Source organism: Oryzias latipes, chromosome 5 (assembly GCF_053564925.1).
Source record: "Oryzias latipes strain Hd-rR chromosome 5, Olatipes_Hd-rR_3.1".
Taxonomy (NCBI): domain Eukaryota; kingdom Metazoa; phylum Chordata; class Actinopteri; order Beloniformes; family Adrianichthyidae; genus Oryzias; species Oryzias latipes.
Genome location: NC_136241.1, coordinates 26,232,501 through 26,295,000, shown reverse-complemented (window position 1 = coordinate 26,295,000; position 62,500 = coordinate 26,232,501). Strand labels below are relative to the sequence as shown.

The 62,500-nt window shown below is 39.3% G+C and overlaps 1 protein-coding gene across 1 annotated transcript; it reads right to left on the bottom strand.

Moving 5' to 3' along the window:
* Positions 1-11,747: 11,747 nt before the first annotated feature.
* wnt4 (wingless-type MMTV integration site family, member 4) lies at positions 11,748-39,763 on the bottom strand. Its single transcript, NM_001160439.1, is given in 6 exon segments — positions 11,748-12,218; positions 13,876-14,021; positions 14,173-14,304; positions 14,388-14,541; positions 15,143-15,224; positions 39,687-39,763. Coding segments are annotated over 6 exon segments (1,062 nt in total).
* Positions 39,764-62,500: the final 22,737 nt, after the last annotated feature.

The window sequence follows — 62,500 nt, the reverse complement described above, 5'->3', positions numbered from 1 at the left end:
TCATGCATTCCCTGCGTTTCTGGAGTGCTGTCTGTCAGCGCCTTCTTCTGCTAAAGAGCCGCTGACAGCCATTAATTATCACACAGGCTGAACGAAGGGGCATTCCTCCTGCTGAAATATCCGACAGATGCGCCTCTGCATCCACATGGAGACACCACCTGCTCCACCCGCTCTTCATCTCATCCATCAAATGTATACGCATGTGTCCTCCACAAGCAGGAGACCCAAAAGCAGACTGTTTGCGTTCTGCGCTGACGCAGACTGCTAAAATTCACACTGAGTCCTATCAAATCTTAGCTGAGAATCAGATGTTGTACCTGTTGCCTCAGCTCTGCACATCTGCTGCTCGTCTGTTTGTGCAGGGAATAAATCTCCTTTTTTCAGTTTTGATGTTGCGGTTGCTCGGATCTCTGCTGCTTTTGAGGAAAAGCAGCTCTGACCGAATCCAGAAACCCACGTTTCCCCTTTCGATCTTTTTGGAATTCAGGGATTCTCACCCTGTGACCCGGACAGGATGGATTAGCGAGCTCTGTCTGCTGTCTGACGAGTGACCCTCACCTTTTTTCTCCTTTGAAATCCTCCTAAAAGACACCAGATCCACCACTCAACCACTGTCTACATCCTAGATTAAGGTTTTGCTCTAGATCTCTTTCACCTCCTTCACAGGATTGAATCTTTTTGTTTTTACGCGTCTTGGTTGAGAAAAGAAATAAAAACGCATCAGAGCACCAGCAGTCTTCTTCTCGATCCATTCATCTAAATCAGCAGGACAGCACTTTCAGGGACTTTGAGTTGTTGCTGAGACATGTTTCTTAGGATCTTTCACTTCACCTTCATTTCCTGACCTTAACCCATAAAAACCCAGACCCATTTTTTCATAAAAAGAAAATTGTGGACCACAGAATCCATTTCGGATATTTCTCTGTTAACCTGATGTTACCATGGGTTCTTATGGGTTAACACAAACAAGGAAGTTCAGAAAGTTGCAGAAAATCCCACAATGGAGCAAGTCTCAATGTGTTCAAACTAGGGACGTAAAAGACACAGATGCATATCAAACTGGTTATGAGAGTAACAGCAGTATCGGTTCAAAACCACAGATACACACACAATTATGTTGGGAAAATAGTATCACAGCGATCAGATGCAACTATGGGGCACCCTGGATTTTACGGTGCATCATCAATGAATGGTCTATTTTTAGATGGATCTCATATAAGGGACAATGAACTGTAATGTCATTTTCACACCTTTTAGAATATGATGTTCACACTGGACCTAATACTAGTGCATTTAGCTAAAGTTGGAAGAGGCTTGAAGCGAAATGTCGAAATAGTGCAAATCTGGCGAATCTTGCTGCAGGCTTTTTCTTTCACAGCTCTATTCCGATATATGAAAGACTGGATGTCATACAATTCCTGCCGGGCACAAACCAGGATTATTGTTTCTCCGTCATTATCAATTTTCCAATGGTTAGCACTTTCAATTCCTTTATCAAAGGTCAAAGTTCAACCTGGTTTAACTTTCAACTCATGTTGGATGGTCGCGCCTTTCATATGTTCAGCCCAAAATGGACATTTTTTGTTTGAAACATGTTTAAAACAGACATATCCTGCTGAAACAAACATTACTGTGACTATGCAAACTCCCAACCTTGTTAATTACAAATAACAAAAACACACATCGGCACGTTAACGTATTTACAATAACACCTAACCTTGTAGCAACTGGTAGAAAAAAAACAGACATTTTAAAAGAGTGCCATGTACCTCTCAGAATCGCTCCAGCATCAGTAAACACAGCCACATTTAAGACACTCCAGATTTTAAGGCGCACTGTCATTTTTAGAAAAAAGTTGTGGCTTTTAAGTTTGCCTTATAGTGCAGAACAGAACTGGCCACAAAGCTGAATCTTTTAGGTTTCAATTCGTGGACCATGTATTGAGATGCGCATGAAATCATGTGAGAAGGAAAGATAGAAAATCCTGGTTAAAACATACACACTTACACTTAAAAAAAAAAACTTTTATACTGTTTCATACGGAGCCCGTGTCCTGACATTAAAAAACTCAAATAAATCTCGTTCCCACAGATTAATATCTTGTTCCCTCAAAGTAATATTTTGTTTGCATGAAACAATATTCCGTTCCCACAAGATAATATTCAGTTCCCTCGACATAATTAATTCGTGCAAATAAAATCATTAATTCGTGCTGTAAATCTATGACGTGAATAACAGGATAAATGATCAGCTAGTTAGCATGTAGCCTAATAGCCTTCGAATGTAAAGCGACTGCTAAAGAGTATGTTAATAAAACACAAGTCCTGAATATTATTATTCCTATTCGACCCTAAACTACAATATCAGCTGTCTGTCTGTCTACCGGCCAGCCAGCTGCCCGAATGCTGGCATGACAAGCAAAAGAGCTCCGCGGCGGAGCTAGTAGGAGCTATGTCCGGTGAATCGTATGGCAAAACAGCAAGCCTAGGTATCAAAAATCTTATGATATTTTTCTTATATTCATTGAGACAATAGTAAATTGATCATTCTTGTTTTTCTTTTTCCTTTCTTGAATGAATGTGGGTCACAGAGACACGGAAGTTACCGCTAAAAGTGGCTTTTGGCCGGACGGAGAGCATATCCTTTCTTATGAATGACTCATGACGTGAATAATTATTCCGTTCGCACGAATTAATGATTTCATTTGCACAAATTAATTATGTCGAGGGAACGGAATATTATTTTGTGCGAACAAGATATTAATTTGTGCGAACAAGATATTAATTTGTGGGAACAAGATATTAATCTGTGGGAACTTTCTTCCTCTTTCGGCTTCTCCCATCAGGGGTCGCCACAGCGAACAAGTCGCATGGTAAACTTGGCAATGTTTTACGCCGGATGCCCTTCCTGACGCAACCTTCTCAAACCGGGCTTGGGACCGGCACAGAGGTAGAGAAGGGAACAGGGAGCAGCCCGGAGTCGAACCCTGGTTTCACGGACGGAAGCCACCGCAAACCAGCACGAGCTAAACCGGCTCGCTATATTAATCTGTGGGAACGATATACATATATTAATTTTTTAATGTCAGGACACGGGCTCCGTTTTTTCATTCTTTTTTCACGAGAACTCTGAAGAAGAGGAAAGGTTTCTGAGGAAAAGCTGAAAAGCATTGAAAGAATGTCTTTTTTAATCTTCTTAGAGGAAAATGTTTCTTGTGCTAAATTGACAAAATAGAAGACAAACTTCCATATTTTAAACAGGTAAATTAATGGCCTTCAGTTGCGTGAGCAGCTTGGACATGTCACTAAAGAACTCAGGGTTCTGCATCTTTAATCGTTAGAATCCCCAACCTGAGAAATCCAACTCCAGGTTCTGGGTCCTCAGCATAGATCACTCTTCTAGATATCCAACCACCTGCAGACTTTCCTTTCAGCCTCAATGACGTATTTGCTGACTTTTCTTTTCTGTTTTTTCCTAAATGCTTAAGAAGTACATGTTCATACAGCCTTGTACCTTTACCTATAGGATTATGGTTTCACACACAAAACCTAAAGTTCACATTTTAGTTCAAGTTAGTACAATTTATAAACTTTTTCCATAGTGATGGAACAAAAAAAGCTTCAAATACCAAACGTTGATTTTGGTTTGTTGTAGAAACCTCTGAGAAACAGCTGCTGTTTTACTTTCCTCCAAATGTATTTTCAGTTTTAAAACAATGAAAAATTAAATCTTACCCATATATGCTAAACTTAACCCTGGAGAACCCCCAGGGTCAAACTTGGCAGCAGGTTATTTTTATTTATTTAGTTATTTTACTTTTTTCTATTTTTTTTCTTTTTCTTTATTAGCTGCAGTTAACCCTTTAACATCGCAGATGTAAAAGGTGATACCTGAATAACACATATTCTTTGACATACCGTTACTCTTGGAACATTAAACGTGAATCCGCTGATTCTGACTCGGAGAAAAGCGTCTTTTCTCCGAGGCAGAATCCACTGGAATTACTTTAATTTCGTAAAATGTTGAAAAGTTACAGTAGTTGAAAGAATGTCAACACTGGAGCCAAAGCTCTGGTGGGAAATAGTTAATTGCTGCTACTCTAAATGAACAAACAAAACAAAAAGTCAAATTAACTGTAAAAGCCCAGGAGAAAATTTTTATTTGGTCCTTTAGGGTAAAAAAAAAAAAAAAAGAACTTGTGCAAATCCTTTCAAAATTCAAAGATAATAGAAATGAAACACAACCTGCATACAACAGTTCCAGCTACAACAAGTGACGTAATGCTGCCATCTAATGTTTGGTGGTGCTTTTACAGACACATCGGTTAAGGCTTGTTCCCCCATAAAATCATGATCCATTTTCAAAACTAAAGAAACCTGATGGTGAAGATACACTAAACAGCCTTCTGACAGCCATCATGCAAGGCCACCACTGGTCAATGCGAGGATTATTTTTGACACGGTGGTTTGCTGAAAGATAACTGATACATGTAACACACACACTCTAATCTCCATCACCCACCTGTGTAAGCTATGGATGAGGGGCTGTTTTTATTGTCCAGGTGTTTAAGGGAAAGTTCTCGTCATCTCAGGTGATGACAGGCTTCCAACCAAAGGAAAATGTTTGTGTGCAGAGATAATCTCACACAGATCGTACCTACCAGCATTCAGAAACTGAGCTGCAGCACCCAGGACATGTTCCATTCATCTTTTGCGTTTCTCCTCTCACCTGAGTCCATCCTTATCTGATGTCTCCACTTGGATAAAAAGGTCTACAGAAAGATCTCTGATAAGCTCTTGTGTGTACAGAGTAAAAATGGTAAAAGGTGGATACTTATATGGTACTTTACTATATTTCAAAGGTCCCTCAACCTCCTTGCCCAGCCAACCTCATCTGGATTGGATTGGGTCCAATGAGCTTGTGTGTTCCATGGCTCTCCCAATTTGATTCACAGCCATCATGATGCCTTTACTGCCACATTTGTGATGTTCTAGATGGCATTTTGTTTGGGATTCCCTCTACTCCCAGCATCTTAAGTGCTCTTAGGATAGATTAGTTGGTGTAACATTCAGAAAGATCGGCAAGATTTCAGAGTCATCGGTGTGTTTAGCTTCAGTGTAAATGTTCGATACCCATCAGCCTGAACCTAACGCCCCGCGCTGCGAGAGTTGTACAACACACAGAAACCCCACAGTAGAGACACCAGTGGAAGAAGGAGAGGCAAGATGAGGGGGAGGAGGACTGGAGGAGAAAGAATTGCAACTGTCATCACAAACAAGAACCATCTGTCTCATTTGTGTAACTTGTTTTCTTTTAATATGAAAAGTATGCTGAAGAGATCTGGGAGTTTGAGAGAGGGCTGGGCCCTGGGCTACAGCCAGCCTTCAAGGTTCTCGGAACAAGTGGCATTAATATCCAGCCGACCAACCCCGTTAACCCTTGAGAGTCTCGAACACACCAGGAAAGAAGAACCAGTCAATTGTCAGAAAGAAGATCTAATGTGATGCTGTATAAACCCCAATAAACTACAAAATGGTTTAAAAAATACTATCAGATTTGAGCAAATGAACTTTTTTCTTTAATGTAAAAATTGTAATTAAAGTCTTCACAAGGGTACACCATAAATTTCCATCAGTTACCTCTAATGTCATTGATTCAGTACCAACAGTGGCTTTACTAACATTTCAGCAGAATCTGACATGGTTGAGCTGAAACCACCGAGTGAACTCAGAATGATCCAAAATCTGAACATTTTTTATATTTTCTGACCTGACTGGGAGCACAAATAGGAACGATCAGCTTTTCCTCCAAATTTGTTTTAAACTTCATCTGCTGTTCATCTCATCAACACATCACCACCAAAGCTGAGTTCCTGATTGGTTGATGCGACGTAAATTATTCTCCAAAGTTCAGAACTATGGAATCATCCCGCAGTATAGCAAAAAGTTCCACAGACATCATTTGGCGTGACACGCCCACCCACAAATCGCATTTGGGGTGACTGTAGCTTTAGGAATTGGGCTGGCATGATACTTGACTTGAGACTTGAGGATTGAGATGTGTAAGCGATGTTCATGTTATGGAGCTGAAGGTCTAGAAATAAAAGCTTTACAACGATTTTGCATCTCAATTACAGAAAAACCAACAGCCTGTTACTGTATTTTGACTCCTTAAGCTGCTTTTGTAATATTTTAGTATCAATTTGTTTGAATAAATTACTCACTTTAGCTTAAATTAGAGCTCCAGACTTGAGACTTGACTTCACATCACCCTTGGCAACGCACATTTAAGTGGTCATTTTCAACGAAAAGTCTATGTAAACACATACAAATGCGCTTCTCTGGCTTCCACATTCATCGCTACGTACATTTTTAAGACCATTTCCAGGCTCTACATACGAATTTCCCCCTTAAATTGTGCTTCGAAATTTAAACCAGGTAGTTTTTTAACCCAACAGGGACTCAGATAGGGCAGTGACGTATGCATGGAGTGCTTTTTAATTCCCATAAGTTCTAATCGTTTGTAAATCGATCATGGAGAAGAAATGAATAATGGCGGTGTGTGCCTGACTGGAATTCTATGACATTTCACATCAAGCCTCTGCCAGCTGTAGGCACATACATGCGCTGGTAGCGACAGTCCAGTGTGAACACAGGCTAAATGTGTTTTTCAACATTATGCGTTTTCTTGAACGCGTGTCACATGCTCGATGTGAATGTAACTTTAGACTTTCAAAAAAAATTGTTCGTGACAATGACAAAATCTTTGGTGTAAAGAGATTCACGCTAACATTTTTCATCAAATTCTTTTTTTTTACGTGTAACCCTTGTGCTATCTTAAATGACCCCACCCTTACATTGACGTGTTCTTCCTACCATGACAAAGGTGGATAAAGGTGGAAAGATTTCATGTAATCCATGGACACCAGTGAAGATCACAAATCATTGAAGAAAAAAGGTTCAGAGCACTGTCTAGTGGGTCTAGATGACCCAACTCCCAATGTTAAAGTCTCTAGCATAGCACAAGGATTAATTTCAATGCACCCTGGGGTAAAACCCTGCAGTAATTTTGTCTCACCGCGAAACCACAATGATCCGTAGAGTTCCTTGGCAGACCCGTCAATACACAACAGTGACCATTCCCAATCAGCGCCTCCACCAGCCTTATCTCAGCCATCACAGCTGACAGATCCTTCTTGAGCCAACCCGCGGTGGTTAGACTCTTATATTAAAGAGCCGGAGGGTTTATCAGAGTGAATGATATTATCAGACGCAGAACCAGGGGAAAAGTTTGTTCCATGTGTTCTGCATTTCACTTAAATCCCTGTTCAAGCCTGGTGTTCTTGCCGCCGCTCCATCGTCAGCCCAAATGCAATCAGGCGGTCTCTGAAACCCAGGGGGGCCGGCTCCGAAACCAGACGAGCAGGTTCCAAGTGCCACAGGAAATACACGGCTGACATACTACAAGTAATTTATATTTATGGTTGTCAGGGGAGCAGAGAGGGACCTCAAGAGTTTCTCATGCAGACACACACATGGGTAGAGTGTAAACTGTGGCTTTGTAATAATGCATCTGAAGACGTGGGAATGGATGAATTTATTGAAATATGTGAATGTCTGTCAGCATGGCTTCCTGACTGTCTTTCTGAGTTCGGTGGGGAAACATGATCGGCTTTCTCTCTCTCTTTTTTGGTGTTTTTTTCTTTCTCCCACACAAAAAACACTTTTTTTAAAAATATGGAACATGTAACAACATGCATTTTAACATTGCTTATGGTCAGTATTAATGTACATTCATAGGCATTACAGTGTTCTTCAGTGTAAAAGCCTGTACAGATCTACAGCATGTCTCTATAATGAAAGCATGATATTACAGGAAAGCTTGGCTTTATGGTACAAGACAGGAGGTCCCGAGAGAAGTATGAACACTCTGTTTGTGGTATGTTTTTGTGTGCGTGTGTGGCTGTAGGCTCTACGTGTGCCTGAAGACAAAGTGCTTTAGTCGACATGCACGATGATCATGCATTTGACTATTTGCTAGCATTGCTGATACGTTTGTATTAGTGAGGTTTGAACTAAACAAACCTATGATGGAACCAGTGGCCCTCCTTGACCACAAACGCACTTTAGATAAACTTTTGTCCACTTCCACGGGTTATATGTGATATTTACAACAGGTCAGCACGATTGGCAGTGCAGTACTGCCACACGGGAAATCAGTTCAATTTCCAGGGTACACAATAAACTTCATCCAGTGTGGGCAATACCCTTTGTGCAACTGCCTAACCATGTAGCCACTGGATAAAATAAAGGATTGTGTCAGTAATTCTCTGCAAACACATGTGCCAATCAATGAAAGCTGATTCTGAACAACGACATTGTGTTTATCATTATTTGTAGATTATTATCGTTATTTGTGAATTATTGCTAGAAAGTTAAAGAGCAACTCTCAAGTTGACAACTGAGTTTAATATCCAAACAATGCTACAATTGGATGACAGCTAAAACAGATTTACAAGAAGTAACAAGCACCCATTTGTTTTTGTGTAAATGGAATTATCCCTCTCATTACAAGGGGAATGGATTCCCTTTAGAATAGATAACCATCAACATCTGATATGACAGAAAACCATGACGGCAAAAAGCAAGGCTAGCTAGAAGCTAGCAAACTGTACGAATCCGAATTGCTTCCCTATCCTTTTGGGTCTTCCCTATTGCTCCAATTGTTGGGCATTTGAAGCTTTAGTGGTGTTCTAATATGTTTTTTTAGGGAAGAGCCATAGTGACTTAGGGTTAAACCTTTGTCCAAGTGATCTTCACGAATTGTCCCACAAACATTCCACCAGGTTGTGTCTACAGCTCATTGACCATAGACTTTGGGAAGAGGCTGCCATCTTGAATTTTCAAAAGAAAATTACCTTTAGTACCTTCTACAAATTTAAACTCCTCCTAGGAATTTCAATCTATTATCTCCTAACGCCTCGAGCATCACTGCGAAGCTACTTTGGAAAAGTTTGTCAATTTGGACCGCATTGTCTCAGTTGCCAAGGAAATCCAAAAAAATACGTCTGCCAAGTCTTCTAAAATTTACATAGACATGTTCATAACCCCTAGGCGACCAAAAAACAAAATGGTTGCTTTGGAGATAAAACCAACAGAAAAGTTGGGATTTTTTTTTTTTAATTACCGTATTTTCCGGACTATAAGTTGCCCTTTTTTTCATAGTTTGGCAAGGGGTGCGACTTATACTCCGCACCGACTTATATTAGAAATAAATTGAAATAAATACATTGTTAACCCTCCTGTTATGTTCACTTGTGAGGAAGAGAGATGATGTTCCTGGGTCAATTTGATGTATGCTTTGTATGCTAAGTGTTAAGAGTATGTTAAGTGACTCAGAGAATCAGCAAACTTTTTTTTACAGTAAGATCTTGAAGGCTAACAACATAATATTTTATTTTCCAATGATTTCATAGATTCAGAAATGCAATAAAAAAGGACAAATGTTTCGACAAATACAGGATGAAAACAGAGTATTAGTTGGCAAATGATGCTTCATGAAAAGAATAAATAAATAGGTTTGAGAAAGAATTACTGTGAGATTATGAGATAAACTGCTATGATTGTGTCATATGAGGTTTTGAAAGTTATTAGTTCTTGGTCCCAGATTTTGTCAAATAAATTTCCCGTCAAAATGCGACTTACAGTCCAGTGCGACTTATCTTTGTTTTTTTCTACTTTATAATGCATTTCTGGGCTGGTGCGACTTATACTCCGGAGCGACTTATAGTCCGTAAAATACGGTAAAATGAAACATGCAGCTCTGCAGGGGCAGAAGAAGAGAGTGAGAGGCGTGGAGCAGCTGCTCAGCCAATAAGTGCGGGTCAAAGGGAGCAGCGTGGGCGGGCCCTGCGGACCATACAATGCCACATGTGCGTTCAATTTACCATGAAATCATGCAAAGCAAATGTTTTTTTAATACTGACAAAAACACAGCAACATTCATCCCTTTCGGGGTTACGTGGCTGTTGGAGCCTATGCGCGTGGGCGAAGCCAGAGTATATCCGGGACAGGGTCACCAGTGTGACGCAAGGCCACAGCACCCTTTACAGCTATAGGGACAATTTACCTATGAAGCATGTTTTTTTCTGTAGAGAAAACCCATACATGCAACAAACATGCAAACTCCACACAGAAAGGTCCCTCATTGGTGATTCTGTTTCAGGTCCCCCCTGGCTTGAACCCCAGGGCCTGTGGCCTTCTTGTTATGAGGCAAGAGCCACCATGCAGCTCGGGATAAATGAACAAATGTTTAACTATTCTATGATAAACATTCATTAGAACCGCTAATTGAGTTAGTATTAGCAGCTTATATTTTGTTTGGTGAAGAAAGTGTCGACCATGAATCCTGGGTCAGATAATAGGTGCAGGTAGGAAGATAAAGTCCAGGGTCAACATTCAAACTTAAATAATCATAGCCTCAACGTGTCTCATAAAACTACATTATATCTTCGGCGGCATAATGCTCCAACGTGAACACACTGCATGATTTTGAGACAAAGATGCAATCTTTTTTTAAAAATGTTTTTCCAAAATAAAAGCACACTATACAGCATTCTGAGGCATTTTTAGTTTTCCAGCTGGATATAATTGTGAAATGTGCAATCTTTTCCATTTCAATTGCATATATTTATATATTGCATAATACTGTGTAATATTTAAATTTTGCTAAAAAAACTGTAATGCTTAACATTTAGGGAAAACCCAAAATGAGAGTTGCTCTTTAATGCCAACGTTGAGATGCTATCATTAGCATTATCATACCCTAAGAAGAATATGATTAGCATATTCTTTCCTTATCAGTTTTGTGTCATAGGTTGACAAACATGTTTGTTAAAAAAAAATCTTTTGCAGGAAAAAACAGGAGTATAAATGTAAATGTCTGCATGGGCCCTATAGGGGCTTCATGCAGCACAGTTTTGAATGATGGAGATGGTGACCACATTTGAAGAAAACACCATATTTTCATGGAATTTTTTTTTTCAAAACAATGAATACAGTGATGTTCGCTAATTGTGTTTATTTGTGTGACTAGAAAAGGCAAAGAAGAGCCTACAGTGGCTTTGTTCAACATCATCCTCCCTTGTAGAGGAGGACTGTGAGCTTGAGAGGTGAGCAGCATCAGGGCAATGTAGAGGAGAAACAGCTGGGCTGGTCCTCGGCGGAGCAGAGAAACCAAAGGTTTTTCAACTGCTTTTCTTTTTCCTCCTTCTTTGACATCCAGCACTTCAATCGAGTCCCCAAAGCAGCAGTAGCAGCAGCAGCAACATCAAGCCCAGAGGGCAGGTGACCCACCTCTTGACCCCAGCTCCTCCATCAGACTCAACCTTCGACTGCTAAGCTATTCGTCCAGTTTATGCATAGCTATTCTGTTTATGATTTTGTCCTCAGTCTCAGCAAATAAGTTAAACATTACAAAAACACAAAAAACCATCAGTGACTAACCCGATATGAGCATAAGACAGACAGGAAGTAAAAAATGTACTCAACTGGCAAAGAATCAGCCTGACGTTTCATTTACTGATAGCCATGATCTTCAAAATGGACGGGACAACCTTCAACCCAACTCAGTGTTTCTTGATGTGTGGGTGGGATGGTTTTAAAAGACGGAGAACAAGGAGTTTTAGAAGGAGAAGCCTCAGGCATCGGTTCTGTCCGTCAGCAGTGGCCTCTGCGCCCCCACATGCATCACCGACACGTGTGGATCTCCACTATTTTGCGGCACTGTTTGCATTTGACATAACAGCACCAGTGGAACTTGCAGCTACACCTGTCCACCACCTCCACTTCCTGCGTCTGGAAGCCTCGGCCGCAGCACATCAGCTCGCAGCCATCAATGGCTTTAGATGTTCTGTTACATTGGCGGCCCACAGTCCCCAGCATGCCCGGCGTGCGCGGATCGAAGTCGCAGAAATCCGGACTTGGTTGCAGGTAGACCAGGTCTTCGTCTGTGTGTGGTTTAAACTGGGAATTGCGAGGCACCAGGACTTTGGTTGAGCCCACCTTGCGCTGCTCCACCTCAGTGGCACCATCAAACTTTTCCTTGATTACGTTGCCCACTTTGCGAAATGGAGGCATTGCTTTCCAGCAGGTCTTCACCTCACAGGACCCAGACACTCCATGACACTTGCACTCGACACGCATGTTGGACAGGATGGCCTGTGGAGAAAAGAAGAGGTAGCTGAAAACACTTTGAACAGTATGTGTGTCTAACTATTTTGATCCCAACCCCAAATTTACACTGGCCCATCTGCAGTGCATCTCGGTTGTGCTGCGTGGGAGTTTGTGGCAACGATGGTAAGAGTCTGTCTCTTGACCGTCAGTTAGTTTACATTGTACAGTCCCCCCCCCCGGCTTCCGGAGGAGTGGTGTGTTCTGCCACCCTGTGTCGGTAGTACCCTCTCCTTCCTCACCAAGTCTTTGTCAAATGCATGTGTTGTGTCAGAGGTGATGTTATGCTTTTGTACTTCCAAAATTAAACTTTTGTCACCCTTGGCGAAATTGAACGCAGCTGTTATCTGCTGTGTTTAGGTGCATTATTGCGTTACCTTAAACCTAAAATAAAATGTTATAAAGTTTTATTTTGAAACCCAGACCTGTCTCCCATTTCTCCGGCTTTTTGCTGCGACATTGAGACATCAGCGGACTGGAAACAGAACTCCTACATGAAGATTGCATTGCAATGTAGAGAGATGGACTTCAGACGCAGACATGATGGAGGTGATGTAAACATTGGTTAAGGAACTTCCTCTTTTTTTGTGTCACTGCAACGTAGATAACCCACTGATGGACCAGTGGAAATCAGTCTTTGGATTTAACCCCCCAAAATGACTGCTGTCATCGGAGACTCAAAGAATTCCTGCATTTCTGGTCAAATTAAGCATTAGGCTGTAGACCATTTGAAAAAAAAATGCAAACGCATGTGCTCAACTGTTCGGTGATCAAACAGTCTGCGTGCGCAGGAGCATACGCTCTGCTACAAACAAATTTCTATAGCAAGAAGATCAAAGAAAAAAGCTAAGAATAGCTTGAGGAGATCCGACATAAAAGAATATACAGACTTTCTACCAAAATGGGCAAATCTGTACGAAACAGCATGGTCGTAGACCACTCGTTGAGCCCATAGAGTAAAAACTTTTATCCGTATTTTTTTCAACATAAAGCAAGCCACAAATTGAAGCGAATGTTAAAAAAACTCAAAAACTGGAAAAAAAAATCACCACATTCTCCTTGATTACAGTTCCTGAACGTTCTCCGAAACAACCCAAGAATGCATCTCCAACTGTGCAGTAAAATCAATGATGAAAAGGGTAAAGTAGGTTGGACCCAGGCATGTCATGTTTTCAACATCCTACCAAATCTGGTGGACTGCTCATGGAGTACTGTTCATGTGAGAACATGATCATGTGTTCCTTGTGTGCCCCGTACAGGTTTACCCTTTTTATTTTATGTTTACCCTCATATTTACCTGTAAGGGCAATTGTGACTACTGTTCTACTAACAACTAGAATATATGTTAACATCATTTGTGTGTCATAAGTGTGTGAATACTTCACGATACACTTAACACGCACGACAACGGTATGTTCCAACCCAACTCTCAAGGGAACTGTGAGATTAACCTGAGCTTCCCTTAAGATGCACTTTAAACTGGCCATGACCCTCCACAAGTTCGGCAACCCAAAAACCCACAACTCCTGTACAGTGACTATACCATGGTTTCAACTGGATCCTGTTGAATCGTATCGTTTCCATTTATGGATTATATATATTATTATTCAGGATGGATTGAAGGTAGATTGAGATTCTTTGCTACCTTTCTCCCCGCCTCATTGTTGTGCAGGTTCATGAGGGCCTGGCTGGAGGACTGGCCTCCTTTACTCCTCTCCCTCACATCAACGAAGGACTGAGAGAAGGCAACTCCGTAAGCAATGTTATCACTGCAACCGGACCACTGGAACCCTGTGACAAGAAACGGTCAGAAAGCAGTTAATAGGGAGAGTTTCATAATATGTGCAGAAAAAATATAAAATGGAAAAAGTAACATGCGACTACTGAGAGTAGGTATTGAAAATGTTACTCCTTTTTTATTTGTGTGAAAGAGTTGACCTACCCTCTGGACTGACTCCATGCACATTGTGGTCACAGCCACATTTTTCCAGCTCTCCACTGCTGCAGGCCCTTGTGACCGCAAATGCCACACTGGCTGCTGAGATGGCATACACAAAGGCCGCCTCTCGGGTGCCTAACACCCACAGAGAAAGAAGAGCTTGGCGTCTAGCAGAATGGAATTCTGACAGGTAAAACAGTTTGGAAGTATAATCCTACCCTGGGTGATGGCTTTGCTGAACACAGGCAGAGTCTCCAGCGTAGAGCAGTTCCATCGGCGGTTGCGAAACTGGAACTGACACTCGTCGATAGCTAGCTGAGCGCCTCTGCGGACTGCATCCATCACCTCCACGCTACGCTTACAGATCTGAACCTAAAGCCGGCACAAAGGGGTTGTGTTAGTCAAAGAATCAACTGAAGGGTATTTTCCATGCCCGAAAATTGGATTTTCATGTTACTCTGCTAAAGAAGGGGTCACATGACAACAGTGGAGTGGAAGGCCAATACAAATAAAAAGATTAACATTTCCATTTTTATTATGGTTATTAATGTTAAACCTGCAGTTCTTTGAGCTAAGGTGCCATTAGTATTGTAAAAAACAAATAAAAAATGTGCAACATTCTTGAAATGCCAGATGGGCCGGCACACAGTGCAGGGGTGTGGCAAAAAGGGTGGGGTCATCTGGACCCCACAGGATGGCACAAGGGCTAGTGACATCTCCGGTGATAAGGTTAAAGAAAAGAACCAACGGCCTTTGTTTTTATTGTCGGATGTGGTTTTGTGATGTCACTGTGCTAAGCGAATCAGAATGGCCAGAAAGAACATGCTCACTGATTTTGAGGGCTCCAAACAAAATTGACCTTGTTGAGTCACATTGGCCTTCCTTTGTGTACATGAGGTGTTTTCACAACACACCCAACTAGGTGCTTTCTAGCAAAATCCGAGAATCACAATATTCCCATCAAAGTTTCTACCTGTCTTTGGATGAGGCCTCGTAACCTTTCGCACGTTTCCTCGTCCCTGATACTTCCCACCGATGAGAGCTTGGCCAGGTACCTAAAAAAAATATAAAACCCTCATATTATTGCATTACACGTTAACAACAACAAACTGCAAACTCTATGAACCCCTGTGAAAAGTTTTGGTTCTAGTGGCACTGTGCGAAGGTTTTTGAAAGATGTCTGGGTTGTAATGACAATAAGATGAGGTAAAGTGGCTTATCAAACATATCGCCTACAGGCCAGACAGGTCAGGGAGGTGCACCCACATGCACACTCCCAGGAAGTGTGAGAAAGTGGTATCAGTCAGAATACTCTGACCCTACCACTCATACCTCATATCTGAAGTTCCAGCTGCACCTTACAGAAATAGGCTTTCTCATGTGGTGTCTGCTGCTCATGCAGCGGTTTAGCACATGTTGCGTCTAAAGCTAACGTTGTTTTTCTCAAACAAAAGGCTTGTGTTCGCTCCCAATTAGACATGACACGGGTTTTATGTGACGCACAACAGAAATAGCTTTGTCTTCACCCTTTTAAAGGTTTTTAAAATGAGAATCCACTATAACACATTTTTATGAAACACTATAGAAAGAAGTTGTTTTTTATCGTAAATCCTGGATCATAACGTTTTTTAGCCAGAATGACTGACAGCTGCTTGACATATTATAAACCATTTAGAAAAAGGCAGAACGAAATATGACGCCTTAATTTATTTAGAGTCAGACGTAAAACAGGAATAAAAATGGCTTGATGTAGGCCTCGATATTAAAAGTTTTCTGCCATTTTAAAGACTTTTAGAGTCAAAATTGATTTAAAAAAATAGCTAACAAACACACTCAAAAATATTCATAAAAGTCTTTATGAAATTATGTTACACTTTGATTTCAATCTTATTTTGTTTGTTATTTTTTTCAAAGCTAAGTGCTGAGGCTAAAAAGCTAAATTTAAAGAATTAAGCATCAAAAATCACCACAAAAAGTTGGACTGGTGTATCCAGACATAAAAAATACTATTCAGCTGTTTAATATATATACTAAAGTTTGGTAGTTTGATACACAAAATGAGAGACAATTTACAGTAACCTTTGCTAAAAAAAACCCACAAAATCTTCCTTATTTCAAACACAAACCCAAATAAAAATAGACACAAGAGTTAAAAACTAGTCAAATAAAACAAAACAACTGCGTAAACAGGAGTGGGTAGCTTGTATGACAACGTCTGATGTTGTGCATATTTCTATTTATAGTTTTATTCTCCCGTCATAAAATTCAACTTACCTTCTGTATAGCACCTATGCAGAAGTGGCAATTTTTTGTTTTTATTGATCATTTCGAGCTTTGTAAAGTTCCATCACTGACATTTTGTATGTTTTTTTGAAAACATGTAAACTTTTGCTTTGTTTTGAACCTTCATCCAACCAGTTCCATAAATCCACACCACAAATTGATAAGCACATTTTCTTCTTGTTGTTGTACGAAGGCACTGTTTTTGAATTTCAGCTGTTTTTCTAACTCGAAGCCCCATCTCTGTCCTTGAACATTTGTTGTATGTTTACTGGAAGTAAGTTATTTCTGGCTTTAAACATGATGAGTGCTGTTTCAAGTTTCACTAGTTCCCATAATTTCAATAAACCCGACTGTAACCCTTGTGCTATCCTAGGCACTTTAACGTTGGGAGTTGGGTCATCTAGACCCACTAGACAGTGCGCTGAACCTTTTTTCTTCAATTTTTTGTGATCTTCACTGGTGTCCATGGATTACATGAAATCTTCCACCTTTATCCACCTTTGTCATGGTAGGGAGAACACATCAATGTGATGGTGGGGTCATTTAAGATAGCACAAGGGTTAAAAGCAGTACATTTGTATGTGTTCCATAATCCACTCCATGAACGATTCGAATAGCTTTTAATACAGGAAGGCTTGTTAAAACTTTCTGTAGGTTGCCAAAAAAAAAATCTCAGATTGTGTCTTCTTTTTTAACAGACTAGATATGAAGCAATGCAAGTTTTCTTTTTGACTCGGCGCAAATATTGTATCTCTGTTCTATATTCCACTAAGAGAAAAGAAACTGACATAGAATTAAGGATTTCTTCAAACATATTATAAATATATTTTTTTGTAAATTCAGAATTTAAAATAAATAAATTACAAAATTTGTGGACTAAGTGATTTATCGTAAAACCTAACAGTAAGACTAAAAAGTGGATCATAAAAAATTAAACAAATGAATAAACAATTCGTGCAGTTTCTTTGTATATTACCTTACTTTCCTCTACTGTAGGGAATTTGGTGCAAACATTTTGTTACGCCCACACTGTTTGACCATAAAGTCTAAAGCTTTTTCCCTTTTTCTTTTTTTTAAACTATTTAAACTATTTTGTACAAATAGACCCAGATGCAAACAAGCAACCCTCCCTGCCTGCATCAAGTCTTCAGGACTCTGGACAGCTGTCCATCTCAGACACTAAGCTCTCGTTTTGGGGTTTACGTCAAAGGAATAAAACCTCTAAATGGGGACATAGTGTAGTTAAAAAGAAAGAATATATAAAAAGAGTGAAAAAATATATCCATTCATTCAAAAATATATTCATACATTCAAAAATAAATTCATACTCTGCAGATTCTTGTAACGCTTCCTTTAACTTTTAACTACTGATAGCAAAGTAAGCACAAATGTCAACCTATATTATGTCCTGTATGCCTGTATTTACTTCTAGCTATGAAAAAACAAGTCATGTTTTGATTTTAACCCTTGTCCTATCCAAGGAGCTTTAACGTTAGGAGTGGGGTCATCTGGACCCCACAACACAGTGCGCTGAACCTTTTTTCTTCAATGATTTGTGAGCTTCACTGGTGTCCATGAATGCAAATACTGCATTTATCATTCATAAGATATTTCTAAATTTTGCATTTTCAAAATCATTCCACTACCTTTGAACACAACTCCAAGTTTTTCTTTATATGTTTTGTCATTGCATGATCCCTGTTGTGACAAAGAAATTTTTCATTTCCTCATTAAAGCCTCAGCCTCTCTCATTTTACAGTCCTTCACTGGGGTATTTTTATTACCAGGATATTTTTATTACTGCTAAAGTCAAATGGCTCCCTTAGCCTCTCATTGCCATCCCTCAACAGTTCAGATAATCCTTCCTTTTTTTCTTTGTGTCTTTGATGGACCTCTCTTTCAGACAGAGCCAACATAAAACACTCATCACTGTGATAACCCACTCTGTGCCACTCCACCACCTCATCTCCACACAGGTTCACCCTCAGAGCCACGACTTAGAGTCTGAGGGAGAATCTGTGACAAACTCCTCAAATCAAAGAAAAAACACTTTCATATTTATGATTGAGCTACTGAAGTTTTATTTTACATTAAAATAACATCTTACAGCTTGGGCAGAAGACCTCCACAAACCACAACGGATCACAGGAAAAACAAAAAGAAGTCTGAATGTGATGAACTAATAATAAATGTGCACAAAACTGGAGATAAAACCCGAAAGTTGAGATACCCATCTTGACCCCTTAAATAATTGATTTAAACCAAACGTTTTATGCCGATTAATGAACGAATATTTACTAGTGAGAATCCAAACAGTTTGGGCTTTACAAAACATCATCTGCAGAAAAAAACACGTATTTAAATATGATGTCGGATATTACAACTAGGGGTGTGTATCGGCAGAAGGCTGGTGATACCATACGTATCCTGATACGCATCCCACGGTACGATACATGTTGGGATATTGTACCGGAACACATTTTCTTTTCTTTTTTTTCAAGAGTTTGACGTACAAAAACTCTATCTGAATATTATTACGCCTTTCAACGTAACAAAATAGCACATTTCATTTTATCTAATGATCACAATGTTAAGCACTGCAACTGTGTCTCATATATAAGTTGCTTTTACCCAAGCAAATTCAAAGTGCTTTTATTTTGGTAAATTAATTTTTTCTTAAAGTCAACATTGTCTGATTTCCACAACAAAATACTTTTTGGTATAAGGAAATTAATAGAACGAATGTGTCCTAACCACTAAGGTTCTAAAATAAAGTGCTGTTCATTTTCGACATTGCTAAATGTAGCTTCTCCAGTGTGTTTAACCCTTGTGCTATCTTAGATGACCCCACCCTTACATTGACGTGTTCTCCCTACCATGACAAAGGTGGATAAAGGTGGAAAATTTCATGTAATCCATGGACACCAGTGAAGATCACAAATCATTGAAGAAAAAAGGTTCAGCCCACTGTCTAGTGGGTCTAGATGACCCAACTCCCAATGGTAAAGTGCCTAGGATAGTACAAGTGTTACACGGCTCAGGAGCCTGAGTGGTGCTTCAAAAATAAAGGGAAAAATAATAATAACCCACCAATTTTTTCCAGAAACACCAAAGTGTGATGAGGCAGCATGACAGGATGAAGGAGAGCGCGTTACAGTGGCATAGATGCTTTATTTATGCAACTGTCTGCACTGCAACTGCAGCTCCATTTTCTCACATGCTGAAGTACACACACTTGTATTTTACATACCTCACCTAAATTCATTAAGTGTAAAAATACAAGAAAAATTACCTCTAAGTTAAACTAGAACTCCTACTGTTTAAAAAGGTGTGTTTTTCTTTCAATTTCCCTTTTTCAAAAATTATATTTGAGCAAAATAGTGGTTGTGAGAAAAGGTCAACAAGAGTCTATTATTTCATGTTTTTCTCTGACTGCAAAAATAGTGGATGTATTATCATTAAAAACGTGTTAAAGTTGGACTTGCAATCAAATCAGGAAGTAATTTATAACAGATAATATTTTTGGTGATTTTTTTGTTGGGTCTGGTGGTTTTTATTTGTTATTTCTGTTCCCCCCCCCCCCCCCCATTCATAAACCAACATAAATTCATAAATTATAGTTCGTTCTTTTGCAGATGACACTCAGCTATACATGCACATCACCCCCCCCAGAGGTCCCCACTCAATTACTCAATTACAAACCACATGTATGACTGTAACTTCCTAACAAGTACCGGTAGTTGTCCTGAAAATATCCAAATTAACTTCTTTTTATATTCACATTCTTCAAATTGCAGTGGACAAGCACAAAATCTTGGAATTACTTTTAAACCTGACCTTTTTTAAAAATTTCTTCCCAAAAACAACATTTTATTCCCTCTCTATTTGGAAAATGGGAACATTTAAATTGATTGAATTTCCGTAGCTCTTTTTTTTTTAATCAGTTTTGATCATTATGAAATCAGATCACATAAGTCCTGTACTAAAGTCCTTTTCTGGGCCTTCAGTCCAGCTTGGAATCACTTTGAAATTCTTCACTTTGCATTTCTGTGAGTTCCAAAGTACTATGTTGTTGACATCCAAGTCAACCCTTCACTCACGGGTTCAGGCACCAGTAAAAGCCAGGCCACTGTGTCTTGCCCAAGGACACTTCAGCACATGGGTGGGCAGTGAGGGAACTGAGCTTACTATCCTCAATCACAACTTGAGCGCCTTCTATCTGAACCAAAGTCGCCCCCTAATGTTGACTTTCATTGTGAAACAGCTTCAATTCTTCCATTTTTGTCTCTGTAGCCTCTTATCATGCGATATTTTCAATTTCTTTTTTTTCTCCTTTTTTTTAAAATGGGTTTCTTGATGCTACATTCACACTGGCCCCCAAAACTGGCATTCAAGCCGCCACTTGCAATGAAAAGTCTATGTAAGTGTGAGTATATGCGTGTTTTGAGCTTCCGCGTTCAAAACTCTCGCTTTCACATGTCGGTATAAAAGATTTCAAGTCTGTTTTTGGGCTCTATGTACAAAACGCACCACCTTTGACAACACGTGCCAAAGGTTAAACAACTTGAAAAAAAGACTTGGCTTTGGGAGTGACATATGGATGACGTCCCTTTCAAAACGTGGAAGTACCAACCGTTTCAAAATTGGTCATGAAGGAGAGGGTTACCAACTATGATGGCGGTGTGCGCCCGGATGGAATTCTATGAAACCAAGTCTGTCGTTTATCAGAATAGAGCTGTGAAAGAAAAAGCCTGAAGCAAGATTCACGTCATTCGCTCCACTTTGACATTTCACACCAAGCCTCTTCCAACTGCAGTTAACATCAGGTAGCGACAGACCTGTGTGAACACCATATGCTAGGTTCTTTCTTAGTACATGATGGAAAAGGGGCTTGTGTCTCTGCCCACCTGTGTTCACTTAGGCTCTCTAATTTTGTTAGATAATCTGTCTGCTTTCACGCTGTAAACTGCATCACCTGCAGGTGAGACAGACTTCAGGTGAGCAGAAACACTTCCAAACAAAGCTTCTGTTAGAGAAAGCTAACTAATCCGGACCAAACTTCCAATTTTTATAACATCCTAACTTTACATTTTTAACACTAAATCAACATTTATTTTCTCTTTCTTACAGAGACACAAAATGCTGCAGTCAGAGTGGATGTTCCTTCTTCCCCAAAACCAATTCAAACTTTACAGGCAAACGTTTTTTTCTTTACCAATTTATAGCTTAAAAACACAAAATTACATTTGGATGTGATCACCTTCAATTACACATTATTTGTAAAAAATCTCGTGCTGTTCAGCTGAAAATTATCTTGCGCTAAAAAAGGTTTGAGGAAGATAGGCGAGGATCTTTACCTTGAAGGGGCACCCTTCACAAAGCCACTGACTGACTTACAACTCCTAAAGCCATCCTATATTTATTACAAGAATTTACCACCGTTTTAATATTAAGACACATTCCTCAAAGTCAGAGGCCCCTCTCCCCCTTCATGTTCCAAACAGGAAGCCAAATTCTCATGGACTTCCATAGAAAAATAAGTTACTATTACTCAGTCATTCTGTTGGTCAGGATAACCGTTCTTGCTCTGATACGGATGAACCATGTTTTTTGATAATGCTAGTTTTTTTTCCTGATTTTTTCTTTAGTGCAAGTTATTCAAGTTATACCTGACCAATCAGATGTCTCAAAAGTATGTGGTCTCACGTCAAAACAAGGTGTAGATTTCATGTAGCACACTTTTAGTGGTAGAGGTCTGGACTTCCGACAAGCTCACTCGTGATTGACAAGAGTGGTTGCCATAGAAATGTGGCCTCTGACCAATCACTGCTTACTGACATCGTCTGGCTCAACTAACCTTCAGATGTATGGATCCCTGAAGGGACATAGAAGTAAAAAAAAAACATTGGTGCACACGAGGAAGCAGTACTAATTTTCTTTTAATTTTATTTCTGCATCCCTTTAGGGCCTCTGTAGAGATGTTTGCTCATTTGAAAATGTTTTCTAAAGTGCTTAAATTGATATTTTCTATTTTTCCAACAAGAAAGGGAATAAAGCATTTTTTAATTTTCTCCTCTTCAGCGGGAGTTCAGTCCGGCAACACACGTAACCCAGAACTCGTGTCGTCTCCCATCATTCAGTCTCAGACTTTTCTCAATTGCAGAAACTGACTGGCCATGTGAACATAACCGCTTACCGGTATATATATTCAGAAAAAAGGTTTGCATTGTTCTCATGGCAGAAAACTGTAAGTGGTAGTTATGTACAGCGAAGTCAAACCTGGATTTCTGTCAACATTTACCAACTTCAAATATTTATCCAGCAGCTGGAGTGTTGAATTTTCAACCCGGCTGGATGAAATGAAAGTGGAGGCTGTCTCTGCTCTCATGAATGAACATGGAGGGGTGTCCAGGATTATAAAACATTAGTTTAGATAATTGAGCAACTTTTAAAATTCCCGTTTGATGAATTTGCTTATGATCTTGTCCCCCCTTCCGGTGTGAATGAATCCAAATTAGCTCTGCCTTGCACTGATTTGCTGTGCTCCCGTTCATTAAAGCCATGTGGCGGCGTTAGACTCAGCTTTGTTCTTTAATGTAGCCTTGGGCAGGGCGCTAGGTTTGGGTCGAGCCATCCAGCTGGGCGATAAAACTCAACACAGCAGCGGAAACGCGCCCCTCGTCCGGGCAGCACCGCACACTCAAGGACACGAACAGCTGCGTGCCATCCCGCTGGCCTGACATTCACCCTGGAAACATTTCATAAACATCGGATAAGCTGTTGTTCAGGTAATTTTCTGGAGATGTGTGTGCTTGAACGTGTGGGAAAAGTTCAAGGGAGGCCTCGGGCGACCGTCTCGCTTTATCTTTTCATTCTGTTGTGTGTACCCGTTTCCCAGAGATGAGGTTAACCAAACACCTCTACAGAGGAGTCGACCCATAGAAGGACACAAACACACACACACACACACACACAGACACGCTGTGTCCTCTCATCTCATCTCTCCCTCTGTCTTTCTGGCCTCTGGTGTTTGCGTGCTCAAATCCTAGGGGCCTAAGCCCCGGTGGAGCCAGTGGTGTTGTGAAGGCTGCGACCAGTAATGCAACACAAACACACATCAGCCTGCGAAAGCGCCATGATCCAGGTGGAATGCTCCATACCTCTCATCCAGCCCCCCCACACCTCCCTCTAAAACACACATAATCATGGGAGGCTGATACTGAAAATAACTCTAAACAGGGAACACAGTGTAGCAGCAGATTACCTCCTCACCGCCATCACCACTGATAGTAAAGTTTTCCCGCAGAATAAGTCTTACTCTACGTTCACACCAGGCATGTGTGTTCAAGAATGAGCTGGGTTCTTGAACGCGTTTTTAGCATACAGTGATCAAAACCCAGGCAAGCACCGGGAGAACATGCAAACCCCACACAGAAAGGTCCACCATTGATGTTCTGTTTCAGGTCTCCCAGCCGGGACTCGAACCAGGGGCATTCTTACTGTGAGGAAAGAGCGCTAACCACTGCGCACAGTGCATCATCTATGATCTTAAAGTTTTTCCACCTGTCTGCCCCGTACAGGTTTGCCCATTTTTTGCCTGAAGACAGCCCAATCCAACTGTAAGGGCAGTTGTGACTTACGCATTAGGTGTCGCTGGTGTTAAAGGGTTAAAGGCACTTGTGAGGCTGGTGTGACTCCACTCATGAGCTACTGGAGTCGCTGAATGGCCCATTGATGGGCAAATTCACACTGGTGATCTCAGCTGATCTCAGTACATCATGTAAACAATCAAAGATTTACGATATGTCAAAGAGTCTGTGTAATTTAGGTGTCTCTGGTGACATCAGCGGTGTTAAAGGATATTTTTTTTAAAGTCAAGATTCCAACAGATAAACACAAAACAAAAATATCCTAGTGATCTAATATCTTAGGCCAAAGATTAAAATGTAGGAAGCGGTAATAAAAAAAAGTAGAATTCTGTCAATTTTCACAGTCAAATGGCACACAGCGACTCATAAACTTGAAATAAACTTCTGACCCCGAGAGTGAAAAGTATTTATTTGTTGCTGCACCTCTTTTTCTGTTTTAGCACAGCTTGAATTTAGGCCAAACCCAATACTGGTTGGCTCTTTTAATCATATTTACATAAACTGATGATCTACTTTAGATCTCATCCTTGCAAAAATCTTTTTGAATACTTGTGAGGGAGAAGACCATTCCATCCATCTATCTATCCATCCATCCATCCATCCATCCATCCATCCATCCATCCATCCGTCCATCCATCCATCCGTCCATCCATCCATCCATCCGTCCATCCATCCATCCATCCATCCATCCATCCATCCATCCGTCCATTTAAGCCACTATATCTCTTTCGGGGTCACAGGATTGCCAGAGCCTGTCCCGGCTACTGTAGGGCGAAGGCGGCTTACACCCTGGACAGGTCACTCTCTCAGTCTTTGAATGAATTCAACACACTGACCAGAGCCTCTCTATGAATGGGACAGAGACCCACCCTCTTTGGCTGCTTATTTTTAATGTGTATTTAAATGAAAATATCTTCATGTTTGCCTTTCTGGTGCTGAGCACACCGCCAAGTTCCACAGCAGTTCATAAATATAGCTCAGATGATGAGGAGACCTAAGAAAAGAAACGTTTCTGCTGAAGAACTGCAGATAACAGAGAAGCTACAGTCAAGATAAATGATTTAAAACCAGTATTGCCAACATTTAGTCCTCATGATTCTGCACCTCTTTGACATTTTCCTGCTTAAACCTGCTTGGTTTAGCTGCTTTTAAGTTCTTAAAGTCAGGACCCTCTATCTGAAATCTGAAAGCAACTTGATTTATTACATGCAGTTCCTGGAGTGACCTATAGGAGGAACTGTTTCCTCAATTTCCTTTCATTCTAAATTCTATGTAAAGACAAATCTGCAGAACCTTCTGGAGGTCCTCATGACTGTATAGGATAAGATGAGGACTCATTTTTTTTATAACAAAAACAGGAGTTGTTAATTAGATTTCTTGTTGAAAACTGCAGAGTTGAAAGTAAAAAAAAACGGAAAAGTTCAGACTCACTATTCGACTTTTGTAAAACTGTGACACAATTTTGTTAGAATTACTTTTATTATGTATTTGAAAACGTAAACTTATATCAACAAAAAAAACAACAACTCTGGCTAAAACAAATGTATTTATCTTATTAACCAATTTATCCAGTTTCCAATATATTTCAGAAGTAAGAAGTTCAAATTTAAAATATATATGCAACGTAAAATATTAAAGGAGTTAAAAGTGACAGTCTAGTCATCTTCCTCTTCGGCAAAACATTTTTTCTTTTAAACAAACAAAATAATAAACAAATGGAAATAAACAAAAATAAGTAAATAATTGAAGGCAGACTATCAACGACGAACAGAATAAAGAAGTCGTTTGATGGAATTTTTCAAAATACAAGACTACTTTCAGATCAATTTTTATTGATTTGATTTTAACTGGCTCTTTTAAGATTAGGGTTAAATAAAATTATCTTATAATTCATTAAATGGAGTGGAAATTAGATTTGTTTTAGAATCTCATTTAATGAAACATAATTTTTTTTAAATGAAAATAGCAGGAAATGATGTCATCCCACAGCTTGTTGTGGTCACAATAAAAGCAACCCATCAACTGCTTGTTTACAAGCAACATTAAAGTTGTGCAACTTTGCAAGCTGAAACCTGTCATTTATGACACCAGAGACAAATATTCTAGCAGCCAAAATCTGACAGAATCATTCAGGAACAGCAAAACATAAGAAGTGCCTTTATGCTAGGATCGTCTGGCAAAGTCAGCACTACTGGTTAAGGATTATTGAACATTTTCACACTTTCATTTAGTTTGGTTTTAATACTAACAGCTTGGAAAAATCACACTGATCCAACTGCGTCTTATTTGAGGGCAGTTTTCCCAGAAATAGACCCTGACTAGGAGGGAAAAAACTAGAAAAAGAAACCCATTTATTGCCACTAGTTTTCAAACTATTTAATTTATTAAACTACCAGATATGGAGTGTCTGAATTGTCCTTCGCCAAGCTCACTAAGGAGATGTTTTTTACAGATTTGCTCTTGTTAACTAACACATTGTGGGCTTTAACTTTTTTTTCTCAGGCTTTGAGTTTGTGTCTTTTCTTTAGGTTTTTGTCTCAGTTTGGTCCTTCTGTGCATCCCTGCTGAAGTGACCTGCATCAGGGTTCACTTACAACCTAATCATGGCTTTTAAAGATCCAATGAATATTGTGTTATTGGTGTTTTGAAACATATTCTTGTGGAATTCTTCTGATGATAGAGGACATATTTTAAGAAAATTAAGCTCTAAATTTCACTTTTCTCAGTTGCAGAAACTGACTGGCCAATGTAAACATAACCGCTTACCGGTACATATATTCAGAAAAAAGGTTTGCATTGTTCTCATAGCAGAAAACTGTCAGTGGTAGTTATGTACAGCGAAGTCAAACCTGGATTTCTGTCAAGTGGTTATCTTGACCCCATAGGATAACACAAGGGTTAAATGACACAATCAATGTTGGTCATTTATTTGTGAGGGGGCGCGACACTGAGCACGACTGTGTTTTTTGAGAAAATCCAAGCTAAATTCAGATGAAATTGCAATAAAACTTTTTTTTAAATGTTTGTGACTGATAAAAAAATCACAGATGAGACAACTATAAGTCAGGAGTTTTGTATGAGTTTTGAGAATAATTTAACTTTTAAAAAACATTTCAAGTGAAGATAAGAGAAAGTTTGAGTAAGCTCAAAAGGGAGCGCAATTGAATTCAATTCAATTTTATTTCTATAGCCCAAATTCACAGCAACAGTCGTCTCAATGGGCTGAGCGAGTGGACGCAGAGCGCTGGTGACGTAAGTAGAGCAGCACATAGAGGTGAAACAATATGATGGAGTCAGTTAATGTGTTTGCCACTGTGCACTTATGTGTATGAGTGTGTGAGGCGCTGGATTTATTTGCTTCTGGCTCCACTGGAGCTCATTTCCCCCCCTAAAAATAACGCACAGTGCCAACACCACAACCCTCACACAGGCTCCCACACACACACACACACAAAAACACGGCTTCACACACATTTGGAGGAAAGTGGGAGTAAGAGGCATGAAATTAGCCTCCCGCCTGCTGCTGCAGCCATGAGCTGGGGGTCTGTTTGTGCGGCACGACGCACGTGTTCGTGTGCCAGCATGATATTCAGATCGGAGGCAAACAATAGCTGCGAACAGCTGATGGTTTCTAAATGCAGGACTTGGTGCTTCCTGTTTCTGTGGCATCACACTCTGTATCTGAGTGAAACAAAGCATTCACAGGAAGGAAAAACTCTTATTGTGAAAGTCTACATAGTCCTAAAAAGCAGTGATGTGCAAGAACCAAAAATGACAGAAGAGGAAAACAGAAGGAAGTTCTCCAGAGCTAAATTATATTAAAATGAGTTCTTGTTGCTCACTTTACAATATTAACCCTTGTGCTATCCTAAGTACTTTAACGTTGGGAGTTGGGTCATCTAGACCCACTAGACAGTGCTCTGAACCTTTTTTCTTCAATGATTTGAGATCTTCACTGGTGTCCATGGATTACATGAAATCTTTCCACCTTTATCCACCTTTGTCACTCTCTGAACTACTACAGATCTGTCCGTTTGCGCAATAACGTAATTCTAACGGATTCCGAAGCGGGGACAAGTGGTTTTGCACAGATTTGCAACATTTGTAAATTAAAAAAATGTAAAGTGTGGTTAAGTAGAGTGTGTATTCTCCATGTCAGCATCAGATGTATTGTCAGTTAAAGCTCCGGTGTTAAAGCGTTAAGGCCCAAAAAACTTAACAGTGCCATTCACCAAAGTTCACACACACATTCACACACTCTGCTGCCTAACACTGGCGCCAATTTATAACCACCAAGAGCATTATTGTGGGGTTCAGTGTTTTACCGGAGGAAAACATGGACACGTGCAAGCTAGGCAAGAACTGAACCTGCAAGGTCAACCACTCTACCTCTGCACAATGGCTGCCTGCTAGATTTTAGTCCAACATCTTTCCCCCATACCAACACACCACCACCACCATGCTTGACTGCTGCTTTGATGTGCTGAAAGTCTTTTACTTTGGTTCCATTAGCAACAGAAAGTTTCTTTTAGATAGGTTGTTGGCAACAACAACTTGCCTCAGACAGAACAATCTGGTTGGATTATAGGAATACAAAGGGATTCATCTATGAAGTCAAAGAATTGTGACACATCTATTCTCCACGGTTACACGTTTTCTTCATTTGTGGGTGATGATTCTCAGCGTGGGCCTCTGGGGTCTCAAAGCTGCAGATTTTCCATTAGAGGAGAGGAGGATCTATCCAATTTCACTCAATTAAGAAACATGTTGCCTCAAAAATATTGCTACAGCACAACAAACTGCTACTGCTCAGCAGTACTGTAACTGTGTAACAGTTTGAACATATTAGAGTAATTGTCTAAACCTATGTCCTTATTCAAACACAAGGTATGTAGAATGTGTAGATTGACAGGGATGCACGATATTCAACGTTTTGCTGTTTTCAGGTTCATCAGAGTTTTTCAAACACATCAACAGAAATAATGTTTACATTTTCCTCTTATATTTATTACAAATATGGCCAAAAGTCTCCATTTTGAAGCAGACTTTGTAGGGTACCTCCTTACAATTTCTACAAATGGTCCTTTTAGTCAAAGTAATTGTGTTCAAATGAATCGAGTAACTATACACCTCTTGCTATAGTGATTTTAGACTTAATCCTGCTGACTTGGCTGTAGAATCTGGCCTTAAACGTCCTTAGATGGCAGCATGATGTGTTTTTTCTGGAATCTTTCAGCTGCTTTAGTTTGCTGCAGTGGTTTCTGGATGAAACAGGTCTGACAGGAAACAGGTCTAAGTGGGGCAAAAGAAACTGAACTTTCCAAAAAACTTGGTTTAGTACAGTTCAAGCAGGATATCTTTTTCCATATAGGAAAAACGTAAAAAATGAAATAAAATAAAGTTAGATCACAAATTATCCCCTGTTAGTTAAACAATGATCTCACCATGATACTGCCACCTCCGACTCATGTTACATTTATACTAAAAAGTACAATTAAGGTTGTTAAACTTGGTTCATGCTTGCATTTAAATCAATTTTAAAAAAGGCATAATCTGTTAGCGCAGCACTGTTTTTCAACTAAGATTGAGCAGATTTAGATTTTTGAGAACTTTAGCAATTAGGTTTCAGGTTTTGATGAAACTTTTTTTCTTGAATTATTTTCAGGAGAACATTGATTCAAATGGGATTTTTTGGTCACTATCATCATTGTCATACTTTAACTTGTAAATCAATCCAATGTTATTTATAAAAAAAAAATCTATATAAATACCAAAAACTATTGGTTGGTTCAGAGTTAGTATGGTGGATACTTAAAATAAAGAAAATAGAAACATCCATCCAACCCAAAGATGTAGGTGAAATTGTAGTTTTTTTTTTGTTTTTTCTAATTTATTTGTTTAAAGCTTCCATTTGGCTTTTTTTTCAAATGCCAAATATTGATTTGTTGTAGATCCATTTGGAAACAAATCATTAGAAGTCATGTCCTACGACCGAACACCTTCCTCAACAAAATGTTAGGATGCAAATAAAACGGACAAACGCATGTTCATGCTAACTCATTTACAAATGAAAACCAAAGAACTGCCTCTTCCTCATGTTTGTGTTCTCAGTGAATTCGGTTGTTTTTGTTTTCCGCCTGGAGAGATAAGTGGATAAGCGCGCTTGTAAAATTGAGATCATTCATGTGCAGAAGGCAGGTTTGGACTTGAACCGTAAACTGGTCCTGCTTACTGTTTACACAGCCACTGAGTGTGTGTGTGTGTGTGTGGGTGTGTGTGTGTGTTTGGGAGAAAAGGAGGTTGATGTTAAATGTACAAAAAACTCCCTGTCCAGAATGATGAAGGCTGTAAATAATTTATGGTGAATATTTACTAACTCTTTAAATAAAGTCCCAATGTTTTAAACCTTTAGAGTTCCTAACAATAATTTAAGAAGATAAATGATTTAAGGTATGTTTGTGACATGTTACTTTGATCAGATTGAGTGACCTGCATGGATCTGGACAGAGAAAATGAAGGGCTGTGAGGGGACATCAAACTGGAGGCCAACATGAAGGTGATGGTCCATAGCAACCATAGACTTCTTTTTCAAGTTTGGAACTAATAATTATGTGTGGCAGTCTTGGTGTCTCTATAGTATTTCCCATTTTTCATAGCTACCAACATCTTTATCATTATGGTGATAATAATAAATGAGATGATGGAGGGATTGGGTTGGTACAAACCATGAGCTGTTTTAGACTACAAGTGGGAGTTGGGAGGGTGTCATTCTATTCCCATCAAGTAAAAATAGCTACAAACTTTAACTCGTTTTTATGACTTTTGATTATTTCGCTATTTTACCTGTATTCAGATGTGAAAAAGTTGTCCTCGCTAAGTATTAGCCTGACACCTTCCAAAAGCATTTTCTTTTTCTTGTAGTTTAGATATGGTAAATATATATTTTTCACTTTTCATAACAGTGAAGAGTTTCATGATGTGACTTGGTGAACCTGTGAGCTGATTCTAGCAGCAAATACGACTAGTTGTGCTACAGTTTTGGGCAATTCTGTCTCCTTGTTTCAAAACAACCCTAGTCTCTGACATGTTTAAGGTCAATCATTCCTTTATGTGCTTTAAAGGCCTTGGTCATGTGAACCCATATAGGGGTGTACCTGTTCAGGTACTGCAGGTTTTTGGGTTGTCTGTGGGGGTTAAAGACAGGAGTGTCCACGTCTTAAAGGGAGCACAGGTGTGTCTCACCCTTGAGATTTGTGCTTCCACTTCAAGGAACGTAATTAAATATGGAACGTACCATTGTTGTGCGTTTGGTGAGTGCAGTATCATGAAGTATTTGCGAGGATATTATAAACTGTAAGCACTAATGACGTACGGGTGATGCTGTCGTACGATGCTCTAACGCCACACTCTTGTCATTAGTAAGGGGCGAGGACTGACACAGGGAATATGGAGCGTTGAGGTGATACGCAAGTGTCTGTAGAATGGCCACACAAACTACACATGGAGTGTCTAATCTCCAACAGTCAGACTGCACGCAAGGAGTGCGCACTTACCACTAGAACCTGCATCTCAACCACCTTAAGTGTTAAATGTTTGCTTAGACTTGTTGCCTGCAGCATGCCCCTAGAAAAATGTGCGGTCTATCACTGCGTTTACATGGACAAAAGTAATCGGAAAGAACGCCTGATCGGAAGAAAAATGTGTCATGTAAACACGCCGTTCGGAATACTCTGCCCCGATCAGACTCTTTCGGATCAAACTTTCTTTCCGATCATACAATCATGTGGATTTGTGTTTCCAGTCATGTCCCGACTAAATAAAGGCTGATGTTATTCCCACATATTTACGTGTAGCCAAGATGCAGATAACAGCATTTCCCGCATGGATTTTGTGTTCATCAAAGGCTAATGTTGTTAGCGTGTGTTAGCCTTCTCCTAACCCTGGCCTCTTCCAGCTCTCTCTTCCACAAAAAAGCACTGACCACACGGATTAAAAAGAAAATGATGAGCGAACAGGCGCTTCATAATATTCATAACATTAAGAAAAGCACATTTAGAATATCATCTCGTATATTACCGAGCTGCTGCATGAATGTATGTGGCAGCTCACTTTGTTTACAGCGGAACTCATTTCCTCTTCCAGTATTTTCAACACTACTGCGCAAGACCAAATGATTTATTCTGACCGAAAGTGTGACCATGTGAACGTTCGTTCTAATTGGAAAAAGTATTTCTGGGCCCATGTACACGGTTGAATTTGAATCCGACCATTGATCCGATCAAGATATTTTGCGCATGAAACCGTGGCTTATGACTGGTTTGTCCATTTTTTGCCAACAGAAAGCTCGCATCCACCCATGAGGGCGGTTGTGACTAATAAGCTCAACTGCACTACATGGTGTAGAGTGAAGAGGACACCAAATAACAGGGCTCAAAAACATCCCAGTTTCAAATAGAAGCCATGACAATCAAACATCGCAGTCCCAATATTTGGGATATTGAGCATCCAAGAAGTTTTTCCAGAAACTGTGCTCTACTTCACCACACAGGCAATGTTTTAATTTGATGGACAGGCACAGCTTTATCCAGTTTTATCCAACTTTATCCAGTGTGGGTCCTTGGCCACTGCCTTACTATGTTGCCATATGGGGCCCAAGTCTTGGTCCCCCTGTGCTGGTACCCAGCCTGCATATAATACAGTGTTTTGTCAGGAAGGGCATCTGGCATAAAGATCTCTGACAACCACCTGTGGCGAACCCTGAGTGAACAACACAGCTGAGCAGCTTCATTTTACACTGAATCTTATTTAAACATACAAATAAACACAGGGAACCTTTGTTTTTGTCATATCTTAAATTGATGTACATTTTAAATGAGCAGAAAGAGATGATTTCAGGTTGTAAACTGAGTAGACACACCTAATGCAGGTTAGTAAGAGTGAGAAGTGGGGTGGGTCAGAAGTCAATAGTGGACCTTTGAAATGTGTCATTCTTGTGTCGCACCAAACCGATTTGTTTTATTTTTCCTTCTGTCTTTGTATCAAAGGCTGCTGATATTTCTGTCCTTTCTCCTTTTATGTCGTATTCTTCATCATTATGCAGTCCTTTGGACGATTGCCTACTCTCCCGTTACTCCACGTAACTCAAATCATCCAAACCTGGGAAGAACTGTAGAAGTTACAATTCTTTTTGTAAACATTGTTTTAGAGAATCAGGTTTTTGTAGTTCTTTGTACCATAATGAAATTGGATAGTCATAAATGTCACACACCCAAAAAGCTACTGATCAACTGAAGCAACATATATATAGATATTTGGTTTAAATCACATATGAAATGTAGCATGTATGAATGGCTCCTTTGGTTGCATGTAGGAATGGAAAATCAGGGTTCGATTACCAGCGGAATCCCCCTGTGCATGTGTCAGGAAGGGCATTCGGCATGAATATTTCAGCCAAATAACCTGTGCTAATCATAGAAAGTCATTGGAATTACGTTCATTGCGTCAAATTCTTATGGTTATTTGAAGAACGCCAACACTGATGTTGTGACTACAACACTTGATACTAGTACTAGTAAAGTAAATCCGAAATGAAAAGTTACTTTGCTTTTCTCCGTGTCAGAATCAGGCGATCCACATTAATCGCGTGATCGGCCATGTGGTTTCAATTGATCAGAGAGTGTGTGTTATGTTAGTGCTACATCTCCGTTGCGTAAGGGTTGTTACCAGACTTCTCTCTTGTGCAGATCTGACATATTGGACCACAGATGTTTAACCCTTGTGCTATCTCAGATGACCCCACCCTTACTGTGACGTGTTCTCTCTACCATGACAAAGGTGGATGAAGGTGGAAAGATTTCATGTAATCCATGGACACCAGTGGAGATCACAAATCACTTAGGAAAAAAGGTTCAGAGCACTGTCTAGTGGGTCTAGATGACCCTACTCCCAACGTTAAAGTGCCTAGGATAGCACAAGGGTTACATGAATAAGAACAGAGCAAAAAGAGGCTTTTTAGCTGTTTGTGGGTTTTTCTGCTTTTATAAAAGTGATACTAATGCTTACAACACCTGCTTTTGAAAAATCCCATAGTCCTACAATATACACCAGGTCAAAAAACCAGGGTGATAAATTTGCCCCGACTGTTGCATCAACATTTTTTTTCACAGCAACTCAATACTTTTTTACTCAATGTGTAGAGGGATTTGCTCTTGCATGCAGATCTTATCCGCATAAGAAATCCCAAAGTAGAAAGAATACTTCTGTCAGGGGAAGTGAGAATCAGGATTTTTAGCCTCTCTTCAGCAATTAAATAGTGCTTCCCTTTTAATATTTAGCCACGCCCACTTCTAGAGGTCAGCCAATCACAGATTTGTATCACACGGAGACATAGAAAACAAATCTGACTAAAGTGAGATGTCGTTAATAAAAGCTCTACAATTAGAGGGGAAATTGCAGGCTAGAACTTGTTTTTTCTCGTGGAGAATAAACGTGGCTTTGCCGACTTTGGGATGTGACGTAACCAAAAATGATGTCCGCTAGCTTACTGTCTCGCGAGGTTAGGTGTTTTACATTTACATTTTTTATCTTTTTGAATATTGTTTTATATCTAGTTGGGCTTTTGAATTTGCTTTACATCAACTTTAAGTAGGATTTGTAAACTTTTACTTTTTAAGACATTACATCAAAGAGAATAAATGTTTTACTGTTTCTAAAAAATTATTGATCAGTAATTGTTTATTTTATTTTACATTGCAGTATTTATAGTTTGCAGGTCCTTTTTTTTTTATCATTAAATCAACTGTTTCATCTGTCTTATTTTCACCTCTCATACACTGGACAACTTTAAGTCTTACCAAGATCCAGCTGACAGAAAAATTCCCTTCAAAACAGCAGATGCCAATAGCTAGATAACCATCAAAGTGATTAGGAAAACTCCCGAGGGGATCATAAATTCCTTCAACAAATTCCAAGTCAGTCTATCTGATGTTTCTCGAGCTATTTGTCAGAAAGCTGTCAATAGAAACCTCAGTGGCTCTTTCTGTCAGGCATGTCCAATTATCACCAAGATGGTCCTCTAAAAAAACAAATCACTGATTCCCTTTTAGCAGTATGAACAGCAGCTGGCTACTGTAATAAGCACTTTTACACTCTATATTTCTTTACTACAACTGCACTCTTAAACTAAATAAAAGGAAATTATACCTCAGTGCATCTTGTGGATTCTCCATGTCTCCATATGGATTCTTGTGGATTCTCCATTGTACCGTATGAATTCAAAGGAAAATCATTCAGTAGCTGCAATTGTCTTGCAGTTACGAGCTCGATATTCTCGCTTGTCTCAAATTATTTCAAGTTCATTTTTTAGTAAGCTTTATTGTTTCAAAATTATTCTAATGTCATAATTCATTCTAATCATCTTGTTTATCACTAATAAATTGGTTTTTTTTTAAAATTAATTTTAGTATTCTTTTCTAGTATCCTATTTTCCTACCTATAGAATGCACTGAATTATGAGGCGCACTGGCAATGACTGGTCATTAATTTCAAACTTTTGTTATATATAAGGCGCACAAAACTTATAAGGCCCATTAGGTGAGACAAGGGTCAGAGATGAATCAGTCAGACTTCATGAACTGCGCTCAGGAATACACAAGACGTTACCCATGTTCGAAGCGTTAGCTGAATTAACGTATCCCCATACCTGTAACTCCCAACCAAGGTGCAACACCTAAAAAATTGATTGATATTACTAAAAAAACGTTACTGTGCAAAGTCCCAGCCTTGTTAGTAACCATGGACTGTAAATCGCTGGACATAATGAACTCTACCCCCTCACGTTCCAAACAGGTACTTGCTGGCTCCAGAAAGCTAAAGTCCCGTAGACTTCTATAGAGAAATAAACAGCTATTACTCCATCACTCTATTGGTCAGAAAAATCATTCTTGCTCCTTTCCTGTTTCAGACCACAGCTTGTAAACAAAACCATGTGACTAAAGATCTCTTCAGTCATTGGCCAGGCAGTACGAGGCCAGGTCAAACCAACAAGAGAAAGACAAACGTGCTGCACTTTAAAATTGGGACGGTTAACTTTTTTGACTTGTTACTTTGGTACAGCGGAGGCATGCTGCATGGCGGTTACTGGCAAGGAGAGCGTGTGCTTTAACACACAGGATGAAACTGCAGTGATGAGGAGACGTCAGGTCTGAAGGTAGGCTGTTAAGTGTTTATGACATATAGATTGTCAGGAAAACAGTGAAAAGCAATGTGTATAACTTTAAAAGTTGTTTTAATGAGCCTGCATTAATCCCACCACATTTCAATGAGTTGCTGTGTCTCACCGTTGTGGTGTTATGGCATTTTGAAAGAATTCTATTAAGGAACTACAAGGTAGTTTCTAGGATGACATCACAGCAGCGCTTGTCGGATGCGTGCCACGTAACAACACACAAAAGCATGTAAGAAGGCTTTTCAGCTGTGTGAAAATAAATGTTCTAACAAATAAACAGTTGGACTTTTTTTTTCTGTTTTATAACACGATAATCGTTGCTTTATATCTGACAGGAGCTCATTTGTTGCCACATTCCTACTCTGTTTACGTCAGCTACGGTGACCGTTTTGGTTCCGTTGTTCCACTCCGACCACGGATTGTATGCAGACTGAGGAATCTCGGAACAAATCGAAGCTCAGTCCGATTGAAAACGAACCAAGACCACCTCAAAAGATGGGTTAGGGAGCGGTTCCTGGTCCCGGATCAGGGTCCACTTGGGTGTATTCGCAATGAAGATTTGTTCTGGCTTATCGGGGTAAATGAACTCTGGTTCACTTTAAGCGAACCAAATATGTGTGAATACCCCCACATGCAAACTCCACACTCAAAGAACCCAGCTTGGATTTGAACCAGGGTCTTCTTGGGTGAGAGTGCTAACCACTGCCCCACCGTGCAGCCCGGATTAGAGTCCAAACTCCAAAAATATACAAAAGTTTTCTAATCCCCAACTCAAAAAAGCTTTTGTGCCTCAGTGGGACTTTTAATTTTGAAAGACTTTTACAAACATCTTTAATGGTAAATGGCGTATACTTATATAGCGCTTTCTACCCTCTTTCGAAGGCCCAAAGCGCTTTATAGTCTCAGTCCCATTCACCCAGTCACACACACATTCACACACTGATGGCGGCTCTGCTGCCGAACACTGGCGCCAACCTCCCACCAGAGGCAAGGTGGGGTTTAGTGTCTTGGCCAAGGACACTTCGACACATGGGCGTGCAAGGCGGGAATAGAACCTGCAATCTTACGATCGGTTGACCGCCCAACCGCTGCACCACGGCCGCCCAATGGTAAATCTTAACTTTGTGAAGACATCCCAGCATAAACAGAGCACACTGATGATTTTAAAATGAGGCAAACACACAAAAAAGTAAAGTTTAAAAGTTATTAGGGTAATCATTTATTGTTACACTAAGTTGTGTCAGCGTTAGAATCTGAGATTCATTTTGAAACTTTAAATAAAGAACTTTATTTTCAAAATAATTTAAAAATCTGCTTTTTTCCCCACTAGCTTTAAAATTAAAAATGATTTTTTTTTCTTCTTTTAAAAGAAACATGTCAAGAGAGGACGAAACCTAAAAGTGTCCTTTCAAACGACATGCATTGTTAATTGTGATTTGCTGACTCAGGGGTCTCCTCATTCTGAATGACTGAACGCACCTGATCCAGGTAAACAGCAGGAAAAGTGTAGGGAGAGCAGGAGAAAAGACTGCTTAGTTGTAAAAGTCCTCACTCTGATCATCTTTTGATCAATGTTCAAAACGATTCCAGTGGCCTTTTAATTATTAGGCTATTTTTAGACAAACTTTTAAAAAACCTGTGTCATTGTCTGGGAGATAATTCTGCAGAGCGGCAGTAGTTCATTAGAAATTTGCCTCTGAGTTGTGGACTGTTGGCATGGATTAAGCTCAGAAATGCAGTTTTAAACTTAATTGTCTTTATGTCTTCATCATGAGAAAAATTCCACAAGAACATGTTAAAAAAACACCAAAAGCACCATTTTCCTTGGAGTGGGTCTTAAGGGATCATGGTTGCCTCGGAAGCCCTGATCTATGAGTATCTAGGATTCTGCTTTCTTTACTAAGAAATTGACAATGCTATTTCAATAGCTCTATACAAAAAAACAATTAAAGCTGCTTTAAATATGTCTCTCCTCTTTAAACCCTTGTGTTATCTTAGATGACCCCACCCTTATACATTGACGTGTTCTCCCTACCATGACAAAGGTGGATAAAGGTGGAAAGATTTCATGTAATCCATGGACACAGTGAAGATAACAAATCATTTAAGTAAAAAGGTTCAGCGCACTGTCTAGTGGGTCTAGATGACCCAACTCCTAATGTTAAAGTGCCTAGGATAGCACAAGGGTTACAGACTTTTAAGACTTGAAGTGAAACATTTATTCACTGTTGGTTAGAGTTTGCCAGTAAATTCAAATTCATGTTTTGTTAAACAAAACATTCATGATGTTTAATTCGAATAAATTTTTTTGATGTTTGAAAGAGTATTAGCACAAAAATACTTCATCTTCTTATGGCAGTCAATAAGAACGGATGTGGAGAGACACCAGGTGGAAAACAGAGCAGGTAAAAAAAAGATGAGGCTACAAAAAACTAAATGAATTTGCTTAAATCTCCTTAAACTAACCAGGTATTTTACTTTATTCATTGAAATCAATGTCCTGATTGTGGGACCCAGATGGTAACTTTAGGTCAGGTGAAATAGGACCAATCCAGAACTGTGCTTTGACAGAGTCCATCCTCTGTTGCTGACGGAGGACTCGCAGCCCTGCAGCTTAGTTTCGGGCTCCGTGCGGAGGGCTGCAGGGCTGCAGCCTGCCTCTACATGCCTGCTGCGCGCCGCTGTCACACCTTCACACCCCCTCAAACAGCCTCATCACGTCCCTGCGCCTAGCGGGAGCGACACTCCTCAGCTCCAGGTTAAAAACAAAGGCTGAGCAGAAGAAGTGTGTTTCTCCGAAACGGCGCCAGCAGGTGAGTCAAAAAGCACGGAGCGAAGCCTCACGGAGCAGCAGGACACCTCCCACGGGCCGCCGGGAGAGCAGGCGCGCACAACCGAGCGCGCCACGGTCACACAGAGGCAGGACTGTGTTCAGAGCTGCTGTCACCCCCGTCTCCAAAGCAAATACAACCTTTATAGCGACTCAAAAGAACTTCTGATTAGTTCTACAGCACAAATCCATGCCGTTGCCCAAGCGCATTCTCAAACTTTCAATTAGATTTAAACATTCATCCTTTGAAAAAATCAAATTATTTCATTTTATCCTTATTTTTTCTCTCCTAACTATCTTTGCAAAACAACTTTGTATTTTAGATTTAAATCAAAGTTTCATGGCTTTCCAAAATGCGCGATGCTTTTCTTTTGTGATGGCGGGGGAGTTTAGTAAGTTATTAATCCATGGTGAAAGTGGTGGTTAACAATTAATCTGCGCCCCCACAAAGCCAGGAGGCAGACAATGAAAGCAGGGGGGAGCAGGAGGAGAACAGGTGTAGAAGAGTGGAGGTGAAAGTCCCACTTACAGCCAGTTACTCGCGTTGGCTGAGAGGAGCGCGCAGCAGAGCATCAGGACGCACCGCAGAACATGTTCCCCGGTCATCTCGAGAAGTGGAGGAGTGGAAGGTGGTGGGGTTCTGGATAATCCAAGAGCGGATAGAGGGGTGATGGAGGTGAGGGGATGGAGGGGACGCGTGTCAGAAGTGGAGGGAATGGAAGAGGGAACTGGAGAATCCAGGGAAGGATGTTAATCCATCGTTGCGCATCCACCGGGAAGGCGCGCAGCTCCGCGCGGTTTTCCCGTTCCTTTCTCTGCCAAGGCGAGTTGAGAAGGTGGAGGTGGAGGGGAGAGAAATGTCAACAGTAAAAAAAAAAAAGAAAACAAAAATAAACCTGTTTGTGTTTGTTTGAGCTCAGTTGTTTTCTCTAGATGCGCAAAAGCGACCCTGCAGTGAAATTAGAAAGCGGTTCCTGTTGCTTCTACCAGATCCCGACCAAAGCGGCCGCTCTCCTGAAAGCTCCCAGCAGGTCTCCACTGTTTCTCTGCGCCAAACGCGCACGTTCCGAGCGTAAAGACGCGCAGCGATTCCACACACGGCGCCTTCCTCCGTGACTCTGGTGGAGACTCTGCGTGCGTTGCCTTTAGCTGGAGGGGCGGTGCAAGGATGGAGGTATGGCTGCACAGGGACGGGGGCAGAGTGAAAGAGGCGGGTTAAGAGCGTGAAGGTGCTGCGCGCGCGCGTGTGTGGGTGTTTTGGAGGTCTCTGGGGAGGATGCAAAAGCGCAGCCACTCACCGCTGCTGTCCTGCCCAGCGCCACACACGCACGCACACACGCACGCACGCATACTTCTGGAAACGCGCGCGCCTTTTGGCAATGCCTGGTGCTGTCTGTCCCACAACTCAGCCTAATATTGTGCGGTCAAGAGGCTATTTAAAACTTGGCTACAAAATGAAACCAGAAAATCCCAATAATACGACAAATGTCTGCTCCGTGCGTCTGATTGATGGAAGATAAAAAGCTCAAGCAGACTTTCTGTCGTGTTTATAACAGCTCGGGACTCTATGGTGACTAAAAAGGCTGCAGACTGAAAGTTGAGTGTCAGAAATAATTCAAAAAGTAAAAATAAAAAAAAATGAAAAATTAGAAAGCATATTTGCATGAATCAACAATGCCAAAGCCCATCAATTCAGATGACCACATAACTCTATTTATAAAAGCAGCGCATATTCCAAAGTTTACACATAGCTGGGTGAATTATGGGGGGCATATAACCCATGTGCTATCCTAGGCACTTTAACATTGGGAGTTGGGTCATCTAGACCCACTAGACAGTGCTCTGAACCTTTTTTCTTCAATGATTTGTGAACCTCACTGGTGTCCATGGATTACAAGGCAAGTTTCCATACAGCAAGACAAAAGTTTGACTTTTGAATATGCTAAAAAGCCCACTCTGACCATCTTCAGATCTATTTTCAAAGTGTTTCATTGTTATCATGCAATTTTTAGCCAAAAAAATAAAACAAACCCAAAAAAACTTGTGTTTTCGAGGACATAGTTTCTGCAAAGCAGGAGCGGTCGATTATAAATTCACCTCTAGGAGCAAGCCACCTGACCCCTCCCTTCCAGTTGCTGAGAACGTTCTGTTTACACACTACAGCCCCTCACACCCCCAACATATTACCGGTGCAAAAAAAAGCAAGCAATATTAACCTTTTCACTTTTTTATATATTTTTTGTTTAATTTTGTATTTATTTAAATTGTTGTTGTTGTTTTAAGTGTTTATTGTATTTTATACTGTATACATGCTGTGCGGCGACCTTGAGTGCCCAGAAAGGCGCCTTATAAATAAAATGTATTATTATTATTATTATTATATTGGAGCTTTATCCAAGCCATACAGTTTTGAGCCAGATACCAGCTCAGAAGAAAACTAAGACGTACATGGATCTCTTAGTCTGCAAGTGGATGCATCAGAATTGATTGAGCAGGGAGCTTGTGGCCTGCCCAGCGTATTTTCTGTTACAAATACGATCTTTTTCAGACTGCGTTTGTGATTCACAACGGTTTGAATAAAGAAATACTCAGAAATCCAGGATATGGAAATGTTTTTCAACTGTTCCGAACATCTTCAGTTTACAAATTTTACTGAAATATACAGAGATTTGCTGAATTGTCATGATTTTATGAATAGGACATCTTTGAGAGGCTTCATCGCAGCCCATTCAAACCGCTGTTGAGGATTTTTTGTAAAAGGGCAGCTATCCTAAAAGTGGTTTCTCATGGTAACCATTAATTGTTTTAATGTCTTACAATGATGAAACTGTGTAGTGCCTTTTTATTTTTATTAGAAAATTTAAATCAGAGGCTGGTTGCAAAAATGGGAGCAATTTCTTATTGTTTTTCATGTTAAATATTAGAACTTACTTTAAAACCAAATGCAGGCCATCCAGCTTGATGTTGATTTTTTACTTCTTTAGTCAAGATAAATTAGAGGTGAATATCTCATTCATTTATTTTTTTTGGAGTATAAATAAGCATCATTAGCCTGTGTATTTCTTTGGTTGACAGATAGATGGGCTTATGGGATCAAATAAACAAATCCCATCTTCCTTTTTTCCAGCACATTTATGGAACAGGGAAGAAAAAACTCCTAACAACCTGGGCTGTGACAGATTACGAATATTTGAAGATGCAGGAATATAAAAGATACATGCCATTTTTTATTATACAGCATTTGTACAAATCCCACAAAGGCTTTTAATTTTATCAATGCAAAGGTCGTAGATTTTCCTCTGGTAAATTGTCATTTGGTGTAACCCTTGTGCTATCTTAGATGACCCCCCCCCCCCCCCCCCCTTACATTGATGTGTTCTCCCTACCATGACAAAGGTGGATAAAGGTGGAAAGATTTCATGTAATCCATGGACACCAGTGAAGATCACAAATCATTGAAGAAAAAGGGTTCAGAGCACTGTCTAGTGGGTCTAGATGACCCAACTCCCAATGTTAAAGTGCCTAGGATAGCACAAGGGTTAAAATTTATTTATTAGCATTTCTGTCAAACTCATTTCAGAAATTTTGTAATTATATGTTTTTATAGCTTATTTCATTCATTTATCTTCTACCGTTTATTCCCTTTCGGGGTCATGGGGCTGCCGGAGCCTATCCCGACCACTTGTGGACAAAGGCAGGGGACACCCTGGACAGGTCGCCAGTCAGTCGCAGGGAATGGCTTATTTAGCATTTACAAAAGCCAATCTCAGTGTTGTTCACTGTTATTCATTCTTTTCTACCGTCTTTTATTTTCTTAAATAATTAGCAATAAATCTGATTGTAATTTTGGATTATTTTTAACCCCTTCATGTTGTATGTCGCTAATTCATAATGTACCATTTTACCAGGATTTTTGCTGAAAGTAAAAAAAAAAATTGTTAAAGTTAAACATGATTACAAATGAGTGCAGACCCTTACCCCCAACTCTGACAACCCACTTTCTTCTCTTCTCTTCTTTTCTGTCTGGTACAAAAGAAAATGTACAAACGTAATCAATATAAAAAAAGTTAAGCCTCAAATGTAACCCTTGTGCTAGGCACTTTACCATTGGGAGTTGGGTCATCTAGACCCACTAGACAGTGCTCTGAACCTTTTTTCTTCAATGATTTGTGATCTTCACTGGTGTCCATGGATTACATGAAATCTTTCCACATTTATCCACCTTTGTCATGGTAGGAAGAACACGTCAATGTAAGGGTGGGGTCATCTAAGATAGCACAAGGGATAAAAGGGGTTTATACAAATACATACCAAGTAAAAAAAAAAAAAAAGAAATTCTTGCATGAAGGGGTTAAGCATCAACCCACTGCTTCTCCACTTTACTGTTGCTGCTAATTGTTGTTTTTTTTCTTTTCATATTTAAGCATAATTTAAATGTTCGTTTTCATTTTTACATTTTCTTTTAAGTTGTTTTACTTACATCACTCCATGCAGCATTTTTAGACATTATTTATACCAGATTACAGTTTATTCTAAAATTCTTTTGACTGTTTTAGCCCTTAATGTGAGTATTTTTTAACTTTTCTGTGCATTTTCTGCAGTATTTATCATTTTAGGAAAAAAAAAGCAAATTATTTCTATCATGTCACTCATTTCTTGTTGATAAGTGACAAAAACATATATTTTCTAATGAATTAGTACGAAAAAAAATCAGTTTGAAACAAATTAACATATTTTGAAATTTTCATTTCTTTTGTGATTTCATAAAAAAAAATTCGTATATTGCCATCACACTGTCAAAGCACAGATGTATTTTCTTGTTTTTATAACAGATTTTTACTTTTCAGTTAAATTTGATTAAACTACTGAAATGGAAGTATTTTTAAAATAAAAATAACATTTTTGCCAAAAAATAAAAATAAAAATCTTCATTTCAGCTGCTGGAATTCATCCAAACTACAGGGCGTCTAAACAAAATCATTCCAACGTAAAGCTTTTTTATTTTATTGTTAGATAAAGTGAATATAAAACTGTGTTATGATAGGTTTTCATAACAGTATTCTAAACAAAAACAAAGCTTATATGTTGGTAGAAGATGTGCACCAGTAATCATGACCACACTATGTTGTGCACAGATGTAGATGGAGGCAGAATACTTTGGAAAAGCCCTCCACCACACACGAGCCCAGCTGGAGCTTATGCGCTCGTGTGTGGGTGCTGCGGGTGATAGTGGCTTGACTTGTGTGTGTTCTCTAATCTCATTTTACTTATTGGGTTTTGGGGAGCTATGGATACTACCTGCTGGGACAAGAAGCTTTCCTTTCAGCTGTGGATCGACTGTGCAGTTCACTTTCACAATGGATTCTGAAGTTGTCTCTTTCTTAAAAGTATTCTGGTTCTTCAGAAAATGGGCCCTAAAAGTGAGCTTTGTCCAGCTTAAATGGGGCTGCATGGTTTTCCCTGCTGTTCTTACCCTCTCTGAACCCATTCTGCTGCGCGGGGAGACAGATCGCAGCCTGCAGAGAGCTCAGCGGAGTGTGCAAAAGCTCACAGGGTGAGTTTGGGAGCTGCTGTCAGTGTGACAGCTTCAGCTTCTCAGCTATGTGGGCTTTAAGTCGAATGAGTCCAGCTTCTCAGATTCGCTCCCTGCAGCTGTGATGCTGACTGACCAACAGGGGGGGAAAGTGTGTAAAGCAGCACTTACATAAACAAAATGTTCCTCCAGCTTTTAGCTAAAATATCTATGTTTAAGAAAATATAGAAGATTTTACGAATCAAGCTGAAATTGTTCACTAAAAGTGCCTTCTGCTGCATTAGAACATGTGCTTTGTTATTGAGAAAAAAAAGAAAAAGAACAGGTGCTTTATTACAATGCAAAATATCCAATGGAACCACAAAAGTTATTTTTTTAAGTAACAACAAAACTAAAGGACTTTATACTGACCATTAATAAAGAACTTTGCAGTGTAATCAGCAAGAATGAACAAAATAAACAAAATTTCTTAATATTTCAGTAGATTATATGTGTGATTTTATAAATCACAGTAAAGTAGAATATTTCCTTAAAAATAAGTATAACTACTTTTAGAAGTTTACTTTAAAAATGTTCTGGGAACTTCTAAATTAAAAAGTTATTTAAAGTACAATTGTAGTCTTTTCACGTCGTATGTTGCTAATTTACTATTAAAACCAGGAATAATTTGAACGAAAAAAAACATTGAAAAATATTTTTATATAATTGAAAATATGTTTAAACATAAAGGGTTATGACTGTAAGACATAATTAAAAACAAAACACTACACTAAGTCACGCCTGCATTTGTTATTGGCAGAACAGAACAAAATATTCAGGTTTTTAATTAAAGAAAAAGATGCAAAAGAAGTAACACAGACAAAGACTGCAGACAAAATAAAGTAAGTAGGGATTGTTAACACTGACTGATGTTTGTGATGTTTAGTCACTGATTCCTGAACATTTTTACCTAAAAGCCAATTACTACGGTGGCCCTGAAGTGCAAATCCCATCAACAAATCCCTCAACCCAAAAAACAAAACAAACAAAAAAAAAAATTAAATATCAGAACTAGTAAAAAACAAAAATAACAAAGCAACATTACATTTTGAAAATCAAAACAAAATTCCAGAAACCAAAATGTAATAAAAAAATAAAGAAATACAAAAATTAAGTAATGTTTCAGAAATTTCAAACAAAATGTTACTAAATGAAGTAAAGCAAGAAACCGGAGGAGGTAGGTATTATGGGACATCACTGATTGGATGCTGACGTTTGGTTACCTTTTCAATCAGAACTTATTTGGCAGGACAATATCTTCTGACAGATGAATATATATATCTTTATTTATTAAGCTTTAGGCACCAACCACTGCAAAAGTAGGATGATTGCTCAATCTACTCTTTACCACAGGTCGGGCAAAACATCCTTCTGCTTTCCCTTTACTTCAAAACCTCATCATCCAATCAGGGAAGTCCAATAAGTACTTACCTTTTGTTGTTTTGTTTCACATTTTAACCTTTTTATCTTGATTTCTAGAAATTACATTTGTTTTCAGATTTTTAAAAAAAAAAAAATTATATTTTGGTTTCTAGAATTTTGTTTTGATTTCTAAAATGTAATATTGTCCATCTGTCCGTCCTGGGAGAGGATCCCTCCTTCAGTTTTTCTTAACCGAGATGCAGGGATGCCCAGTTTAGTTTATCAATCAGCTATTCTATTTTATAACTAATTTTATGTTTTGCATAATTAGAGAAGTCCGTTAAAACAATTGTGTTGTAATATTGGGCTATATAAAAAATAGAAATTAAAATGAATTGCATTTTCATTATTTGTTTTATGTATTTTATTATTTTGTCATTTTTATATTTTATACATTTTTGTATAGAATGATGTGATTTGACCTTCAAGGCCACTGTACATCATGGAACTTTCATATCATTGTTCTGTACTTTAGAGCTTTTTTTCTGAATTTCTTTAGCTAACTCAGAATGTAGCATTGAACTGAACAGTTTTTGGATTTTATTTGACATTATCTAAATTTCTGTCAAGCTTCATTTTCATTTGCTAGAGAAACAAAAAAGGAATTGTTATTACTCTTTAGTAGCCCTGATTCCATTGCTTTGTCCACTGTTTTGTTTTTCATTTGTTAAAGGTGAATTTAACTCATAATTTCAGTTTCAAATATTGATTATAGTAATTTTTATTTTTTCTATTGCTAAGAACAAATATTTTTCTTAAGGTGGTTTTGATTTTTTTTATCTAATGTAGATTTTGGAATTTTAATAAAGTTTTTTTTTTTCTTTTTTATGTTCATTTTCGTTCTTCTTAGCCTCTACACATCGACTATGCCCGATTTCCTTCACTGCTCTCAACATATTACACTTATGTGTACATACAGCTCCACTCCAAAATCCTTCATACCCAATACCATAACACTGTACAATAACTCACAATGCAACAGATAACCTTTGCACATTTCTTTTGCACATCTTTTTTACCTGCACTGTCTCTAAGTAGCTTTTTAAACCATGTTATGGTTTACATTTATGTTACATTTTTTGTTGTTGTTATTTTTTATTTTATTATTCTTGTTCTTTTTTTTCTCTTATGTTTACAATGCTGTCATTTGCTACAGTAACGAACAAATTTCCCACGTGTGGGATCAATAAAGTAATTCTGATTCTGATTTATTGTGCTATTTTGTAGAGCTGTTCCAATCTACAATTCCAAACTCTAGTTTCCTAGACATTTTCTAGAAGTCTCTGCAAAAACCCAGTGTGCATTGATGCTCACTAGATTGGAGACCACAATGCATTGCGTTGGAACAATTTTAGTGAAAAAAAAGTATTTCAATGTATTTTGTCTTATAAACCATGAATGGTTTTTTTTTATCATCAGAACACAGTGGATTCATGAGTAGTTGCCGTAAAATGCTCTTATTTATTGGCTTTTAATTTGTGAAACCTGTGATGACATATTTATTAAAATAAGAAAAAGGAGTGGGCATGGTGTCAAAATTGCTTTTTAAATCAGGGCATTTGATTCTCCCGCACTACATAGTTTATAGTCAATGAGTACATTTGGACATTGCCTTAGTGTTGGTTATAAAACTATCTTTGGGCTTTTTTTCAGCTAAATTATAATTCATGCTAATAAATGAACTATTTTAACCACGTTTAACCCTTGTGCTATCTTAGATGACCCCACCCTTGCATTGACGTGTTCTCCCTACCATGACAAAGGTGGATAAAGGTGGAAAGATTTCATGTAATCCATGGACACCAGTGAAGATCACAAATCATTGAAGAAAAAAAGGTTTAGAGCACTGTCTAGTGGGTCTAGATGACCCAACTCCCAATGTTAAAGTGCCAAGGATAGCACAAGGGTTAACATAATTTAACCTATTTTCTCACATTTTTGCAATGTAGTTTAGCAGCAACTAGCTTCTTTCCAGCTCTTTGTTTACTTTTTTGAACATATTTCAGAATTTGTGGTAAATCCTTTCAGCTTCCATTCAGCTGTTTTACACATTCTTCCACTGTAACACCCTTCTCTGTTAGGATTTAAACAGCATAAACAGATTTTAATGTTTAAAAATACTGTTTCCAGTTTATGGAAAAACAAACTACTGTGTCTTTACACCTAAGTCTCACCTGCATTTGCAGGTATGTTATGCTTTTGGCTTCAAACAAATAGCTTGAGGCTTCTCAGGGCAGACTCTCTTATGCGTGTAATCTTTGTAATCTCCAGAGAACCCAGCTGCATCGCAAGGTGAGGAGTTTGCAGCTGCGGGCCGACCTTCTACTGTGTCCTGAAGTGATCTCTGCTGCTCACAATCAAGACCTAATCGTTTTTTTGGGGGCAGAATACACAAACATGAGCACTCACACAGTAGTTTTAACCCACGGCTTCCTCCCACTCTTTTGCATGTGTGTGTGTGTGTGTGTGTATAGTAATGTACTCTTAGTCAGTGAGCTCACTGCAACCATGTGCCACTGCTGGGGGAGACCCAAACTTTCTGCCTGTGAAAGAAACCATTATCTCCCACGGTGCTCCAGACATCTGGGCTCACCACACACTGCATGCAGCCCACACACACACACACACCCACACACAAATGTGTGCGTCGTCACTCACAGACACTGAGAGAGATGGACACATATGAAGCAGTGAAACGGGGTCATGAGAGAAACGGTCCGAGCAGGGACATGTTACCCTGATGACCTCCGTGTCCCCATGGCAACGTGATCGGGCACACATGCCCAGCACAAAGGCATTCTGGGAAAGCACAGGTTTTATATTGCCCCTGGCTTCACACTCCCGTGCCATCACCCCGGTAACGCTAATGCTCCTCGGCCCCCTAACATTTACTCTTTGGAGAAGCACACAGTCATGCTCAAACCGAGTGTTGCACATGGACCAGACGGGTGAAAAAAATGCTAGGAGAGGCTTAAAAAAATGTTATTTCTTCCATTGGAACCCTATTCACTTGATAACTCATGGCCTATAATGGGAGATACAGCAGGTTTCCCATGTTAAATGCACTGCTCTTAACAAGTGTCTGTCCTACTGTTGTTGTTTTTTTTTAGCTTATCAGATGTTTTTCCCTCTTGAATAATTCATGTTACTAAAAAGGTTCATACTACAAACATATGGTCAGATTTAAAGCAAAATATAGTCCATCACTTATGATTTCATGTTTTGAGGAGACGCAGCTTTGCTTGTAAATCAGCATTAATTCAAAAAGGTAATTTAAAGTCATTTACAGAGATCTTAAAGCAAAGAAATTATAAACAAAAGAAGAAATGCAAATCAGCTCAAACCCATAGGGAAGAACAATAGCCCACTACAAATGAAAAAAACAACAACAACAAAACAGCAATGCCACTCTTGGTAGTAAACAAATGTTTGTGACAACAGTCATTGAGAGTTTTTTCTTTCTGTGTCGAAAAATTCTTCCAGCTTTATTTGAAAAACCGTTTGCTTTGCATTTCTGAATTTTTCTTACAGTTTTTTTGGTCCATTCAGAGATATCATTAATAATGTGGATCATTGATTAGTTGCATGTAACCCTTGTGCTATCCTGGGCACTTTAAAGTTGGGAGTTGGGTCATCTAGACCCACTAGACAGTGCGCTAAACCTTTTTTCTTCAATGATTTGTGAACCTCACTGGTATCCATGGATTACATAAAATCTTTCTACCTTTATCCACCTTTGTCATGGTAGGGAGAACACGTCAATGTAAGGGTGGGGTAATCTAAGATAGCACAAGAGTTAAAGCCTTAGTCACAACTGCCCTTACGGGAGGACACTGGCTGTCGGGGATGAAAAATGGACAAACCGCAGGAAATATCACTCAAATATAACTCAATAAACCCATAGAGCGAAAATGTTCATGCACCTTATTTTTCTATGGGCATACTGTGGGCGACAGGTTGTAGTGAACACTTATACTACACGCAAGGCTAAAGTAAGGGTGAAGTAGATCAGACGAAGGGTGGTTGTACTTTTTTTTTTTTAACTCCTCCACATCTTTCTGACTGTGCACGGAGCCTGTTAGTGCGGGTTAGTGAGATAAGTGTACTCTCTTGGGATGCTTTTTTTGAGCATCCTGACTGTTAGAAATGATGCATTTAGACGAGAAGAGCAAAGGTTCACCCTTAAACATGTGAGTGTAACTAAGGGTGTAAGGACACGCCCGTAGGATGCCACAAAATCGAAATTGTACAATGAGCACTTGTAACGGGGCATCACCTGTATGACTGCGATCACTCCTAAGTCATTAAAAAAAAAAATTCTGATTTGAAATGGTTTATTTCAAGCAATCAAATAAGAATAATACACAAAAACAATACAGTCATCGGTTATACCTTCATACAATGAACTATCAAACTGAGGATATTAAGACATATTAATAAATATTGCTTGAAAGGGAGTGGAAGGAAGCGAACTTTTATAATTCCACCCATCTTACCGTAACCATTTTTTTTACATGATTTATCATTATCCGGTTCCTAGCTTTTATCAGACAGAATTAGGAATCATGAGGCATCAATAAAGGACATGACAATGATGAATTACTTAAGTATTATGTAAATAACTATTTTAGACATCAACATGGCAAATGCAGATCAGTTATTCAAAATATATGCAGATTATGTTACTTATAAAAGTCATTTATATTATTAAAAAATAATACTATATCGGTAAAATAGACATGACACTGTTTCAAAAATCTTCCTAGCAGTAAATACTCAAGTATCAAAGTTAAAATATGTGCAAAATTACATTAGGAAAAATCATGAATCAATTTTTCAATTTTTGGAACAAGTGACGTAATATTAGAAATGAATCAATTTAACCATTTTCAATAACTGATTAAGCATTTTTTCATTTTTTTTTTAAAACAAGGCAATGCTGTGAAATAAAATAAGATAAAAAAGGGTCCCTATACTTTCGAATGACCAAGGTTGGTATTCCTTCTTCTGCTGATTAACAGCTGTTCTTCTGGGTTTAAACAGAGTTTATAGTTCTCTTCCATGTTATGTCTGCAGACATTAGAGTAACCCTTGTGCTATAGGCACTTTAACTTTGGGAATCGGGTCATCTAGACCCACTAGACAGTGCGCTGAACCATTTTTCTTCAATGATTTCTGATCTTCACTGGTGTCCATGGATAACATGAAATCTTTCCACCTTTATCCCCCTTTGTCATGCTAGGAATTACACGTCAAAGTAAGGGTGGGGTCATCTAAGATAGCACAAGGGTCAAGGTCCATATCCTTCTTCAGCTGATATCAGAAGCGCTGAAAGTTAAGGTCAAGTTGTCTGCAGGTCAGAACTTTGCTAAAAATCAGGGTAACTTCAGATTTTTGGAGAAAGCGATGAATCCAAAGATGAGTCATATTTCTTGAAATTATTTGACTCTTTGATTTATTAGTGCTTGTCGGTTCAGACGTCTGTGATCAAACACTTCTCAAAGTCCTTCATGGCGTTCACAACCAGAACCTTGGACTGGTCCGGTGGACCGAGTGGTTTGACGTAAATTCTGCAGTTTTTAACCCAAGTGTTCTCAATGTGCTTACGCTTCCTGAGCAGCCTGGCCTGTTTGGCGATTTCGGGTGGCAGGTCTCGATGGTATTTAGATCCAGGGAAATCCCTTTAGACATAAAAAATGATTCCACTTGGTGTTCCAGAGACTCTCCACTGCTCTCGGTTTCAGAAGAACTACTAGCAATGCTAGCGCTATTAGCATTAACAATGTTAACTCCAGCTGCATTTAGCTTTACCCGAGGTTTGACCGGTATTCCAGTGAGAATGACATTATTTATCCTTGCTTGTTGTTCCACTTCGTCCAGTCTTTTCTCCAGAATGTCGACCCAGTTTTCTCTTTGCTCGTTTTGAGCCCGGAGCCTCCGGAACTCTTCCATTAGCTCCATGAGAGAAGCTAGCTTAGCAGTCACTTGTTCCATAAAGGGATACAACGTACCTTGAATATCATCAAGAATCTTTTTAAGGTCTTCGTAGTAATGATTTTTCTTAGGGGCCATGTTCAGCTCTCTTTTTTTGGAGAAAATCAACTTTTAAGTCACTTAAAGATAGTTGTGTGGCTGTCGTGAGTCACATGCGTCCGTGCTACAAATGCGTGAAACTTACATTAGCCTTATACATCATGATACACTTACCACATCAATGGCAATCATTCCATGATGTCCTATGACCCTCCACGGGACCGGACAACCTAAAAACCCACAGCACCTGTACAAGTCAATCTGTAAGGGGTGTATGTGATTAAGGCTACCCTTGGTGATTTTGAGCTTGTTGTAACAAGTTCTTGAATGACATTGTCCTTCAGAATTCTTAAGTAAATTGCACAATTCATGGATCCAGCCCCACATCACCAACCTCCCACCTCTATGTTTGACTGTTGCTCTGATATTCTTCTCCTGAAATGCTTGTGGTTAGACTCCAGCTGGGATGACACACAAGCCTTCCAGAAAGTTGATTTATGAAGGGGCCTTTTAGGGTCTGAGAGTAGAAGAAAGAGATAGCAACAGAACAAACTGTCATCGGACATGAGAGGTAAGTCTGTAAATGCAACAAGGAGAGAACAGTATAAGGTCAACAGCTCAACATTGCTTCGACAAGATTTCAATTACACTGACCAAAAATATAAACTCAACACTTTTGTTATTGCTAAGAACAACATGATGTGAAACATTTTCCACATACACAAAATAACCAGTTCTCTGAAATATTGTTCACAAATCTGTCTAAATCTGTGATAGTGAGCACTTCTCCTTTGCCAAGACAATCCATCCCACCTCACAGGTGTGCCATATTAAGATGCTGATTAGACAGCATGATTATTGCACAGGTGTGCCTTAGACTAGCCACAAGCAAAGGCCACTCTGAAATCTTCAGTTTTGTTTTATTGAGGGGGTCAGGGGACTCAGACAACCAGTCAGTATCTGGTGTGACCACCATTTGCCTCATAAAGTGCGACACATCTCCTTCGCATTAATATATATAATTGTTGCAAAACCCTCATGAGTCCACTGTCTTCTTAAGATAAAAACATTGATAGTTTATTAACAAATACATTTAAATATATTTTTTTGGCAAAAATTGTTCCGGAGCAATGAATTGTGGTCTATATTCGGCCATCTAGTGAGCATCGATGCACACTGGTTTTTCGCAGAGACTTCTGGGAAATTCCTGGGCACTCGATTTTGGATTTGTAGATTCAGACGGCACTACATAATGGCGAATGCACTATATAGTGAGTAGTGAAGGAACATGGACATATGTGTTAAGATTACACTCTAAATGTGTCGGAGTATATTAGTAATGTTCCATGAACTCCCCGATTGAATTTTGTAAACTGTTTCGCAGTTTTACAGTTGTATTCCACGATTGTTTCAAAGTTTGATCTTGCCAAATCTCACAAGAGTATCGTTAGGCCACCCGAAAAGGAAAAGCATAAAAGATCGTTCTCTACATTTATCGATCGATTATTGATCTATCAAGCTTGGATGGATTTTATCAGCCCCAACCTTGTTTGCAACTCATAAAAAAACAGGCTGACAATGTGACAGAGGTGATGTGTGCTTCTCGAAATCACATCAACATCATTAAGCAACCAGAATTAATCTGTATACAAGGCCCTCCGGATCATAAGGCGCACTGTTGTGTTTTAGAAAACAATTAAGACTTTTACTGTTTAACTTTTTCAAGTAAAACATTACAAAACATCTAACGTTTTAAATTTGTTATTTGAACTTGAGATGTGTTGTTTTCAGGACAGCTCCTCCTGAGGCCCCTTTTCACTTTTACCGCTCTGGAGAGCCTGTTGGTCTGCAAGGAAACCTCTTGCTTTGTTTTACTGCTCAGGAAACAGTTCATGTCCAGTCCCACGGATAAATCAGAGCTCGCTTAATGATCTCTTCTGTTTCTGTCTGTTTTCTTTCGGCCATATCTATCGGTGTAGTTACTGATTAGCCTGGGTTGTTGTTGTCCTCTGACCCCTCAGGGACCCCAGTCATGACACAGAGGTTAGAGGTCAAACGCCCTTTGTCCTCCTGCCTCCCTCTCCTTGCTTTTTTTCTCGTCGTTCTCATCCTCCTTTTAGTTTTATCGTCTTTTACATTTTACAAAGACGAGGAAGATTTCATGTGACTTTTGGGATAGAAGGTGGTACAGTGGAGTAGAGGGGGTGCTGCACCAGGTCTGTGGGTTGGTGTCACAAGGGGCTGTCAGGGGTTAGGGCTGAAAATGAACAGCTGAGAGCTGTGATTTAGTCTGCCTGAAAGCAGTCCAACTGTCATAACAAAGATGCTTTGACAGCAGGCCAATCGGGAGACAAAGAGGAGTCACTGCCCCCCCCCTGCACTCCCAGGGGACTTCCAAAGACCCCCTTGGTACAGACCCACAAATGCGTACGCCACACTCATGAGCACATAGACAATGAGTGGTCAGCAGCAGCAGCAGTCGCTGTGAGGGTTTGGGGGTCAGACTGGGCTTGATTGAAAGGACGTGAGAGGCGTCCATTACAAAGCCTGGCAGGCGACACAGGAGCGTTGCGATCAGCTGACTCCCCAACCCCCCTTTAGCCGGCCTCTGGGCATGGCGCTGGTCATTTCAAAAGGTTGAAGTATGCAGCTTTTACAGTTAATTTTCATCTGTTACATTCAAAATAAAGCATAATTCAATTTCTGTCTTAAATATAGAGATCATTTTTAAATAAAAATGTGCAACAAAACCAGGCAATCTGTTTCTTGCGGGACAGTGGAGCTGAAACACCCTCCATCCTATTAACCCTTATGCTATCTTAGATGACCCCACCCTTACATCGACGTGTTCTCCCTACCATGACAAAGGTGGATAAAGGTGGAAAGATTTCATGTAATCCATGGACACCAGTGAGGTTCATAAATCATTGAAGAAAAAAGGATCAGCGCACTGTCTAGTGGGTCTAGATGACCCAACTCCCAATATTAAAGTGGATAGCACAAGGGTTAAGCTCTGATTAATCAGTCTATTCTTCAGAGTCAAGGAGCGTGATGAGAAAAAGTTTTGAGCCCGTTAGAAACCCCCCCACACCCCCCAAGCCTTTACTACTTCCCATAACCTGCTGTGGCTTTGTCTGTAGCTTTCGAAGGGATTCCACCCAAAAGCCAGCACTGACCACACACTTCAACCCGAGCTGGCGTTAAGGCTAGGAAGAATAAGCTGACACTGAGCATGGCTCGCCACTGGACTAAAGTTCAGATCAATGGAATGAGGCTTAAACACCCCCGCTAAAGATAAAGGGGAAGATTTCACTGCAGGTTAAAGTTTTTCCTAATCAATGGCAATGAATGGCTGAAAAATTAAACTGTGCCATATCGTTCTGCAGTCACAATGTAATTTATTGAATGATTAAAAATATTTTTGTCGTAGTGTTAACAACACAATCTGGTGAGAGACGAGAAAGAGCTGCGCCTTTTCTATAAGCCATGCAACACACGTACATTTTGTGCACTTTCCACGTATGAAATTTGTCTTTCGTGATACATGCATGATATACGTAATTCATACTTTTTTCTTGTGTTCGTCATTCAACGACGTACACAGATCTCCATCGAGGGTCTCGGCAGACGGATCTTTAGTTTGAGCTGTTCAAAATTTTGGGTCGATTGGGAATTATCCAGTTTACGAGTATTTTATGCAGTTTATATGCAGTTATTACGTAAATCCAATTGTGTGTGATTTTTGCCCTGTTGTTGTTCATAGGGGTTCAAGTATCCTTACTGACCGCAGATGAATACCTCAAGCACGGAAAGTGCAGACGATAGTTAAGTGCCTGTACAACGCAACTGCTTGTCTAATTTCCCAATTTCTAACAGCCAGACTACATGCAGTTTTTACATAAACAGCACTAGCATGCTCTGGGGAAGAGTTGGAAAACGGAAAAATCTATACAACATGCCTGCGTCTCACCTTTATCTTCTGGTTTAATTCTTTCAAACCAGATGGTTGGCTGTGAATCAGCAGAAGATGGAATACCATCCTTGGACAATCGACAGAATATGCACCCTTTTTCTTATCTTAATTTATTTTATTTTATTTCACAGCAGTACCTTATAATAATTTTTTTTTTTAAAGAAAATAAAGATTAAAAGAATGCGTATTCAATTATTGAAGATGGTTAAAATGAGTAATTTCTACTTCACTTGCTCCAAAAATTGATTCATGATTTTTCCTAATGAAACATAATTTTTTAACTTTTTTGCATCATTATTTTTATTTTTTAAAATGCTATTACATTCTCTTTTAATAAATTATTATCCTTATCAGCTGAAGAAAAAGACATTTTTTAGTTGAAACCTGTAAATGATCTGCTTTATTGACGAGGTTGATGACTCTAGTGATGACGGCTGGAAAAATAAAAGGTCAAAACGACCCAAACTTCATTGACAGATTATTTTCTAAAGAGTTTTATAAAGTCCAGTTTTTGCACTTTATGCTGATGACGGGATGCCTTTCTCAAGCCTTTAGCTTTGGCTGAAGAAATTTTTTTGCTGAGCTTTTTGGATATCCACATCCCTTTCACTGAAAGCGGGATCGGGAGAATCTGTCAAATGTTTCAAACATTTGACTTGAAACCACATACTTTTATTGAGGCATCTGATTGGTCAACTTGCGCTACAGAAAAAAATAGAAAAAACAAATAAACTGGATTAGCAAGAACAACAGCAGTAGTGCAAGAGTGGTTATTTGGACAAATACAATGACTGAATGATAGCTGCTTATTTCTCAATAGAAGTCTATTGCATTTTGGAATTCTGGAGCTAGCGTGTACTACCTGCTTGGAATGTGACGGGGAAGGGGTCACTTAGATCAGTTATCAATCCAGTCATTGTTTTGGACCTAAAACTGGTTTGATTCACCTGTAAATCTGCTGATTATGTTGAGGATGTATTTTTTTTTAAATGATTGATTGATTTTAACCATTGAAAATTATTAAAAACCACAATTAATGATTACAATTCCCCAGATACATCAAACCCATTTCAGATATAAGGAAATATATTGATTAGAAAATTAAGAAAATAACTATTAAAATAATTGTTTTATGACTTGGCACAAGTCAGTTGATTCTGATCTACATTCGGAAAATGTATATATTCTGAACCATTTAGACAATTTTCTGCAGCCTTCTTTGTGTTCCAGCTTTCCATGGATCCGTATATTTTGCCCGACACCATCATGCTAAATAAGAATTTGTGAATGAGTAGCAACCGCCACACCCTTCACCAGCTGTGCCCCCCCTCACACCCACCCTGCAATATTCCTCTGCACACCTCTGTGTGTCTCTACAGTGGACTATCGGATGGCAGACGGGGGGATTTGAGGTTTCAGATCTGTGCTGTGTGAGGTCAAGGCTCTGGTATTTCCATTCTGAAGCACACTTCCATGAAAAACCACAGAGTCAACCCCAGTCTCACAGATTACCTACACACACTGACACACACACACCTACACACACACACACACACACACAATTACACACATCAATGCAGAGATAGTGAGGCACTTGATTTGACACAATTTTAGCAAATCAGCAGAAATCTGACACAAACTCTGAGAAAAAGTCACATTTTTTTTATATTTTTCAAATAAAGACTGGATTTGCAGGGAAAGAAACAAAACCCAACTAGAAAACTGAAACTCTGAGTGGCATTTACACACATTACATTTTTGTACAATCCTTAAAAATCAACTCTATCTGACAATATTGTGAAAATACTTACAAAACTATTGGGGGTGCACTCAAGTCAACTAAGTCCTTTATCAGAAATCTCCATGTTTACTTTTGATTTTTCCTTTAACACTGAGGAGCTATTCATAGGACACCACTCATTTCATCCCCAAGTATCGATCCTATAAAGTACATTTTGTTTAGTTGCTTTTATCACTTCCGTGATCAAGTTTTGTACCAGCTGGACTAAATGTAAACAAACTGCAAACATAAATGTTGTCAAGTGCTCACGGCATGTTCTGTACCGCCATACGTTGTGACGAGGTTTGGTCACAGATGGTAAAAGAGTGTTTTGAGTACAGGCATGAAGAGCGAGTAATTAGTCCCCATGTGAGGTTTTAAGGGTATATCAGTACAGATGATGTAGAGCTGTAGGATATTCCTGTGGACCAGGAGTAGAGCTCACACGTCTCCCCAATTTTTAAGTGAATTAGTGTTAATATTGACAAAGATTAGGAAATAATCAATACATTTTCTTGAAGCATTGCAATAAAAGCAATATTTTTAAATGAAATAAAAACCACAGTAAAAACAAAACTGTTAGAAACAAGAATTTTTGATCCTTTCATTTGTAATGTCCTTCCGCTCTGGTGTTTTGCCACCCTTCCAAAGTCTTCTTTCCTCCTCCTGCCCCCTCATATAAAATGTTCTAGCTCTGCCCCCACTGTGGACCCCGTTCAAATGGATGGTTAGTGCTAATTCTATCCTTTATTTGTTTTCCAACACGACACTAACAGGAGAGAACCAGAGAGAGAAGCGGACCAAAAATAAATGCCAGAAAAACTTTGTTTCGGGCTTCTGCAAAACCCTCGCCTCCATGCGTCACTACGCACTTTTTTAGGTCTGTTTTCTGGCTCTACGTACAAACCAGGCATTCCCTGAATGCAAGCTAAAAGGTCGACCAGCTGAACTTTTGACTGGTTGAACGTCAAATAGCTGAACTTAAAACAATCAGGGACTCCGATTTGGTGGTGATGTTTGTATGGCGTCCTTTTTAAAACACGGAAGTGCCAACCGTTGTAAACATAATGATGGTTGAGAAATGAATGGTTGTGTTTTTTTCTTCTTATTTACACGCCCTCACGCTAGGTTTTAGCCTCTTTCAGTCATCTTGTAAAGCCGTTTTGTCCCTTTCGGGGCACGAGGCTGCAGGACCCAATCCCAGCCACCCGTGCGCAAAGGCAGGGTACACCCTGGATAGGTCGCCGGTCTGTCGCAGGGGCACAAACACACAACCATACACACTCACATTCACACCTAGGGACAATTTACAGTAACCATTTTAGCATATGAAGCGTGTTTTTGGACAGTGGGAGGAAGCCGGAGTCCCCGGAGAAAACCCATGCATTCGCGTGGAGGACATGCTACATCCACGCAAAAGAAGGACCCCCATTGGTGATTCTGTTTCAGGTCCCTCAGCCGGGACTTGAAGCAGGGCTGTTAATGTTCTAGGAAAAAAACTGTAATATTGCTTTTATTAAATTATTTATGAATCAGAAACAACTTCTACTAATCAACAACTTTGTTTTTATTGTCATGCATAAAAAAATCTACTAATGTTTCACATTTTTTTAAACAAAATCTGTTATAGCAAAGTCAAACCTGTTCAGACCGCTCCGTGAAACTATTGTCTGACGTTATACCAGTCCGTGACCTGAAAAAGGTTGGAGACCACTGCCTTAGATGACTAATTTAGCAAGTTTTTTGGTTTGTTTTGTTTTTAAAGAGGAGTACAAATGTTTTTTTTTACTTTACCTTCTGTATTTTGACCAATTTTATGCACAATAAATAAAAAAGGTCAATTGATAAAAAGGTCATGGCTGAAATAAGTATGTATCAATACTATTAATGTTACTGCCATTAAAATTTGAATTTTAATGCCATTTGAATGGAAAAGCATGCTTACACAGTAAAAAAAAGTTAAAGAATGGAGTCAACATCATTTTTCTGGTACTTGCCTGCAGACTCGCACATGCCTGCCCCCTCCTACGCACGCACACACAGCCATGTACTCAGCCGCAAAACCACTGGGCTCCAGAGACAAAAGCTTTGTCATGCTCTGGTGGGGTCCTGTCACTAATCCATACAGCTTTAGGAGCTGAAGACAGCAGACGTACAAACAGAGAAATTTAACACACACAGTGCCCGGATCTGTACGTACATGCTCACACCCCGCCGTTCCATTCCAGCAGGGATGCAGACAGGGTGTTGGATAGCCGGCTGGCGGGGTGTTAAGGCCACGCAGAGCTACTGGCGACAGGTTGGACAGAGGAGATGGCTCACTAAGCTTAATCACAGCAGGGAATGCTGTCTGGGCCACCTGACCATCCGACCCCTCGCTGTGTGAGTTTGTGTGCATGGAGTGCATGTATGTGCTCAAACTCTGGATGAGGGCACTCATAATTGGGGCTTATCACCCTCAACGGGGCAGAAGAAGAGGTGCCAGAGTAGAATTAGGGACGTCTGGCTGAGGATAGAGTTGAAGGGGCAGAGTGGTGGGGGTGTAATAACTCATCCAGATTCTTTCAGGCAGAGCCTCACACAGCCGGAGAACATATTCCATCCACTGAACATGGACCGCCCCATAAAACTCAGCATCAATTACTTTAACCCACAGATCAAAGATAGCACAAAATGTTTGATCTGTTCTGCTCATCTGTTCCTGTTCTGTGGAATCTGCCTGGGCAGCCTGCAACTGATGTGTCCGCTTTTTAAACCGCCTGCACCCTGGAATGACGGAGGATTTTATCTGCAATAAAAAAATGAATAAATTAAAAAAAAAACTTCAAGCTGACCTGTGTTAAAACAGACCGGGTTTCCATATTTTTGCCCCGTCGGCTGAGTTTATATATAAGTGTCAAGTGAATTTCAAGCGACATTTTGACATTCCTTAAGGGAGAAAATTAAAGTCAGAATATTTTCCATCAGCTGGTTTGCCGAAAATGAATCAGACTGCAGCTGTTTTGGCATTTCTACCAAATTATTATTTTTTTTTTTTGGTAAGAACTTGTGGTTAAAAAACCCCAAAGCTGATAGCAACAGTTCATAGAAATATGCAAGATTTGTTTCCAGTCTGAGGCTGTGACATATTTGCAGAGCATTTTACATTTGTAAATTGTCAAATATATTTCCAACAACCATTGCTTAAACCTGACACATCCTCATGGTTAGCAGGAATATTTTAGCAGAACAGTTTGGTGTCTATGATGAATCATATTGGAAGACCTGTTTCTAAAAATCATGCAGTTAGTCATCCATCTTATTTAATGCAAACCCATTACCCCAATTCTCAACTTTCTATTTTTTTTCTATTTATTTTCATTTCCACAAAAGATCTAATACAGCGGAAAATGAAGGGGACCAGATCAAGAATAAAAACTTGTTTTTCTGCCTTTTTTAAATCTATCCATCCATCCATCCATCCATCCATCCATCCATCCATCCATCCATCCATCCATCCATCCATCCATCCATCCCATTTACCAAATAAAAAATAATAAAAGAATTAAAAGGTACTTTAAACATATATACATATATGTATATACTCTCCGCAATATCGCTTATAGATTTGTTTGTGGTTTGCATCAAAGTATTTTGATTAAATAAACCAAGAATAAAGATGGTGGCAATTTTTGTTTTATTTGAAATCTCAATGCTATTACCACATCATTTTTATTGAAAATAATCCTGAATTAATTTCTCCCTTCAAAAAAGTTGGATTCATGTTTATTTAAGAGTTTATGTAATGTGTTCGAGTAAGTATTGTACAATAAATGCTGTACAGGTGTCAGGGGGGGCTGGCTGCCACTCCTGCTTCTGCAGGCGTCTTGGTGTGGGGATGACTGCATCCACTGCATCAAACCATGAACACTCCCTCAAGCACAGGTGTTAGCTCACCTTTGCAGAAATGGTATATGTGACTGAAGGACATGCTTTACATGTGTTGGTTTGTATGCATGAGTATGTGCATGTGAACTGTAGTTGTATTGTGTAAATGTTGACATGTTTGTATGTGAAGATCTTTGGAGCCAACAGGTTGGTAATATTTGAGTGTGTTTGTGGAGAAGCCCTGCCCTTTTTAGACTAACATTTAGTCTTGTTGCTTTTTTGATTCTACCCCCCCCCCCCCTTTCTTTTGTGCCCTCTTTTTTTCCTTCCGATCCAACCAAAAAAAACCTACAAATGTAATCAATATAAAAATAAATAACGTTTAGCCTGAATTACAAAAGGGGTTTATTCAATTTTATACCTTGTGAATCAGAAAATTCATAACCACATGTTGTAACAATAAAATATATGTCTAACACAAGTGGACTTCACCTCATGTCTGATTTCTCAGCTATTGGACAGGGCAAGTTAAAAAAAAAACAATAGATACTGAAACTGTTGAAATGGAACATGTCATTTGCCTAAAAGTTGTTCAGGACAGATTTAAAAGTTGTCAAAACTATTTAAGTCAAATCATTTGTGACATTAAATGAGTAGTCGGCGAGAATGTTACGTTATTTGATCAATGGGAAAGGA